This window comes from Homarus americanus, unplaced genomic scaffold, assembly GCF_018991925.1.
Source record: "Homarus americanus isolate GMGI-L3 unplaced genomic scaffold, GMGI_Hamer_2.0 scaffold4060, whole genome shotgun sequence".
Taxonomy (NCBI): domain Eukaryota; kingdom Metazoa; phylum Arthropoda; class Malacostraca; order Decapoda; family Nephropidae; genus Homarus; species Homarus americanus.
The window spans coordinates 10,424,257-10,486,756 of record NW_024746161.1 but is presented as its reverse complement, the minus strand read 5'-3'; the positions used below and the strand labels follow the sequence as shown (position 1 = coordinate 10,486,756).

Here is a 62,500-nt window from a genome sequence, read left to right as displayed (position 1 = left end):
GTAATTTAGGAGTAGATGTTAAGAGAGATAGGGAAAGAAGATGGAAGGACGAGGGTTAGGGAAGAAAGAAAGAAAGAATGAAAGAAAGAAAGAAAAAGCGTGAAGAGAAGGAAGAAAGGGATGCCGGAGGTACATAAAATGAAGGAGATAAGAGAGAGAGAGAGAGAGAGAGAGAGAGAGAGAGAGAGAGAGAGAGAGAGAGAGAGAGAGAGAGAGAGAGAGATGAAAAGAACGAATAGAAGGAAGAAAGGGATGCAAGAGGTACACACAAAGGGAAATAGAGGAGAGAAATAGAAAGAGAAACATGAAATAAGAGATACAAAGATGGATAGAAGTTGAGTAACAGAGAAAACGAACAGACAAGAAGGAATGGAAAGGAGAAATACATAAAACAGTACTGTATAATTCCTTTTGTATTTCCATAACAAAATGATACCTATAATCTCAGCTGGTCCGACCCTCCCTATAACACTCTGAACTATGTAACCATGGTAAATGTCGCCTGTTTAAGTTAAAAGTACCTAACCTAACCTAACCTAACCTAAACTAACTCACGGGGATAGCCAGAGAGAGAGTAAATCTTTCTGTATACATTCCTCTTGTGCCAAAGGAACTCGAAGACGAAACTCACTCATGTTGTGGAAAAAGGTCGGCACAAGAGTAGAAATCCATCCTTTAGATAAGAAAAGAAAAACCCCGAAAACTTTTACTTTTTCAAAACTTTACAGGAAGACAAAGTTTATCATCAACAGACAACTTGAGGTAGAGAGAGATTTAAGTATTTTCCTTACATAATTTTTTGGTTTTATGTTGTATTATAAACTTTGAACTTTATTTATGTTATACCTCTCTAGTTGGAGGGAGGTGTTTCTTGGAGTCGAATATTGTTTTTTGGGGGTTCGTGAGTACCAGCCAAACTTCACATAGACTTGAGCCTCAGTCTTCATCACATAGCATACTGGTGTACCGAACTTCACATAGACTGGAGCCTCACTCTTCATCACATAGCATGCTGGTGTACCGAACTTCACATAGACTTGAGCCTCAGTCTTCATCACATAGCATACTGGTGTACCGAACTTCACATAGACTGGAGCCTCACTCTTCATCACATAGCATACTGGTGTACCGAACTTCACATAGACTGGAGCCTCAGACGTCATCACATAACATATATTTAACTGTAGTACCAAACATCATCACATACTATACTGGAGTACGACACCAGATCATATGGATAACATAACATACACACATAACACATTTCAATATTTCGTTATACTGAGCTTTGTTGATTGTATATTTCCTCTGTTACGGCAACCAAGATCTTTAAGCACGTAAAACTAGTTCATACACTCGGCAAATATAAACTATATGGATAATGTGTCTTTTTGAATTATTTTTTGTGCGTTGTTAAGAGGCCTCTGCATTTCCATTGAATCAGGCCACCAAGTTGAATACCTGCAGATTTACTTTGAAAAATTCCTTCCCGGTACACACACTCTGCACGCCAGGGGTAAAAATGTAGTCACAACTTATATATTTCTGGGGCTGAGGACGTCACGAAATATTTATGGACGTCAATAGTCGTCCAGTTCCTGCCTGGACTTTATAACCTGCTTTGGCGGGGTAACTCGCTCGCCTTGGACGGCATTTTGATCCAAGTACCGTGTGTGTGTGTGTGTGTGTGTGTGTGTGTGTGTATGTTGTTTCATGCACTTTCTCGTCTTGAAATTATTGTTATTTATATGCATTATTTTTGTGATGTGTTAGTGTAAAGGTGTGGACGTGTTAGAGACGGTGTGGATATAGCACACCGTGGCACTTTACTCGACATCCTTTACTTCCCACTTGGTAATGTTAGGTACCTATTTACAGCTGGGTGGACGAGGAGTGCCCCCACCCACTACCCCCCCGGATCGACCCAGCGATCTATAAGACAGAAGGAGAGAGTTGTAGCCACTCGGTCACCAAAATCCTCTCAAAAAGTAAGTAATTTAAGTCTACATTTGAAACATGACCGTCTATAATCGGACATGGTATGATAATATGTATAAAATCACATAATATACGATTACCTAACACGGCACATATTGTATCTACTAAGGTCAATACTCGTCTTGTTATGCCCACCCAGACTATATATTATTTACTCTTTTAAAACGTCGAGAGAAACAGCATGATTTTTTTTTTGTAGCCCTGCATTGCAGTACACGGTGTTGCCGCAACCGAACGTATAGAAATCCCCCTTATCGGTATTTGTCAACTAACTGGTGATAAAATAATGGAATCTGTTGGTACATAGGATTTTTATTCGCTTCCCCAGTCCAGTTTTGTGTCGAGTTGTGCAGAGGGTGGGTGATTCAGGCCTCGTGTCGACTATGTTGTGGACAGAAATGCTTGACGCTCTTCTTAATATTAATAATAATAACGATCGACTTTTGTTCACCTCCCGATGTTAAAGATGAATAGGTAAATTAAATACATAAATAGATATATAAAGTCAGGGTGATCCATAAATCGCTTTGAACCGGATAACAGCGTATCGTGTTCTCGTTAAAAGCGACTTCTGCTCCAGCCACGTATAAATCGCAAAATATATACATAAATGACTAGCGATATAACACTCACGATTATTATAACGATTTGTCAGTTGTATAAAGTTGTATATGTGACATGGTTCGTGTCTGTGCTAAGGATGAAGCAGTTATTATCGAAGTAATTTAGTAGTTCGATTTAATAGAGGATTTCGGCAGCACTAATGAATAAGGCTTTTAATTACTCTTGTTCAAATAGGGTGATTCAGAACTTTTTTGTTTCCTTTATAATTTATCGTTCGTATCTTTATATATATATATATATATATATATATATATATATATATATATATATATATATATATATATATATATATATATATATATATATATATATATATAAATATATATATGTGTGTGTGTGTGTGTGTCTGCCTCTACACATTCTCCTCCCACATGCACAGTGATCCACATCTCTACACATTCCTCTTCACACCCAGGTATATTCTCTTGTTCCCGTCCTTCCACACCCTCCCCCCTTGTAACCCCTCTCACCTGTTCCTCCCTATTTCTCTCTCTTTCCTCTCCCTTCATCTCATTTTTTTCCCTGCCTCTTCTTCCCTCCCCCTCACTCATCTACACACACCCTCTCGTAATTTTTTTTCACGCGTCCTAAAATCACGGTGTAGTGTTTCTGAAAATACGCTGCGTAAATTGTCAATTATGGAAAAAATGAAAAAGGAATTGTGCGTTAAAAAAAAAAATGTTAATGCCATGGTATAATAATAATAATAATATAATGATAATAATAATATATGGAAATTGATTCAAGAAAGGAATTTACAGATAATTTACCTTTTTATACAGGTGAACTGATAACATCAATAACTACATTAATAACTAAAGGGTTGAATATATTCATTTAAACTTTACTAACAACATTCCCTCACATCTCATACACACATTTCCATCGTTAAATCATGATGCATAATGCGATTTTTTTTCTTTCGCTGTGAGCCTAATGTAACGCATACCTGTAATGACGCATCAGGTAGCAGGTGTCATAAAGCTCATTAAAACTCGTGTAACATTGTTGAGTTTCAGGTTTTATTTTTTTTTTAGTTTAGAATATATAAGAGAACAAAGGTATTGGTGCAGCACCGTGATAACAGAGCAAGGCAAACAAGGGATTTCTTTGTGGTAGGCGGACGCTGACGAGCCGCCTCCCCGACTGAGAATTCTCCAACCATGAATTTGTTTACCAGTGATGGCGTCAAAAGGGATTCCATTTTTTATCCAATTTTCCCGAAGGACAGAAAAAAGAAAATATCATTGTGTGGTACATCGAGGGAAAGATAAGAGAGAGTAATGCTGTTGCAGATACTGTACTGGGATGATATTTTACTACAGTATATTCCAAAAATGATTAATGGCATCACGTGAAGATTAAGCATCCCAACATATTTCACCTGATGATTAAACCACTCTAACACTAATCTAAGCTAACTTAATCTATTCTAAATTAACCTAACTCGATACCTACCCCCCCCCCCCTCTCCATAGGCAGTATTAGAATATTAAATCGTCTGGTGAAATATGCTAGGGTGCTTAATCTTCACGTGATCCGATTAATATCGTTTGAGCCTTACACCGGGTGCTAGTGTAAGGAAAATTTCCCCCACGCAGCTTAATTTACTTCACTTCTTTCTGACACAAGTTTATCTTTAAATGAGGAAGATAGATGGAAAATAATATATAAATTTACCTTCTTCATCTTAGCTCTTACGCCACTGTTAGATCCTCACTCAGTCCTTACTCCGCCAGCCTCCCTCCCTCCCTCCCTCCCTCACCCTTATCCAATCCCCAGGACTTAAGCTACGCCGGATGCTAATGACCACCAACCAGCCCCTTCCTCCCTCCCTCTCTCCCTCCCTGGAAAGTAAGAGAAACCGACGCTCCTTCTCCTCCTTGCACTCCTTTCTTTATATGGTCACATTTTCTCCTTCTCGTGGTGAATAAATTGCTTGGTACTTTCTTCTTCTTCAAGGTGATAGGGGGCTGTACCTTCTCCTTCTCCTCCTCCTTCTCTTCCTACCTGGTCTTGTTATTGTGTTTCTTTGGATTAGTTTGGCCGTCAACGCTGCTCATAGATCTCCTGATTTTAACCCTTTGATGGTCGATGATTTAATCCTTTGATAACGATGATTTAACCCTTTGACGACCATAATTTAACCCTTTGATGATGACGATGATTTAACCCTTTGATAACGATGATTTAACCCTTTGACGACCATAATTTAACCCTTTGATGATGACGATGATTTAACCCTTTGATAACGATGATTTAACCCTTTGATAACGATGATTTAACCCTTTGACGACCATAATTTAACCCTTTGATGATGACGATGATTTAACCCTTTGATAACGATGATTTAACCCTTTGACGACCGTAATTTAACCCTTTGATGATGACGATGATTTAACCCTTTGATGATGACGATGATTTAATCCTTTGACGACGATGAGGTGATTGTATAATATAATCTCTGATCGTCAGGTAAGACTCACGCTGGCACTAATTGGCTACCTTTTGTAACACGCTTTCGGAAATCAAGTAAAATTTAATTAATTTCTCTGTGCAATTGTTGTTTTACAGAGAGAAATATTGAGCATAAAACATTACTGCAAATATTATTACATCACTGAACATTTATATGACTTCACATTTATTACGTCAACATTCACAGCACTAGTGTCTGCATTTATTATTCCACTGTCAACATTCACTCTTTCACTGCCAACATTCACTCCTTCACTGCCAACATTCACTACTTCACTGCCAACATTCATTACTTCACTGCCAACATTCACTCCTTCACTGCCAACATTCACTACTTCACTGCCAACATTCACTACTTCACTGCCAACATTCATTACTTCACTGCCAACATTCACTACTTCACTGCCAACATTCACACCTTCACTGCCAACATTCACTCCTTCACTGCCAACATTCACACCTTCACTGTCAACATTCACTATTTCACTGCCAACATTCACTACCTCCATATAACTATCTGTTCCCTTATATCATTCACACTACATAAATTCCACCTAACTACTGATTAAAAACAAATGTGTAAAGCTTTGATCAAGAGATAACATCAATTAATGTTTTAAACCCTGAACTGAAGATATATATATATATAATTTAGTCATGTGTGCTGTGTGTTGTTGTGAGGCCTTATGTAAAATAATACCACAGCTGATCGTCTCATGTACTAAACGGCGTTCCACACTTCGCGCGATATCTGGAGACGGACGGACGGACGGACGGACAAAACGTTATTATAATTCTACCTCATTAACAGTCAAACAAATATGGTGATGAATCGTTTTAGTGAGGATACAGTTACTGACGGACTGTTTGGTACTGCATAGTTAGTATCGGATCACCTGATAACCTTTACAGGATTAAATTAGGGTGGTTAATACTAAGGTGAAATAAGCTACTGGGGGGGGGGGTTAATCTTCATGTGATTCGTTATAAATTGAATATCATGTTTCGTCTTTAAAATCCCTGTGTCTATGTTAGTCCACAGAGCTAAGTATTAGGTATTACCATTTTTTCTATGATCAAATTGGTTAATTAATTATTAATGTACTCCGTCAGTTAATAAAATATAAATGTATTCTAATAAACAACAACTTTATAGATATTACCTTCATTAGTTATTTTCGTACACGTCTATGTTCGCCGTAATTGATTTTAATGAACGAATGCATTAAAAACAACCATTGAGTTACGTGTTTATATTAAGTGATACCAGTGAGTAATTATTCAGATATGTATCAAGTGATTCTACGTTATATTGGTAAGTTTATAAGGCATCTAGCCTGTCAGCCAATAAGAGACTAGCACGGTAACATGCAGCCAATCAGCAAATAGGTCACAAGAAGTATTTTTGCTATCAATATTTCACCTCAAAGCTGCCCGTGTCAAAAAGTTCCCTTGCGCCATCTATTGACAAATTAATGAATTGCTCAGTCTCTTAGTCAGCATGACGACATCCAGTCAACCAGTCTGCAGAAGCAAGTCAGACGAGGCGCTTGCCGAGGTGAACTAACAAGATGACGTCATTAATGAGCAGAGTGTAGGCACAAGCTGTTAAGGTAATTGAGGCCGTTTCAAAGACCCCGCCCATTATAACGTCATCTCTTTTTTTCTATTGACTGAAATTTCCAGCGCTGTTGTCTTATTGGTTAAATTATTCTACAGTTCCAAAATCTGACAATAGATAGCGTGAGGATAGACATGTTTGGTAATTATTGTCGTTGTGACTAACTGTTCCCGAGTCGTTATATTGTCCAATAAATAAAGAAATACTGTTATGTGAGGCATAATTTGGTATTATAATGTTTGTAAACTGTTTTGATTATTTTCTGTTCCAAGCAGCAGTTATTTTGGTAAGTTTGGGGAGATTTTCTTGTATATATTGATGTATTACTAGAAGTGTCTTGTTCCGACTTGCAAGTCCTGGGTGGCGCTTGGGTGTTCTAGTATCGTCTACTGAGGTATATACAGTAAGTGGGAGCGGCTGCCTAGGGTAACCGGCCGAAATAGCCTAAAGGCGAAGTGTCCAGTAATCCCCAAAACAAGTTCAACTTCTCGGTTAAGTCAGTCAATCGCTTCTGCACAGAGAGTGAAGTACAAGCCTTGTGACAGCTGGAGATAATTGTTGTGCAAGTATTGTGGAATTGTTGTGAACAATATAAAGTGAAAAGACTAAGGAATTGTACACTGACAGTCTGCTGACTCTATACATATCCGAAGTGAGAAGCCCAGTTGTGAAGACATTGTCCTATGAACAGTGTTGTGAAGACTAAGTGATAATTCAAGAAGGCTACAGTGCACAAACGTGTTTCTGTGACCTGGTGGAAATCTACCTGCCTGTTGGTTGTCTGTACACTTATACCAATTGTCGGGAAATTACCGGAGACTGGCGGGACAACCAGTGGTAATTCGACAACTCTTGTGATATATCTACTGCTTCTGTACACACGATCCTGGCCAGTGGTGGAAGCTGGGTAAGCGGTGAAAAAGGTTCGTAACAATATTTATTATTTTACTAATTAACGATGTAACATTATATAGATGTGTAGCATTATAACCCTTTGTCAATACATAGTGTTAGGATAAATTTATATCATCGTAAATGACTGGACGTACAGTATATATGTAATTCAATTGGTGAAAAATATGGTATTGTCAAATACTTGTATTAATAGTAAAAACGCGTTTGCAAAAGCCCCAACCAATTAGTGAGAACTCGTACCTTAAATTTACTGGGGAGGAAAGACTGCAAGAATGACGAAACAATTGATACTGAAATTGATTGTAGCAACAGTCCACCACACACACACACACACACACACACACACACACACACACACCACTAACAAAACTCACATGAATGAACTTTCACAACATCAATATTTACTCCTAATATCATAAAACTCTACCTAAATTAGATTTAAATATCCATTAATAACATCTGTGTGAGCTCGTATACGTGAGGCTCTGTTAGATTAAGTTAGGTTAGGTTAGGATCTGTTAAGTTAGAGTGAAAGAAGCGGGGATGTCTAATCTTCAGGTGATGCGAGTCCTAATTTTCCCTTTATTGTTAAGATTTGTATTTACCTTTTAAAAATAGTTCAGTAACACAATATAATAAGCAAAGAGACCAAGTTTTCTGCTCGATTAATATATTTCCAACATGAAGACAATTGCCAGTAGTAGTATGTACCTAAAAAGGTTTTGACGTTAGCGCTCTTGGCCAATGAGATCTGTATGTTAATATAGGCACAATGAAGATGCAAACTTGCCAGACGAATAATTTGGAAGTTGGAAAATGGAGTACCAAGCTCGATTGAACACGGAAGAAATTTGGATGCAAAGTGAGGGTGTTGACGGGTGTGGACGGGGTGGTGAGTAGGTGTGTTAGGCAGCAGAGTAGCGAGGCTTGAGTAAATGTGTCGATTCAAGAGAAAAATAAACTGGTTTGTCGAGGATTTTTTTTCTTCTTCTTCTTAGTTCCGTCTTAAATCGTGTTCGGGAGTCGGGAAATTTTTTAGATGAGGTAAATCTTTTTTGTTTTTTATTGATTTTATATAGAAATAGTATACAGGATCAGCTCCCCCCCCCCCCCGCGAGGCTTATTTTACATCATGATTAAACACTCTAACACTACTTGGGGTGGTTAGGTTAAGGTAGTTTAGGTTCGGTTAGGTTAGGTTCGGTTAGGTTAGGTTAGGTTAGGTTATCTTTAGGGTGTTTAATCCTCAGGTGAAATAAGCTGGAGGGGGGGGGGGCCAATCTTCAGGTGACTCAATACCTTTTTTCCACAGGACGAACTACAGCAAGAAACATTAATAAACACAACACACTTACTACCATTGATCACCGTTGTTCATCCTGTATAAAATAATTACTATTACCTATGTTTTTATTTATATTTTTTAATTTTTTTATTGTTTCTTCTTATATACACAACACCAAGCAGAGATTTACATGTGTAGTTTTAACTCCTCCTCCCTGTCGCGTCTTGTACCCCACACCCATGGCGACAACCTTTAAACAACTCCATGTCTCTCACACTAGACACACGACCACTGCACCACTGCTTTCTGCGGGGTCAGCATTCCTTCTTTCCTGTACTGAACGTCCTTCACTCTGCCTTCATGCTTTCACCTACATCATGGTCGCTCTCTCTCTCTCTCTCTCTCTCTCTCTCTCTCTCTCTCTCACGTCTGATTTATAAGGATCTTTCATTTCCCATTTTATCGGTGTTTCTGATTCTTTACTTCCTATTCTCCCCGCATATTTTTCCCCCACTTACATAAATATCTTATCTTTTTCACTTTACACCTTCCACTTGGTGACTTAGTTTATGCTTCACCTCAGCTAAATAAGGTTGATTTATGCATCCCAATCGTGACTGCCTCTGATAGTGTCGTTATGGTTCGCCTGGAGGGTTAGGTTAGGTTGGGTTTGGTTAGGTTAGTTTAAATAAGGTGTGAGATGTGCAGTGTTGAAAGGTTAATAACTTATGAACGCTATTCCTTATATTTACGTTTTTATGAGAACGAATGCCGGATGATATGAAGATTAGACACCTCACCTTATTTCATCGAATGATTCAACACCCTAACCTAATCTAACCTAACCTAAAACCTCTCAGATAGCAGCATAATGGTGTATAATCATCAGACAAAACAAGCTAGGATACCTAATCGTAAAGTGATCCAGTAAGCTTTTAGTGTAGGAAGCTAAGATGATTAAGCTGTGAAAAATTGACAAACATATAGCTGCTTCATCCTCCGTCCCTCGAGTAGAGCTAAAGCCCACTCAGTCGCCGCTAAACCTGAAATACAAAGTCTAACGAGAGTTGACTCATAAATTGTATAAATATTGGTTGCAAATGGGCGTTGTTACCGTAGTTGTTATTGTCGTTATCCCCCGGAAGTAGGCTCCGAAATTATGATTTATTTGTTATTGTGAGCGTTTGGTGTTGGCGTGTTGTGTGGGCACATGTGGGAACTCGGCAGCTCTTATATGCTTTTAGCCTGATGACATCGTTTAACTCAATTGTAATCAAGCGTCAACGTTTCCCAATATAGCTTGAACCTAAACAAAATAAAATAAAGAGGTTTTGAGGTGAGTTAGCAAAGTGTGTGGGGATAGAACACGTAGCGGGAATAATGTGGGAGTGATAATTGAGGAAGTATGAAGTGATAAATAGGTAGAAAGTGTAGAAAGATGAATAATAATGTGAAGTGTTCGCATGTGTAGTGAATATGAAGAAGTAAAGGGATGTATGATGAGAGAGAAACAGGGAAATAGTGCGCTAAGAAGAAGAATGCAAGAGGGAAAGATAAAAATAATCCGATTAGAAGAGAAGAGAGGACAAAGAAATGCAAAGAGCAAAAAAAGAAGAGCAGCAAACGTTGGGAGATGCAGGTAGTGTTTCCCCAGACAGTTTAGTTAGTGTTAGGTACAGGAGGTGGAGGAGAGAACATCCAGTAGTGTGGGTGTGAGGGAGATAGTTATCAAGAGAGACTCCACAGTTACTTTATAAAGGGGAAAATATGACAAGAGAACCTGGCAACGTAGAGAGATAACAAGAGAAGAATGTGAAGGAATGTGAGGATTTGTAGCCAACATTATTAAGGTGTTGGGTGTAGAAGATACGACGGGATGCATGAACTGGCGAGAGAGGCACACGGCGTGAATGTACGGCCGAGGAGACGCCTTCTGGCAGAGGCTTTTTGGGGGTAAAGGTTGGCGCGCGACGTCAACAATATGTACAGCTGGTAGGGAGCCATTGTCGCAACTCTCTCACCCTCGCCAGACGTCGTCCGGGTCTGACACCGAACACTGGTGAGCCATAAAATGGTGAGGGGAGGGGAGGGGGAGGTGTGCAGGGTGTTGAGCTAGTGGGCAGGGCCTGTGTTGACGGTGAATAGTCGTTTTATTCCTTCATACATCTTTATTGCCCGCGTGGAGGACAATGGCGAGGGGAGCAGAGGGCCTGAGTCCTCCAGATGATGAGGGCTGCAAGTACGGCGGTGAGGGCTGGACACAGGGAAGTGAAGGCTGAACACGTCGAGGGAGGAGGGCTGGACACAGGGAGGATAGCCAGAACTGGACACTGGGGCTGGACACAGAAGATAGCGGTGGTTGGAGGCTGGAGGGGGAAGAAGAAGGTGAGAGGATGATATACGTAGTGTTTCCATCTCCACTGGTAAATTATGACTCGTTATCTTGAAAGAGTGGCCAACACCTCCTCCCACCTCTCTCTCTCTCTCTCTCTCTCTCTCTCTCTCTCTCTCTATTATTATTATTATTATTATTATTATTATTATTATTATTATTATTATTATTATTATTATTATTATTATTATTATTATTATTACAACTACTACTACTACTACTACTACTCAACCTTGACGGAAAATTCACCATCACATATATCCCCCGGCAATTAATCCCCTTTGTTTCTCAACCACTAGACGGCCTTTGCAATAAAATAAAAAACTCATAAAACTCCCCAAGGACAAGCGAGACGAAAATTCTTCTTCATTCTGCGGAGGGAAGAGAGGAATCCCAGACACTACCACCACCACCACCACCACCACCACCACCAGCAGCAGCAGTGGTCGGGAGTAAAAACAAAAACCACGGGATATATAAAACTTGCTGAGAATGGCCTCCCCTGATTATTTTGCCGACGACTGTCCAGCGCAGGCGGGCGAGCACCAGCCAAGTGGAGGGTGGGAGGGGTGGGGTCTCACACGCATTGTTCCCTCTTCTCCTTCGTTTTGTCTCTCTCTCTGTCTTTCTCCTTTTCTCTCACTAATTCTCTCTCGTTTTGTCTTTTTCGTTTTTTGTCTATTTTTTTATATTTATCTGTTTTTCTGTTTCTCTGTTTTTTTTCTGTTTTCTCTTTCCCTATATTTTTTTCTCTCTCTGTTTCTCTGTTCTCTCTATCTCTCTCTCTCTCTCTCTCTCTCTCTCTCTCTCTCTCTCTCTCTCCTCCACCACCTTAATTACCGACCTGCAGTATTACCATTAACGAGCATTATATAGCCGCCCTAGTCTTGGGTTAAAAAAATAAGAGCTTTTCACAACATATTAGCCAAAGTTTGACGTTGAATTTTAGGTGAGAGAGACAGAGAGAGAAGAGATAGATAGATAGATAGTGAGATAGGTGGATAGAGATAGAGTAAGATAGGTAGATAGAGAGAGAGAGAGAGAGAGAGAGAGAGAGAGAGAGAGAGAGAGAGATAGTTACCCACTTTATCACAAAGCGTAAAGTCAATCGTCTGTATGTCTTTATTTACGAGAAGAAATTCGGTGACCGTCACATGTTTGTTCAGCAGATCTCAGCATCCAAGAAATTTATTATATGACGCACTAAGAGATAAAAAAAAAAGACCTCTTTATTTTTTCAAAGTTTTCGTCCAGGGTAGAAACTAAGAGACCCAGTGAACGATGCTTTAAGGTACAACGGCCTCACGCCTCTAAAATATGAATCAACATTGACTTAATAAGGTTGGAGTTCTTAGCTATTTCTTATATTACCCCGATATGAAAGGTTATAATCTGTAGTGAAAAGGGTAAAAACAACTTAAATTGTATCAGTGGTGCGGAAACAGAGAGCCTTGGGATTACTGTACACACACACACACACACACACACACACACACAGAACTAGTTACACACTCTTTGACGTCTTTATAAACCAATCAACGCCACACACTGAATACTAATTTATAACTAAAGTGTTTAATACAATACCACAGTTCTCAATATTCAAATTAGCATATTAGTGTCAATTAGTGCATGAAGAGGCTTAATTATGCGAAATACGGATTAAGCGGAGATTTGACTGACACTCGATGATTATTATATTTCGTGAGTGCCTGTCTGAGACTTCCCGCATTAATGTTAAACGATAATAATGATAATAATAATAATAAGGTATAAAATAAAATGTTTTAACCTGAAATACTTACCCCGCTATCCTGCTTCATACATTCCCCTTGCTCAATCATGTGTGTGTAACAGTGTGCAAACAGCAATGGTTAGAATTACGAAATGCCTTACCGTCAGAACGATAACATACGAATGATTTAAAAACCGTAACTTTATGAAATATATAGACCATCAGATATTAAATTATTTGTAAATATCTATTGATGTTTTGTTTTATTAGGCATTTTATTCACTTGAAGGTTAGTGAATAGTTATAGGGATAATTTCTAAACTCCCTCTCCCCAGATGACGAGAGGCTATTGAGTGTGTCCATGAAATTAAGTGATGTTTGGAGGTGATTAATGAACCGTCATGTACAAGGCAGGAATATGTATTATTTAACTCTCTAGTCTAATGATGGCGAGTCTCATAAGTATTACTCTTGTTGTTGTTGTTATTGTTATTATTGTTGTTATTATTATTATTATTATTATTATTATTATTATTATTATTATTATTATTATTATTATTATTATTATTATTATTTGTAGTAGTAGTAGTAATTGTTGTGATAATACTTCTTATATTACTTCATTAACAATAGTAACATAACGACACAGAGTTCTGCTGACATTAGACACCAGCGTCCACCAAGTTCATTCAATCAACCATTACTGAGACTCTCAACACACGGCAATACAATAACAATCATGGAACTGTACGCACACAGCTTGTAGATCTCCCGAGAGGCTGTGTGTGTACTGTGTCTGTTTTTGAGTGTAGTGTGGTTGGTGTGCGTGTTGGGGAAATACTTCTCACATTATTGGTGGTTAACGGAGGATGTTATTGAGAGTGTTCCAAGTCAATTTTTGATTTTGGAAGACAGTAATGCATTGTTATGGCCGGAGCTCCTGTTGAGGTTTACTATATACCTGTATTGCCTATAAACATGGTGAATCAGTTTGAACTTGTATGGCGATTTTATTGAATGATTATCTATATATCTATTTTTTTATAGTTGTGTGTTGTGGAAAGCGAGTTGTAGTTAAGAGGTAAATTTTCTTGGCAGTTGAAGCATCAGGAACAATATAACAGCGAGTCTAGTTAGGGGAGGGGAGGGGGGTCCTGACCTTTCCTGCCTCTGAAGGTCAAGGGGTGACTTAGTCTAGGATACAAAACACTGTGAGAGGGGTGAGAGAAAGGGTTATGGGAGGGGTGAGAGGAAGGGGTTATGGGAGGGTGAGAGGAAGGGGTTATGGGAGGGTGAGAGGAGGGTTTGGGAAGGGTGAGAGGGAGGGGTTATGGGAGGGTGAGAGGGAGGGTTATGGGAAGAGAGGAAGGGTTATGGGAAGGGGAGGTGAGGAGGAGGAGTTATTGTGAGAAATTAATATGAAAGAAATAGAGGAGGAAATAATAGGTTGGGGAAGAAAAGAAGAAAGAAAAGGAAAATGTAGAGCATAAAAGGAAGAGATGGATGACGAGAAAGGAAGAGCATATGTAAATTTGTGCATGTGGAATGGGGAGGAGGAGGAGGAGGAGGGAAAGATGGATGGAGTAGAATTTAGAGGAATTGATGGGGAAGGAGTGAGAGGGGAAATTGGAGGGAGAGTAAAGGAGGAGAAGGAGGGTGGAGTGACAGATTGGTGGAGGGAACCGCTTGATGGTGAAACAAAGAAGGGGAGGAGGAGAGCGGGGTGAGGGATTGGCAGGAGGGAGACATTGAGGGATTGATGGCTGGGGGAGGATGAACTGGGGGGAGGGAGGGATTGGTGGGTGAGGGAGGAGGGAAGGGAGGGAGGTAGGAAAGGTATAGGGAGTATATGTACTGTATGTGGGGGGGGGCAGAGGGAAGCTGTCATGTATTGAAACACAGAGTTGGTACACCAAGTCAAACAAGGTCAATATCTCCTAACCTGACCTTAACCTAACCTTAACCTAACCTAACCTAACCTTAACCTAACCTAACCTTAACCCAACCTAACCAAAACGGGACAATTGACAACCAAGGTATATTTCTAGGTCGCTTTCTTTTCAGTAATTAAACATTCATGAAATTCAGATTTGAAATTCCACAAAAAATATATGAGAATAATAACCCAGTTTCTCATCTGACTTTCTTTTTTTATCATCATGATCCAATAAGCGTCAGTGAATTCATTTCCATCATTTGAGTTGAAAGATGATATAATTCAGTGGCGTTGGTAAATGGTCATCTTGATAAATGAATTCTGGAAGATATAGAATGAAGAATTTAAGTGATGGAGTCAATGTGATGGTATATCTAAAGGGGAGACGTGTGGTTAGGGTAGGGTAGGGTAGGGTAGGGTAGGGGAGGGGAGGGGAGGGGAGGGTAGGGGAGGGTAGGGTAGGGTAGGTTAGGTTAGGGTAGGTTTCTGCTAGACATAGTTGTGGACATGGAGAAGGGTCTATGTTATTTATGTTTTATTCAGAAACATGAGCTGTATAAACGCTTAAAGGCCTTAGTTGTTGAAGCTCAGTAATACATTATAACATCACCATCATACACTATTAAATATGTATAAGCAGCTGCTGTGAAGGATTTACTCTTAGTTTTTGTCTCTTGTGGAAACCTTTTTTAGTCATTATAGACGATAGTTGTTAAAAGACAGACAGACAGACAGACATATAAACAACAACTGCTGGTATAATAAGGTAGCAGTTGTTTGTTTTGATACAGGTAACATACATTCTCTCTCTCTCTCTCTCTCTCTCTCTCTCTCTCTGTAATGTTGAGTACTAACTGACTTCACACACACATTTGGTACATATAAGGACAACATACATGATTTTTGGTAGAGTAATTCTGAACACACACCTGATACACACTCCATCAAGGACCAACTCGAGACCCTGATACAGTGAGGGGAAACACCCGAGAAAGGAAAGAGAGAATTTCCTGTCTTCTTACTTTCCTCCCACGACCTCGAAAAACCCATTCTCATGGCACCATCACCAGCTAACTTACTTAGCGGCCCACTAAGCATCAAGTGGCCATCCACGAACCCTAGGGGAGCCACTCGGCCCCCTCCTGCAGGTAAGGGCCCTTAACCCATCAGGGTGTCTCTGCAGTTCCCTTGGTATGGCCCTTAACATCCTAGGTGGGCTACTAAACCTCCCCCGAGGGCTTTTAAACCTGCTAGGTAGCCTTTTAAATCCCCCTGGGTGGGCTCCTAATCCTCCTGGGTGGGGAGCTTTCAAACCTCTTATAGGCTTTCCACTCACTTCTTGGAAATGACGACACGAGATGCATGTGCCCCATCAGCTCCGTCAGGGAGGTAGTGGGGGCGACGAGGAACCTGCAGGGCTGTTGTTGTTTACTTTGTGTTGTGACTTACTGTAGTGTAGGAGGTGCTGCAAGACGACCCAAGCTGTGGCTCAGGGTGAAAGCGTCTTGTGTGTGGGAGGGGTGTGTGGGAGGGGTGTGTGGGAGGGGGATGAAGTTAATAGATCTCATTGGCTTTGTTATTGGAGGGGGAGAGGGAATCATTTAATGTTTTGTTTGTGATGTTATTGATTTCTCATGTTGACGTTGGGAGCCGAAGGGGGGTGTTGTATGTACGGTTGAGAGTCTACAACAATGAGTTATTAAAATGGACGGACTTAATGTACAAATACCAGAGAAACAAACACACACATACACACACACACACACACACACAAAAACACACACACACACACACACACACACACACACACACACACACAAAACACACACACACACACACACACACACACACACACACACACACACACACACACACACACACACAACACACACACACACACACACACACACACACACACACACACACACACACACACACACACACACACACACACACACACACATACACACACACACACACACACTCACACAAACTAAAACTAACACAAACACATCAAAAGATCAACAAGATCAAAACGCCTTTGTATTATCAATAAAAAAACAAAACACAAAAACTGCAAACTGCAAAAATACACAAATAAAAACTCACCAAAGGGAATAACAGGAATATTGAAAGTAAAAGACAAATTAAAAATATTTTTCAAAATTTATTATCACACATCCTTGGTATAAAACGCCTTTTATTTTTCTAATGAACGACAAGCACCAAAATTATATATATATTTATTTATGTATGTATATGCAAGCTTACACAATATATACAAATAATACATAGAAATACACAGGGGATGTATACGTCATAATTATAGGTGGGAAGTATACGTCATAATTATAGGTGGGAAGTATACGTCATAGTTATAGGTGGGAAGTATACGTCATAGTTATAGGTGGGGAGTATACGTCATAGTTATAGGTGGGAAGTATACGTCATAGTTATAGGTGGGGAGTATACGTCATAGTTATAGGTGGGAAGTATACGTCATAGTTATAGGTGGGAAGTATACGTCATAGTTAAGTAGTACGTCATAGTTATAGGTGGGGAGTATATCATAGTTATAGGTGGAAGTATACGTCATAGTTATAGGTGGAAGTATACGTCATAGTTAGTTAGTGGGAAGTACACGTCAGTAGTTATAGAAGTATACGTCATAGTTATAGGTGGGAAGTATACGTCATAGTTATAGGTGGGAAGTATACGTCATAGTTATAGGTGGGAAGTATACGTCATAATTATAGGTGGGAAGTATACGTCATAGTTATAGGTGGGAAGTACACGTCATAGTTATAGGTGGGAAGTATACGTCATAGTTATAGGTGGGAAGTATACGTCATAGTTATAGGTGGGAAGTATACGTCATAATTATAGGTGTGAAGTATAGGTCATAGTTATAAGTGGGAAGTACACGTCATAGTTATAGGTGGGAAGTATACGTCATAGTTATAGGTGGGAAGTATACGTCATAGTTATAGGTGGGAAGTATACGTCATAGTTATAGGTGGGAAGTATACGTCATAGTTATAGGTGGGGAGTATACGTCATAGTTATAGGTGGGAAGTGCACGTCATAGTTATAGGTGGGAAGTATACGTCATAGTTATAGGTGGGAAGTATACGTCATAGTTATAGGTGGGAAGTGCACGTCATAGTTATAGGTGGGAAGTATACGTCATAGTTATAGGTGGGAAGTACACGTCATAGTTATAGGTGGGAAGTATACGTCATAGTTATAGGTGGGAAGTATACGTCATAGTTATAGGTGGGAAGTATACGTCATAATAATAGGTTTTAGGTAACTACATAATACAGGAAAATGACACTGAAATTGGCCTATTTAACACGACTACAAACTTCCTTTTTTTTGGACCTATCGTTAAGAAAATATCTCTTACAGTATATGGACAAATGAAGACGATTTTTTTGACTAGAAATATACCTAAAAAACACTTGTAAATGACATAAGGTGTAACATTTTCTTTAGTTAAGTATTTTACCCATGTTGAAGACTGAGTTTTATTTAGACAGTTAATGCTAAAAAAATTTGGGGTCGAAATATTGAAAAAAAAATATCATAGCAAACGAATCTAAATAACATGGATGACTAAAGAAAATTTTACGATATCAGAAATACACTTGGTAAATATTTATGGACGCATTTATTCTTTTATTATAAATTATACAACTTATATTTGAACATATACAAGGAGAGCTTAGTGATTATTTAATAAATAATTTTCGTTAACTGACAGAAAATTACGTTCGTTCACAAATTGGATTAAAAATTATATCATCGACGTGGGAATTATTGATGAACTTTGACGATTAATTATTATCAGTTAATAGTTTAAGTCTTTCATTATCTACTCACATGTCAGTTACTTATTTACACACTTATGTATCTACTTGAACATCTACTTTATTTATCAACTTTTCCCGTTTTATTTTAACTACTTTTCAACTCATCTACTAACCAAACTTTTTCCCTCTTATCTGTGTACTGTATTTATCCATCTACTTATAAATTCCTCTAATCTACTACTTGGCTATCTACCACTCACCCATCTCAAGTTCCTACGCCATCTATTCAATTAATTATCTACTAGTCCACCTGAATATCTACCTTCATCTACCTATCTATCTACCTACCTATTCTACCTTTTATGTCTTCCACCTGACCCATTTATTATCGCCAAATTAGAGTTACTTGCTTCTCACATAACCTCATATCCGGGCTCTGGTTGTTATTGAAAAGCCTCAGTTATGTTCGTTGCTCCGACCTTCCTCCAAGACCACCTCTCTCTCTCTCTCTCTCTCTCTCTCTCTGTCGATATTTATTCCTAGAAGTGTGTGTGTGTGTGTGTGTGTGTGTGTGTGTGTGTGTGTGTGTGCAGGTGGAGGGCGGGATTAATAAAGGCCAAGGAAATGAAATCTCTGTGATGACTGATTTTTTTTTTTGAGAAGGAAATGACAACAACAGCAACAACAGAAAAAGATGAAAAACGAGATAATCTTTTTGTCAGTATTGGGTGTTAATGAAATAATTTCCTCTCCATACTTTATTTTTGTTTTGTTATCATTTATTATTTATCCGTCTAGTAAAATATGAGGAAAATTACACATAGTCCTTTGAAATGAAGTTATCTCTTTCTCTCTCTCTCTCTCTCTCTCTCTCTCTCTCTCTCTCAAAAACACTCAACTCATTAGCCTTGAATATCGAGTAATTTTTGTCACCGAGGTCTTACAATTTTCTACCTACGGTTTAACTTCCCACGTAATGTCGAGAGAGGATTCATACACCTGCTATAACTCTCAGTATAAACAAATACACTGAGGAATGAAGTCACATGTGTCAGTACTTATTCTGGGACCATACAGAATCCTTTTTAGTCAATTACGCCTGGTTAGACATTTTTATGGTAGTAAGTAATTGGACATTTTTAACCCATAGATATTTATTTATGTTATTTCCATGGTACTTTGAATAATGACTCTACAGGATCTTCATCAGTGATTACAACAAGTAAATGAAAGTTACCACACACACACACACACACACACACACACACACACACACATACATACACAGAACAGCAAACACGTCTTTATTTCTCGGCAATGGCTCAAAAGGACTATTTTGTACGAGAAGGAAATTCCCCCTCCAGCCCAGAATTCCCTTCTAAAAGTTTCAAAAGTTATGTCTCACACACACACACACACACACACACACACACACACACACACACACACACACACCGCCCCGCTCCAGTTCTCTCCCAGTCGGGTATTGGGCGGATGTATTGAAAGTAATATCTCACTTTTGTTTTTGCAAGTTCCAAATCACACACACACACACACACACACGGATATCCACCCAGTTGCTAACAGTTGCTTATTTTGTTTCTTGTCTCAGTTTTACGAAATAAAACTTCAGCAATATCCGAAGAATGCGAAATGCCGTAACTTTTCGGCCACAACCTTTCATTGAAGCTCCCGACAGTCCCCGAGGCGGTTGAGAAACATTCCAGTCCATTTATTATGGTTTTCAAGTTTGTACACATGAGTAGAATATCACTCCCCCCTCAGCGTCTATTACCTAACCAAAGTATTGTGTGTGGTCAATTTTGGGCTCGAGTAACTCTTGTGAGCCGGCGATGTCTGTCAGTTCGTCGATGGTGGCGATAGTCACGTCTGGACGGCTCGAACTTTGCCCGTTAGGCTTGTTGTTATTTTTCATCTCCTTTGCCTTCATTTTTTTCGCCTCGAGTGACTGTCCTTCACAGGTGTAGTAGAAGGCAGAGTGGCGGCTGTAAGCGACGACTCCCAGGATCACCAGAATGAGACACAGTAGGACAATACAACAGCCAATCACAATCACCATGTGCAGCTTTTCTCTCAGTAGTCGCCCCATGGACCAGCCCGTCCCGTGGTCCTCCTGAATGGTCAGTTGACTTCGAGGTAACATGGGCTCGATGGTACCTTCATTGAGGACTGGTGTGTCCCAGGAGGGTGCGGCTGCTGGCAGCTCTTGAGGACATAGAGGCAAGTCCCCAAGAGGCAGTAGAGCCAGTTCTAGACCCTCCAGACCGATGGGACCCACACACCTCAGACACGTCCACACCCGAGGCTCATCACAACCAGACTCCTGGTCGGGGGCGTCATGTAGCCAACGGAGCAGCGGCCCCACGTGGCACAGGTCACACTGCCAGGGGTTACCTTCCAGTCGAAGTTTGCGCAGATGTTTTGAGGCACTTATTGCTGACACCATCTTGTCGTCCATTTTTCTGAAGCTGTTACGGGAGAGATCTAGGGTACGTAGTTGTGGAGCATTCAGCAGTGCCTCGGTAGGGAATGCGGACAGGTAGTTGGAGGAAACGTTCAGGTGGTGCAAATGACTCAAGTTTTGCAGCAGGCCAGGTGGCAGACGCATGAGACCCATGTCCCCGAGGCCGAGTCGCTGTAACTCCTGAGCTGCTGGGAGAACAAACATGAGCTGTTCTATATGTAAAGAATTTCCAGAGAGATCAAGTTCGTGTAACTCGTCCAAAGCTTCCTTGATGGCGTCGTTGTCGAGGTTCACCAGACGGTTGTATGACAGGTCCAGGTACTCGAGGGAACTGTTAATAAAGGCTCCAGACTCTACACGGTTGATCTGGTTGTGTGCGAGATGCAAATAACTGAGCGACGAGCCGTCGATCACCCCTCGCTCAACAAAGGATATCAGGTTAGCATTCAGGTTAAGCTTGATGAGTTTCGGTAGGTAGATGGTGGCCACACCAGATGGCACTTGCGTGAGGCGGTTGTTGTGCAGGTCGAAGGTGTGTAGGTTAGGTAAGGCCTGAAGGAGGGAGCCGCTGAGTGATGACAGACCACACCCGGCACACACCAGTTGTTTCAACTCAGGAACGTCTGAGAACTGCTCGGGATGTAGGTCACCCAGTGGATTATAGCTCAGGTCAAGTTCCTCTAGTCGAGTGAGGCCGAAGAAGATCCTAGGCACCAGTTCTGGCACCATGTTGTGAGACAAGGTCAGTGACTGTAGACGACTCACGTAACGAAACACAGCGGATGGCACCGACTCGATAAGATTGTGACTGAGGTCCAGCCGCTGCAGGGTGTCAGCACCACGAAAGTTGGTGTCCATGAGGGCCGAGATGTGGTTATGTGTGAGGTTCAGAACTTTAAGCCGCTGCATTCCCCAGATGGAGTGAGCACCGAGGGCTGGGATGTTGGCCCAGGTGATGTGGATTTCTTCCAAACGTCGCAGTTCTTTGAAGATTGGACCGAGGGTGAGGGTGTTGGGGTGGTTGGGCGGCGCTGTGATGAAGAGAACCTCCGTGTCGACGGCCATGTCCTTCACGGGGATGGGGTCCGTCAGCCCTCCTGCCTCGCACCGAACTGACCGTCGCCCCCGCCCGTCCAGGCTACAGCGGCACACCTCAGGGCACGCCCACGCCGCGCCCACACACGACCACAGCACCAGGGCTAACAACAGCATCTGGAAAGAGACGAAAGAGTTAGCATTATTATATTAAACCAATAAAACCTACAATAACAGTTAAGACAACTTGTTAGGTCCATCGGTAATCTTTTAAGTTCCACCAATCTTAAAAAAAAAAAAATTATATATATATATATATATATATATATATATATATATATATATATATATATATATATATATATATATATATATAACCGCAAAAGCGGGATTGGATGGTACACACAATAAAACAATATCTCGTACGCCAGCCACGTAAAAGCGTGAGAGGCTCAATATGATTCCATGAAAAAGCGAATGTTATTGTGAAACACGCAGTGAAAAGCAGAGTATCCCGCCGGCCAGGGAAAAATATCGCGGTTTTGATCGGGTCCAAGGTGTCCAATCTGTTTATTTTGACATCCATTATTATATTATTATTATCATTATTATTATTATTATTATTATTATTATTATTATTATTATTATTATTATTATTATTATTATTATTATTAAGTCTGATATTACTACGATTAATTGTAATATTATGACCATTAATATTACTATGATATTATAATATATTATCGTAATTGTCCCTACACTCAGGTCTTGGTCTTACTCAGGTAGCGGGCAATTGGTTCTTCTAACTTTTCTCTTATTGGTTAATTATAACTTTCAGAAACAAAGTATAAAAAATACCACAAAATACATTTAATGGCCATGACTGGCTGGAATGACTCCACCCTCTTCTTTACCTGACTCCACCCTCTTCTTTACCTGACTCCACCCTCTTCTTTACCTGACTCCACCCTCTTCTTTACCTGACTCCGCCCTTTTTTTTATCAGACTCCGCCCCTTATTTATCCGATTCCACCCTTTTTATATTCCTCTATATTATTATTTGACTCCTCCCTATTTGACCCTAACTCCGCCCTTTTTTAGTCAGACTCCTCCCCCCTTTTATTCTTACCCCCTATTTATATTTGACTCCTCCCAATTTTCCCCTAACTCCTCCCTATTTGACCCTAACCCCACCCTCTTTTTTCTCTAAGTTCACAAATAGTTTCCCAGGCGAGGATAAACACAGCTACAGCGTCCAGGACATTCAGACAGCTTTAGAATATGTAAATGAGTGGGTCAGCTAAACGATAATTAAACACTGGACCAACAATTACAGAATATTTTTGTTGTTGTTGTTCATAAACTTTTGGGAGGGATGTTATTTGCGGTAATTGTAACTAGGAAACACTGGTACTTTATATCTGTTTATAGTGTGGTGGATTTGCATACTTATTTGAATTGGTGTAAGTATGTGGATGTTATGTTGAATATTTACCTGTGTTTTGTGTGATTTGTTGTAGTTAATAATAATAATGACGATAATGATTAATAATATAAATAATAATAATAGTAATCATAATAATAATAATAATAATAATAATAATAATAATAATAATAATAATAATAATAATAATAATAACAATAATAATAATAATAGTAATAATAATAATAATAATAATAATAATAATAATAATAATAATAATAATAACAATAATAATAATAGTAATAATAATAATAATAGTAATAATAATAGTGATAATAATAATAATGATGATGATGATGATGATGATACAATGAGTCAAAATATAAGGTGTAACTAAGAAACAAAACAATGAATGAAAATGTAAAAATAATAATATGAAGTTTAATGATGAATGCGGTCAGGAGTTCCGTGGTTGCTGGCGGTCACTGGCGGTCACTCAGATACAAGGGCGAGTAGGGGTAGAGGAAAAACCCACGTGCTTGCGGGCATGACGTGCGTTGATTGGGTCTTTTTTTCATTACGATGTTCGATGGATTAATTTTTGGCTTTGATTATGCGGAGAGTTTTAAATTTTTGTATTTCAAGGATGTAATGAGACAGGCGAGTGGTGGATGGCATTGTGGGTAAGAGTCAATACCTGAACCAGAATTGCGTCCGGGGTCACACTATCCCTGCGTCTCATCCCCGTCTCGGAAATTAGGATGACCTGAAGATTAACCACCCCAGTTTATTTCACGGGGTATTTAAACAACCTAACCTAACCTCACCTAACCTAACCCAACCTATGTCAAGTTAAAATATTCGTGGTATACTGTAATAGCATTAGGGTGGTTGATCTTCATGTAATACAATAACAGTAAAAATTGTCTATTATGGAAGTATAGACCAAATTAAATAGATAATACCCCACCCTTTATATTTTTCTTACATTTTTATTTATTTTTCTTCCTCGTTAGCATATTTTTTTTTCTATACTAATGTTCAATTCACCATTCATGTATTTTGTATTTATTTATATATTTTATTTTTATTTTTTGTATATGTTGATAGAACTTCGAATTTTAATGATAATTTTTTGGGGGTGTGATTTTTTTCCTTTTTTCTTTTATTTTCTTTTTTTTTTTCTTTCCTTTGTTCCCCTCACCCCGCGTCCCCCCTAATTAAAGCGTCGCTCCAGTCCAAATCAAAATATACGATTACAAGTGGCTGTCTCTTTTAAATTAGTTTTTCCCCAGTGACCGTGGACAAGTACACTACCACGTACAGTCAGCTTTACATTACCAAGGACAGACAGCGTCATACTACCACGTGTTACAGTCAGCTTTACATTACCACGTACAGTCAGCTTACAAACAGATGTAGTGTCAAATTTATTGCTACTTATTATGTAAAATTATTCTGTTAAACAGTTATTAGCAATATTAGTAAGTTATTATTATTATTATTAGTAGTAGTAGTAGTAGTAGTATTAGTAGTAGTAACAGCAGCAGTAGTAGTTGTTGTAGTAGTAGTAATAGTAAACAATGACAGACAGCTTATGGCATAGTCTCTCTTAATCTGGACGCGTCAACATCCCTCCAGTGTTATGATGTGACAGCTGACGCCATGGATCTGAGAGGGGCGGGGAACGTAGAATGAGAGGGAAAGAAAGGGAAGGTCGAGAGAGGTAGGGAGGTGTAGATTGAAAGGGGAGGGAGAGAACAGGTTAAGTAAGGGGAGGGGGCAGGATAGGGAAGGGGAGACTGAAAAGGATAGACTGAGAGAAACGTGATAGAGACAACAGAGATGGTTTTCCTGTTGTGTGTGCGTGATTTTTTTTAGTGGTCTTTTCCCTTCCCTTCCCTTCCCTTACGCTACCACTCCCTACCCTTCATCACCCCCTGCCCTTCACCACCTCCCTTCCCCTACCCTACCACCCCCTACCCCTCATCACCCTCTACCCTTCACCACCCTCCCTCCCCTTCACACACACCCCTCCCTTCCCCACCACCTCTCTTTTCACCACCTTTAACCCAGCCCTTCCTTTTCTCCAAGCTGCTATTCCCTTCTCCCCTTCTCCTCCCCCCCCCCACGACACAGGTTTGTCACACAAGGCTCTGCAGTGTTTTGAAAGAGGGTCGGCTTGTGTCTGTGGTGTCGAGGACATTATGAATACAAAGGGCGGGACGTTGTGACACTCTGTGGATCTCCTGGCCAGCATGTTGACGATCCGATGCTGTTGAGGTGCAGATGACGCTTGCTCTCTCTCAACTCTTTTTCTTTCTTCTATGTAAAATTCTACTCTCTTTATCGTTATTTTGTTTTTTTCCTCTCACTCTTCTGAATGTTTTGAATTGGTTGTTAGACGGGCTAGTGGTTGAGCTGAGGAACGTGTCAGGTGGACTTACTGAGGCAGGATAATCCGGGTAAAGTCAATACACGTGGCGGGAGTAGGTAGGTAGTCTGCAGGTGTGGTGGTGGTGGTGGTGGTAGGGTGGTGGTAGTGGTGGTGGGGGGGGTGATGTGGTGGTGGTGATGATGGTAGGGGGGGTGGTGGTGGGTGATGGTAGGGGGTGATGTAGTGGTGGTGATGATGGTAGTGGTAGTAGTGGTGGTGGTAGTGGTGGTGATGATGATGGTGGGGGTGATGGTAGTGGTGGTGATGATGGTAGGGGTGGTGGTGGTGATGATGGTAGGGGGGGTGATGGTAGTGGTGGTAGTGCTGGTGGTAGTCTTAATGATCATGGATGATGTTAATTTACTCTTGGTTTTGGGTGTCAGCAAAGACCCTGTTGTTAGCGAGCAGAGGCACCGACCGTGTTGCTGGTGATAGTGGTAGTGTGAGTAATGGAGGGTGTAATGACGGAATCAATAACTCAGTGGTTGGTGGTGGTGTGGTAGTGGTAGTGGGGGCAATGTGATGGTTGGTAGTGGTGGATGTGATGGTGGTGGTATGTGATGGTAGTGGCAACAGTGGTATTTTGTCTCTATTACCAGTGGAACTTTGTAATTGCTATGGTCTATTTAGCTTGATGGAGGGTTTTCATACCTGTGTTGATGGCTGTACTTACCTACCTAACCTACCTACCTACCTACCTACCTACCTACCTACCTACCTACCTACCTACCTACCTACCTACCTACCTACCTACCTACCTACCTACCTACCTTACCTACCTACCTACCTATTTATGTATCCTATAAACGCTGGCAATACAAGAGGTAGTAATAGGACTAATTGTGGTTGATGGTGGCTGGTGGCTGGAGTCGTGTACAGGAAGAGGAAGGATACACACACAGACACACACACACACACACACACACACACACACACACACACACACACACACACACACACACACACACACACACACACACACACACACACACACACACACACACACACACACACACACACACACACACACACACACACACACACACACACACACACACACACACACACACACACACACACACACACCATAACCCTCTCCCCTGGGGCGGACTATTACCTGCACTGAGTGTGACAGTGATGGCGTGTGTTGTCCAGTCTGGTGTTGTCGTTGGTTCTGTCAGCAGGTGGGAGGCGTGAGAAATAATGCAGCAGTTTGCGGTACTAGTGCGGACGTAATTGTTATGGTGGTGGTAGTGGTGGTGGTAGTGATGGTGGTAGTGGTAGTGGGTTGGGTGGTTGGGGTCCCTTCAGCTTGTCTAATCTGTGGGACGGAATGGGATGGATGGCTAGATAGATAGACAAGGGTTGGGGTGACTCTCTCTCTCTCTCTCTCTCTGTCTATCGAGTCACCGGAACGGAATGGGATGGACAAGGGATGGGTGATCTGGTGGGGAAGTGTCTGGGAGAGGAGAGGAGGAGGGGGGTTGGAAGTGGATTATGTGAGAGGAGCATATGGGGAGGATTAGCGGAAAGGGAATTATGTGAGGAGGTGGGGGGGGAGAATGAGAGTATGCAAGAGGAAATCATGGGAGAGAAGGAGTGTGCTGGAAAAGGAATATGTGGGAGGGATTATGGGAGGAGAAACTGTGTTGGGAAAGAGAGAGGAGAGTGTGTGTGTGTGTGTGGGAGGGATTGGAGAGAAGAGTGCGTGGGAGGTGACTAGAGGAGAGTTCATGGGAAAGGATTAAGAGAGAGAGAGGATACATTGGGGGGGTGTGTTGGAGGCGATAAGTAAGGAGGAATGGGAGGAGGAAAGGAAGGAGGGAATAAATATGAGGACAGAGAGTGGAGGAGGAGTGTGCGAGGGAGGTGTGGACTGAAGATGAAAGAGCAATGAGGGCAAGAGTTGAAGTGTGTGTGTGTTGTGGGGGAAGGTGAAGTGTGGTGCGACAGGGTGGTGGGTGTGAGAGTTACAGTGTGAGAGCGAGGGACGGGTGGGAGTAACGTGTGTGTGTGTGTGTGTGTGTGTGTGTGTGACAGGAAGGTACACTTAACACAGGTAACAAAATATAGATCATGGTGCAACACACACACGTGTGTGTGTGTTACGTGTGTGTGTATTATTATTATTATTATTATTATTATTATTATTATTATTACTCCCATTCATAATCCAGGTCATTTTAATATACATTGAAAATAAGAATCAATATAATTAGGAGAGATTATACATAATAAACTTTCCCATTAATTTACTAATCACGAGGTTCAACTTTAAATGGAACTTTGGTTTAATTTGATCACTTTGGCTCTGGACCTTCCTGAATTAAAAAAAAAAATCTTATCAGTGAATGTCAGGTAAGTCTAGATAGCTTAGAATGAAAGATTTTTAGAATGTTCAGTATATAATTTAGGTGAAGCTAGTTTATGTAAGGTGTAGCTAGTATATGTAAGGTATAGCTAGTGTAAGGTATAGCTAGTGACACTTTTTAAACAGGCTAGTAAGCTAGTAGTGACTGAGAGAAGTGTTATGGATGGAACTCCCCCCTCTCCCCCCCCTCCCTCCCCCCGCCCCCCGTACTCACCCCTCCAGCCTGCAATGCGTGTCTCACCTTTAGGTTCATTAGCCATCTCTGCTGCAGGTGTTGTTTCCACCCTTGTATGTACCTCTTATCTTAGTTGAGCATGTGTGTGTGTGTGTGTGTGTGTGTGTGTGTGTGTGTGTGTGTGTCTTTTTATTTCTTTATTTTTCCCTCTTCCTTTTCTTTCTCACCTTGGTAGAATATGTCCTTTTTTTCTCATCTTTTGTAATGTTTATTTAATTTTTTTCATATCTCACCTTCTGTGTCACTGTATCTCTTTCACTGTCATAAATTACATCTTAATGACCTTTTCCTGAACTAACTCACCTTGTTAATTAGTCCTCAGGTGAATAAAAGTAAAGAACAACAACAAAATCCAATTACCTGTATATCCATCTGATTTATTGGGTTAGTCATAAACTATAGAAATATGCAGTGATTTTTTTTTTTATCAACGGAAGGGATTGTGTGTGTGTGTGTGTGTGTGTGTGTGTGTGTGTGTGTGTGTGTGTGTGTGTGTGTGTGTGTGTGTGTGTAGAGACTGGCATGTAAAAATAAACTTGAACTCGTGTGATAAAATGTGTGATAAACAATAAAAATCATGTATGTTTGAGTGCCAACACCTAACATTTTTATGTGTGTGTGTGTGTGTGTGTGTGTGTGTGTGTGTGTGTGTGTGTGTATACAAAGTTGATTAATCCTGACAGGAGAGGAGAAATATATACGTGTTGTATATTTGTTATTTGTACTTGTAATTCTAATTTTAATTCCGATTTATAGAACCAAGTAATTACAGGTAATTTAGTTCCGCAAGAAATATAACGTACTGTCAATAATCGTAATGTATGACGTTTAAGGTATATAATTTCCATACGCTAAATGACGTAATGATGATGGTAATGATGACGTAATGATGACGCAATGATGATGGTAATGGTAGAAAATGATGATGGTGTATGAGCCACAGTGTCCACCCTCTAATGGGAGTATCTATAATGGAAGTCACTCGCCGCTATAGACCCGATAATTGGTTCGTAATAAGAGTAAGAAGCTAGTCAAAGTGTTCCCATTGAAGGGTTGGCGCTATTGAGACACTGTAAGTTATAATTATAGAGAACTGAATGTCGATAGCGAGTTATAGAGAAGTTTGTGTTAATAGCGAGTTATAGAGAACTTTGTGTTAATAGCGAGTTATAGAGAACTTTGTGTTAATAGCGAGTTATAGAGAACTTGGAATAATGTGACGTATTAATTCCCATTCGTGTAATATACTGTAGTCTTAACCATCTCCCACCTCCCGGCTATTCCAACAAGGTAGGATAGTCAATAATAACAATGACAGCATATATATTCTCTTCCTCTTTCAATTATCTTGTATTTGTATATATAAAAAAAAAAGTCTTAATCAGCTCGTCCAAAGTATTAATAATTTACAATATAATTTTACAACCTAAAGAACATAATAAAAATAATTGGGGAACATATCCTCATTGCAAGTAACTGAAATAACTGAAATGTGTAAGCTGTTTTAACGTTGTTTTATGAACACTTAAAATGCTATATTAATATTATATAAGTGGTGTAACATTCATATTATGCTGAAGTGCTCTTGTTAAAATGGCGCAGCTGAATAAATTAGACGAAAAAAAAAATAGTGAGGGCAGGTGATAATTCGCTGGAACTCATCATCACTAGACGGAATCATCCTCACTCATCATATAGCCATCATTCTCGGTCATCATAAAGTCATCATCCTCGGTCATCATTCACAGTCATCATCCATAGTCATCATTTTCGGTCATCATCATCCTCGGTCATCATTTTCGGTCATCATCATCCTCGGTCATCATTTTCGGCCATCATCATTATCGGTCATCATCCTCGGTCATCATCCTCGGTCATCATCCCCAGTACTTTGGTTACTGACACCGTTTCATGTAGTTAATTAAACAGAGTACAGTAAAACCTTCATATAACGGACTTGTCTTTCTTTATCCGTTATAAGTAGGGTTTCACACCTAATGGACACTCGATATAACGGACTTTTCTCACCATATAATCCGTTAAAGTTTCACTGTAATGCGATTTGTATCCTCTTATACCGGTGGATACATTATACAGTACCAGTTAGGTATGTATTGTGTATATTGATAATACAGTAAAGTTTGGCTGCTAATACAAGCGACCGGAAACTGTAATGACCCTAACCTAACCTAACCTAACCTAACCTAACCTAATCTAACCTAAACAACAACAGTAATAATAACAACAACAACAGCAACAACACCAACAACAACAACAACACAATTCTACATTTCAAAAGACTGTTGTATAATGTAGAAGAAACGACGTTGGTTTAACTCTGAGGACGATGGTTTAACTTTAACCCCACTGACTATTATAATTTAAACCTTTGACGACGATGGTTTAACTCTTTGCGGACGATGGTTTAATTTTAACCCTCCAGAACTCAAAGGTTTAAGCCATAGCAGACGGTGATTAATGACTCTCCTGGCTACTGCACACACACACACACACACACACACACACACACACAAACACACACACACAAACACACACACACACACAAACACACACAAACACACACACACACACACACACACACACACACACACACACACACACACACACAAACACACACACACACACACACAACACACACACACACACACACACACACACACACACACACACACACACACACACACACACACACACACAACAAACAATAGATACATTTAGACAACGATGCTTACTAACCCTGAGAGCTGAGAACGCATTTAACAAGGAACAAAAAATGTATCCTGAGAGAAGATAGTGGTAGTGGTGGTGGTGGTGGTAGTGGGGGTTGTAGTAGTGGTGGTGGTAGTGGTAGTGGTGAGGGGGGGGGGGCGCCTTCACTGACCTCTGGCGACTAATGACGACAAAAACTGTGGAGGTTTAATTGTCTCTTGTCTTTGTGTCTCTCAAGGTTACAGTATATTGTCTGGTCTAACATCACGATACTCTTAGGTGAAAGGAATTTTTTTTATTTGTTTAGTAAAATATTCCTAGTTTATTATTGTTGTTGTTGTTGTTGTTGTGTTTATTATTATTATTATTATTATTATTATTATTATTATTATTATTATTAGTAGTAGTAGTAGTAGTAGTAGTAGTAGTAGTAGTTGTAGTATCAGAGATGTTATTTCTTAACCAAGTGACCACTGAGAAATAAATAAAATATCTTAAGAATATAATTAGTCATTGGTTGCATTAAATGAAACACGCAACGAAATCTATCCCTGATTGGTGAAAATCCCCCACGTCACTCACACCACCAACGCGACACAACTTCAAAAAAAGGCTAAAAAAAGTCATTGCCAATCTAACACATTCTTGTCAGCCAATCATTTCCGTTGAATTTATCACTGGCCGCTTTGACCTCCTGTTGTAACCTTTGACCCCCTGTTGTAACCTTTGACCCCCTGTTGTAACCTTTGACCTCCTGTTGTGACCTTTGACCTGTTGTGGCCTTTGACCTCCTTTTGTAGCTTTTGACCTCTTGTTGTATCCTTTGACCTCCTGTTGTGACCTTTGACCTCCTGTTGTGACCTTGATGTTGGTAGCAGAGGCGTTGACCAGGTCCGCTATCCGGTTGTATGTATGTTAACCTATCAAGCATTTTACCCATTTACATTCTTTAGTTCCTGCGGTTAATGTGTATCCTAGGGATGAACTGTGTCAACGTTAGGTTAGGTTTGGTTAGGTTAGGTTAGGTAGTATAATCAAAGTTCTCCCAAGACTACATGATTTCCCCCTCCCCTCCCCTCTCCCCCCTTACCTTACAGTGTTAAACTAACTTCTCGACTCTAACATAATTACTTACCTGCCATCCTCAGCTGTTACGTCTCTACCTGGGCCAAGTTGTGGATGCTCTACACACACACACACACACACAGACACACACACACACGAGTCATCACGTAGCAATTATCAGGTTCCCCTTCCATATAATAATTACTAAGACGATGAAACCTTTATGTGGAGAGGAAATTCCGTTATATCGAGGGTCCGTTAGATGTGAAACCTTCCAATTAACGGATTCTATGGAGAGAGAAGTCCGGTATATGGAGTCTTCACTGTACGCCGTTTACAGCTAATCACTTTCAGATTGACCTAAATTTTAAGTCAATTAAGATAATTTGTATAGATTAAAGCATATAATCCACGTAAAGAATTATTGAATTATTTAGTTTTTGATAATTAGAGATTATTATTTATTCATTTATTTATTTCTATCAGTAAAAGTATTGCTGTCTAGTTTATTGTGTTGCAGAAATACAGTGTTGTTAAGTCGAGAGCAATATGTTAATTGTCTGGTGAAAATAACCCAATGGAAAAAAACCCCAGTATACCCGTACATATAAAAGGTAATATGAAGATACTTCTAAAATATATATATATTTAAAGCTAATTCCATTAACATTGAAATATATTGTATCTACTCATGAAAATTACAACACATTCATCTATCCAATCATTTTTTTTTCCACGTCCATTTTCGAGTCATCGGTATTTATTTAATTAGTTGTGCTCATGGGTAAATTCCCCAGTTTGTTCAATCCATTTACCCAGCATAAATATAACTGACAGGAGAGCTTTTCAAAAGACCATCATTCTGGCTGTATCAAATGTTTTTTTGGTATATATTGAACAGCTGCTCGTGTGTACCTCAGGAATTACTCATTTTAAAAGTGTAATTTTTTTTTTCGCCGGGGTTATATATATTATTATTATTAGTTTTATCCTGGGAATAAACGTATTGTACAAGGTTGATGGATTAGATAATGAGCGATAACAACTAACTGATGCAGGTAATCCACAGGTAACCCACAGGTAACTCACAGGTATATACGTTCACTATTTTTGCACCGTGTTTCATATTGTTACGTATGGTCAGGGTGATCATTGCGTATCATTTCACTAATTAGAGGGAATTACAACATGACTGCTAAGGAAACATTTGTGTGTGGGTGTGTATGTGTGTGTGTGTGTGTGTGTATGTGTGTGTGTGTGTGTGTGTGGGAGGGTAGGTGGGCTTAACCAGTCTGAAGAAGCATTGACCAACAAGCTGAATGGTCACTGGGGAAAAACTCCTTTACAGAACTCACAGCTCAGGGCGAAAGTTCTGCACAGTGAATAAATTACATAGCTAAAAGTTTTTATATAATTTTTTTTTGTCGTGTTCTCCATCGAATACTTTTAAAATTTCTACGTTTTCCTGAACCCTGTTGGTTGTTAAAACATATATATATACGGTAGCTAGAACATGTGAAATACGGTCACGAAAAAAAAAGGCTCACTGCATAACACATAAATGCTAAACCGCTTTCTGTCATACACCGTATTCTGTAATCCTCTTCTATTTCCGGTTTCGACTAAGCTCTATATCCCTTACCGGCTATCACAGTCACCCGGAAAAAAAATGCAATTGTACGTTTTTCCTAAGGCAGTACTAAAAAAAAACTCACAATGCCTGTTTGATTTGGTGTTTGTCTCTCTGTTTGTTTCTTTGTGAGTTCTTTACGTAAGAGAACTCATGGAATCCTTCCGTATAGTTTTCTGGCCTTGCACCTCATTCACATCTAGTTGAGGAAACGAGTGTGTCTGGCAGGAAGGGCTTGTGGACTTGTCTTGAATTGTGCTGTTTGGTGTGGTTAGGTTAGGTTAGGTTAGGTACGTCATTGACCATCCGAGAATTTACTGAAAAAGTTATTTACAAATCTTATAAAAATTCACAAATTGTCTTCACACAAACACACACACGCACACACACACACACACACACAGGTATTTATATGGTGTTATTATGAATGATTACAATAAGTATTTCCAAGTACCGATAAGATAATTCAGGACTGTATATATCTGTGGTGAGCAATAGTCTGTACTGATGTTTGTGTCCTCTGTTACACGTGAACAACAATACCTAAGACAATCATATGTGTTTCATGAAAAGAACAATGAGTTTGTTTACATAGGAGATGACTGGAGTGGACGGTACAGTTTCAGGGCCGTACTATGACGTCAATGTCCCATGAACTCAAATAAATGGTGATGCACGGACGTTCTCTGTGACATAAAATACAATTGCTGTCTTCCTCCTCCTCCTTCGTGTGTCTTCCTCCTTCTCCTCCTCCTCCGTTTGTCCTCCTCCTCCTCCGTGTAAACCTGAGTTACACCATAAAATATCATGATGAGTGACGAGAGGTTAGGCTGGTATTGATGTCTCGTGTTGTCTGATATTGAACTGGTATCAAATGTTCCGCCAAGTGTGTGTGTGTGTGTGTGTGTGTGTGTGTGTGTAGTTTGAGGATAAAAAATGGGATTGTTTTAGTGTGTACCGACAACAAACACTGCCCCCCCCCTGACAAAGGAAGAAAACAGAGAAACATTTTTGAAGCAACTATTTTTTTTCCTCCAGAACAGCAACACCAACAGCAGCAGCAGTTGGTGTGAAGGATAGAAACAAAAATACATTCCCTTCAGTTCAAATGGGAACGTTGTATACTCAAAGACATATCAACTACAAGGTTCAAACACTTATATATACCGTAGAAAAAGATCGTAATAATAATAATAATAATTATAATAATAATAATAATAATAACCGAAACATATTAAGTACTTGAGGAAGAAATTCTCAACAGCCTTCACACTTGAATACGATTAAATCTCTATGTAACAAACTTTCTTTTCTTTAATTAACTTTGTTCGGAATAAAAAAAAAACTAATAAAAAAAAAACTAAAAAAACTAGTGCTTCATTTCTTCCGGGTTAAATTACTGTACGTCGCTCACGGCCTGACTTAAGCGATGGCCCAGTCCTTAATTCTGACAACTCGCCAGACGTGGGGTTCAAAATTACTGCCTGAAGATCCATGAGCGTTTCCGTCTGGTGCTGAACATTTTACACACACACACACACACACACACGACCTAACTTAACCTAACCTAACTTAATGACCTGACCTGACCTAACTTAACCTTGCCAAACCTAACTTAATAACCTGACCTAACTTAACCTAACCTAATGACCTAATTAAGATAACGTCTGGCTGAGGAACAATACAGAACAGCGAGTGTATTTTAAATATAACAGACTGGCTAATATAATTTAGATCTTGGTCACTGAAGCACCACCTTAGCACACACACACACACACACACACAACAACATAATAAAACATCGAAAGATATAGTTGAATATTGCAGAAGTCACGACGGTTTAAGTAAATGAAAACTTTGCACACAAGCAGATACACACACACACACACACACACACACACACACACACACACACACACACACACACACACAATGAATCTGGCCAAGTTATCCGGAATTATGTTAAAACAAATATAAAACTTAATAATAATAAAAAAAAAAAGGTATCCGGAATTGTGTTAAAAAATGTGTGAAAAAAGTTATCAGATGAGAAAGACACCTGGGGGAAGGAGGGCGGATAGTGAGAGAGCCAGGTTGCTGATAAGGATTTTGCTGAGGACGGCAAAAGTGGGCTGAGACATACCACCTCCCCCCCCCCCACCCACCCCCGCCCTCCCGATGTTAGAAGATCAGTATTCCAAGTGAGGACGGACGTGGCCATTGTACAGAGCGAGGAGCTGGAGGGAAGACTAGAGGCAGCACGAGGAAGAAAGCCAAGTAACCACCTATAAACAGTGGGGAGCATCTTTTAAGGGAGGGGGGTGAGGTGGGTTTGGGGGATGTGGGTGGGGAGGGGGTGTGGGTGGATGGGTGGGTGTGGGTAGGTGGGATGGGGAGGGGAGAGGGGTGGGAGGGGGCTGTTTTCAGTGACGTGCCCTCTCGAGCCTCTTGTGTTGTGTATATATATAAACTTGTGGGGGGTGGGGGTGTTATCATTGAATAACTTAGCCTTGTTGTTTGATGGTGATGATAGATTACCTGAAGATTAGACACCCTAACCTAACCTAACCTTATCTGATCTAACCTTACCTAACCTAACCTACCTGAAATAAAAAATAAACGAGGAAGAGACAAGAATTAAATAAGAAAGAGAGGAAACCAAAGAAGAGATGATAATATGATAATGAAATAAAAGAGTACAAGCGCCGGAGAGAATAATAATGAAGAATAGAGGAATTACGAGACAGACTAAAGAAATTGCGACAGATTTACCCACTAAATTCTGTTTTAGCTAAGTATCCCCTTCCTTCCACCACCTCCTTTACCACCACCACCACCCCCTTTACCACCCACCACCCCCTTTACTCCACCACCACCCCTTTCACCACCAACCCTTTACCACCCACCACCCTTTTACCACCCACCACCCCTTTTACCCCTTTACCACCACCACCCCCTTTACCACCACCACCCCTTCACCACCACCCACCACAACTCGTCTTTGTCCGACCTCTTATACCCTTGTTCTGGGATATCATTATTTTCCCTCCCATTCCTCCACAATTATTTCTCTCTCTCTCTCTAACACAATTTCCCAGTGATCTCTCCCCCGACGCACTTGAGGGAGCCATCATGAGGCAAATGCTTGGAGTAAATGAATGATAAGCGAGGAGGAAACGTTTTCTTTGTCTCTCTCTCAAGTGCTTGCCTCTCTCTCTCTACTACTACTACTACTATTACTAAAAAAGACAAAAAACTACTACTACTACTACTACTACTACTGCTACAGCTGATGCGTATTATCCTAGAACATCTAAAATTACCCCACGTCTCCAGAATGTCTTGGCTCTTACAGATTGATTTTAAAGTAATTACTGACGGGGTGAAGGGTATTTAACACTTCATTATATCATTATTATCTAAGGTCAAAGGTTATACATATTAACATATATTATAATTTCATCGTATAAGCATCATTAAAAAAACCAGTTGAGTTTTTATCATTGAAAGCTTTTGTTAGGTTAAATACGTAATTGTTTTCATTGTTTTATTGTTGATGTATAATTTGTGTATTAATGTAGATAAGGTGATTAGGCAAAAAATGAGTTGTTGAAGTGTAATAATAAAAGGTCAAACAGTTATGTGATTTAAATTGGAATGAGTTGCAACTAGGATTTTTCCTCTTCTGTGATTGGTCAAGTTAGGTTAGGTTCAGGTTTAGGTTTATGTATGGTTAGATTTAGGTTAGAGTTAGGTTAGGTTAGGTTAGATTTAGGTTAGGTTAGGTTAGGTTAGGTTAGGTTAGGTTAGGTTCAATGATAGATAGTATAAATCTTTTTTTTTTAAGTTTTTCCCTTTTCCCTCTCCGGCCATTGCTGCAGTCATCCACCCCTATTTTCGATAAGGTTCAATTAAAACCTTCTGCATGTTAGACTCTGGCCGTATTCACTTTCATAAGAGTTAATTTAGTGGAAAACAATCCCTAGGAGTCAAACGCTCCCCTTTATACTTTAAAATTATACTAAAAACAATCCCTTAAAAAACAAACATTCTTTAGGTTTCACTTTAAATCAAAATAGAAAAATCATTTAAACATTTTCAGACGTTCTCATCTGTTTTTATTTAAATTAAGAGAAAATTGCTTTAAAAAATACAGTTCTAGGTTGTTGACTTAAAGTAAAATATCCCTAAAATACAACTCTTCCGTCTAGCTAACTTTAAATAATACCCCCCCCCCAAAAAAAAAACCATTCCACTGACTTAAAAATACAACTAGAGGAAAAAAATCCCTAAAAAATCATTCTGTCAGACATAAAATAAATAAAAATAATCCTTAACAAAATAAATATACATCATTCATTCTTTAATTTAAAACCAGAAAGTGAAGGAATGAGAGTCATATTTTTTTCCCAGCCCCCCCAAAAAAACTCACACCCTGTAGCCCTAGTATTAAAACCCACGGCCCAGTAGACCACAACATCACCCTGTCAGTGTTATGTTTACTAATATTCTAAACGAATTTATTATAGAAAACAACCCTATATAACGAACTATAGGGAGAGGGAAGTCCGTTATATCGAGGCTAAATTAGATGTAAAACCTCCATCTTACGAACTGTATAGAGATGAAAGTACGTTATATCGAGGGTCCGTTAGATGTAAAACGTCCATCTAACGAACTGTATAGAGATGAAAGTCCGTTATATCGAGGCTAAATTAGATGTAAAACCTCCAGCTAACGAACTGTATAGAGATGAAAGTACGTTATATCGAGGGTCCGTTATATGTGAAATCCCCAAACTAACGGATTGTATGGAAAGATAAGTCCGGTAAATAGAGGATCTACTGCATATTTATTCCGCTGGTAAATCCCCCGGACATATTCACCTCATTATTAATTCACTGTAAAATAAAAGAACAGAATTTAAACCTTTCATATTTTCCATCACGACTAAATCACACAGGTAAATTAGTCACTCAGGTAAATGACTAAATCACTCAGGTAAACTAATCACACAGGTAAACGACTAAATCACTCAGGTAAACAACTAAATCACACAGGTAAACTAATCACACAGCTAAACTAATCACACAGGTAAACTAATCACACAGGTAAACTAATCACACAGATAAACTAGTCACGCCGATAATTACCAAAGATTACAAACAAATGCTGTACAAATTATCCGTTAATAAACATATAATTAAAATGTCGTGTCAACTTATTACGGTAATCAAGTAATGAATGTGGAGTGCATTACGAGCTCGTAAGTACCAACGTAGTAATTAGTTCCCGGCGTGAATATTCATGGGTCGTACAGGTGAGTATACTGTGTAGGTGTATAGTATAGTATAGTGAAATTAGGGACATATAGGTTTGGATAGATATATGCAAGTATTTATGTGTTAATGTATATATGTATGTATGTATGTATGCACCGGTATTTATCCACGTATATATTTACATAAGTATGTTTACATCTTTACACAAGTTTGGCTTTATTTACACAGCTAACAAATCTTGACCCCTCTCTCTCTCTCTCTCTCTCTCTCTCTCTCTCTCCTTTTAGCAAAATAAACAAAAACATATTCGCAGGCAGGAGAGAGAGAGAGAGGCATATATAACAAGTAAACAATGTATTCCCAGATGGTAGGAGGGGAGACACGAGTTGCCAGCATAACGAGCGAATTGGGGAGGACATTTAACTCTCCTAATTCATGACCCAAATATTAGAGAAATCACAGTAGTTCAGTATTTCATTCCTGAGTTCCCCACCTGAACCCTAATCCTTCTTTCCTCCTCTCCTTCTCCTCTTCCTCCTCCTCCTCCTCCTCCTTCCTTTAGTATTGTTGATAGGAGTCAGACCTTGGTGATGAGGGTGCTCGCTACCCACTGCCAAGTATTCGTGAGAGCATCAACAGTCAGCAAACAAACCTATGTTGCTACTGTCACCGGCAATGTTGTGATGGTGGTGTGTGTCCGCAAGTGTTCCTGGGCTACACACAAGCTTCCAACACCATCTCTCGCTATTGCCGCAAGTTGCAGGAGAGAGAGACAGAGAACGGTGGTGGTGGTGGTAGGGTAGGTGGGAGGTGAGCCTGCCAGGACGACAAACTTGTGGGTGTTTAGTGGGAGTTGTGGTGGCAGTGGTGGCAGTGGGTTAAGTGGTCTCAGTGGTGCGGGTGTCCACAGCGGGCGGGCGGGCGGTGCGAATAGACTGGGTGTGTTGTGTAGGTGAAGGGGAGGTTGTATACTGTGCGGCAAGGATTGGGTGTCCCTCGACTGCTCTGAGTGCGATGAAAATGCCTGGGTGTTGTGGAGTCTGTGGGTGGTGGAATGGCTGCTGTGGTGGGAAGGCTGCTGTGGTGGAATGGTTGTTGTGGTGGAATGGTTGCTGTGGTGGGAAGGCTGCTGTGGTGGAAAGGCTGCTGTGGTGGAAAGTTTGCTGTGGTGGAATGGTTGCTGTGGTAGAATGGATGCTGTGAGACATGACTTGTGAATTAAACTGGCACTATAGATAAACTGGATGCTGTAGATTGATAGAGTTCTGTGAGGGGTGTGAAGTGACTGGAAAGATGTGGAGAAACAAGAGTGACTTAGAAGGGTGTGGAGTGACTGGAAAGATGTGGAGAAACAAGAGTGACTTAGAAGGGTGTGGAGTGACTGGAAAGATGTGGAGAAACAAGAATGACTTAGAAGGGTGTGGAGTGACTGGAAAGATGTGGAAAAACAAGAGTGACTTAGGAGAGTGTGGAGTAAGGATGTGGAGTAAGAGGAAACAACAACTGGATGTTACAAGTGTGTCCTCAACATAGTGGATAATACCGAACACCAATAAGAATAAACATCATAGAAAACGGAATGTAGCTGACCATAAAAGGGGTAACTTAAGTGGAATCTTTTTTAAATTTTTTGGCAGTAGGTTTATAGTTTATCCCTATAACCTGCCATCAGACTGAAGAGGGCGCTGTAGAAGGGATGAATGTGTGAGACGCCTCTTCCACCATACAATATTTTATCCTGAAATTCTATACAGATCACCTGGAGGTTATCAGTAGCCCCCCCCCCCCCTCTTCCCATAGTTTATATCACCTTATGATTAACCACTCTAACCTAACCTAACCTAACCTAACCTAATCTAACCAAACCTAACCTAATCTAATCTAACCTAACCTAATCTAACCAAACCTAACCTAATCTAATCTAACCAAACCTAACCTAATCTTATCTAACCAAACCTAACCTAACCTAATCTAACCAAACCTAACCTAACCTAATCTAACCAAACCTAACCTAATCTAATCTAACTAAAATGGATTACGTATATAGAGAGTTGTACGGTATATCTTATAATATTTTAATTGCTAATGGACGAGTGTAATTATTAATGTACATAACATCAACATAACATTTAAATCAATATAACATTAATAACATAACATCTATATCAACATAACATCAACATCAACACATGAGAGCCGCCATCTTTTCTCACAAGACACATCCTTCAGGGTCGTTAACTCGAGGTGCCACACAAAAACATAACTACAGTAGTGACTTCCCCTCTTCCTCCTCTTCCTCTCCTTCCTCCTCCTCTTCCTTCTCCTCTTCCTCCTCCTCCTCCTCTTGGATCATAAAACATCATCTGCTTTACACTTGATCAATATATATTTCTTGATCCGTCCACTAATACAAAACGGTCGCTCCTGCTGCTGCTCACAAGGGCGGATCTTACCAACGAGACAAGCTCATGTTTTTTTCATTCTCCATCCATCGCGCGTCTTGTGTTGAGGGAATGTCTTCGGGGAGAGGGAGGAGGGGGAGGGGTAGAGAGGGGGGAGAGGGTAGAGAGAGGAGAGGAGGAGAGAAGGGGGGAGTACTAATGTTTTAACACGACAACGAAGCTTCGTCGTGTTCATTAAGTATGCATTAGTGGACCGCAACTACAGGAGACATTAAACGACTTCAGGGGAGGAGGAGGGAGGAGGGGAGGGAGGAGGGGAGGGGGAGGAGGGGACTACACTAAAAGCCGAGATACTGAGTGAAATTATGTATCTATTAAACTAAAGATAAATTGAGAAACGAAGTTCATGTTTGTTGAATTATTACAGAAACACCCACAGTTTATAGTATTTTTGTTTTTCATTTACGTTTCGCTGAGTGTATTTCATCATGGCGGAGAAGTGTTTTTATACCAGAGGCTTCAGTTAATACTATCATCAAATATCAAAGGTGTTTTTAGTTACTTTGTGTTCGTGGTTCTTCTCAGTTCAGGTGCCTCAGAGGTGCGGTGCCAACTGTCTTCTTCATCGTCCTCAGCTGTGACCTCTTGATTGTGTCGCCGTCAGAGAGGTCTCCGGTGTGTGTGATAGTAACCCAGATATCTCTCCCTCCTCCTCCTCCAGGCTGAGTAGTTCCATCTCGTCCCTCATAAACGCCGCCCTCCTCCTATAAGTTTTACCATTTCCACATCCAACGTCTCCGGCCACTTCACGCCTCCCGATTCCACTTAAGGGCGATAATGGTGAAGGTTCCTGGGCTGGAGACTACCAGTATATACGCCCCATAACCCGCCTAATAGTCCACAACAAACAAAACAATCAGCACCTCCCCCTTCCCCCTCCCCGAGGTGCAAAATACAAAAGCTGGGAATAAATACTTCCAACAATTTTTCCTCCTACAATAATCGGTATCTCTCTCTCTCTCTCTCTCTCTCTCTCTCTCTCTCTCTCTCTCTCTCTCTCTCTCTCCAGGCCTTCTCAGACCCCCGTACTGTGCTCCCATCCACTAGTATGACCAATCTTGTTCCCCCTCCCAATAACTGTCCAGCTCTTCCTCCGCCCTGATGCTCCCTAACCATACATATAGCTCCTTTCTTCCTCCTTCCCCCCCCTCTCTCTCTCTCTCTCTCTCTCAGTTTGGGTGATGTGTAGTCTCCGTTCTTCCTCATATCTCTCTCTCTCTCTCTCTCTCTCTCTCTCTTTACAGCCAGTTTCCCAGCCTCCACAATCTCCTCACGCCGTCTTTCCACCTTCTACCATCACTCCCACACCGTCCAGACAAAACACTTCCCTCCCACAACTTTTCCCGTCACTCAGGGTCGTCGTTCCCGGGATCCTCTGTGACTTTATCTCCGTCCAAAATACTTTCTCGTATTATCTCTCACACAATACTCTTACCTTACTCTATCATTTATCTCTCTCTCTCTCTCTTTCCTTTATTTTCTCTCTTATGTGTCTCTTCCTCAGTTTCCTCTCGCGTATTTTTCCCTTGCTTCAGTTGTTCTCTCCCTCTCCCCCTCTCCTCCTACCTCACCCCAGGGACGCCCTACCTCTCCCTCCTCCCACAGAAAACGCTCCCCTCCTCTACCCACCCATATCCGTCCCTGCGAGACCTTCCCTGTGTAATGTGACGTTTACTGCTCTGGCTGTGAGATACTCGTCCAGTAGAGTGGGATGTCCGGGGTTTATATAGCCGCTGCTGAGGCCATGAGCTGCCAGTTTGTCACTTGAAATGCACCGAATGATAAGACACACGGGCATGGTATTAGTACAGTACGTGACGTCACCACCTACGACACCCGGCTAATACAACATGACAGTAATTCTCGTAGTGTTGTCTTCTCAGGACGTCCTACTATGAAGACATCGTAAGTGAAGAAAGAAAAAAATATAGAATAAATAAGAATAAAGGAGTAATTATGCCTCGCAGTGAGTGGACAGATCCGGTGGAGCGTCCCTCTGCCAAGGACCAAATGAGTCTTTAATGTCAACAAAGACCTAATAAAGGGTATTTTGTGGCCCGGTCCTTGTGGCCACTCTGGTGATGGCCAGGTCATTGTGGGCCACTGTGTTGATGGGCACCCAACTTGCGACTAATGCTTGGATGTTATTACAAGGTATTAGTGGCTTATGCTAGCGCTGGGGGGCTGGGTATTAGGTTAGGTTAGTCCTCCAGGTAGAAATTACAGTACATGTGTCGTAATACCTCCACTTGACACATACAACGGACAGTACACGTGTCATATTACCTCTACTTGACACTGATCTAAACAGAGTAATGATTTTCTAACATGTATATTCGAAACGGAAAGAAAAACAACAATCATTTACAAACAAGAGAACAGAAAGAGTATGTCACTGAGTATATACACATATATTAGCTACGTAAAGTACATAGTAGTATATTATATGGGTATAGAAATATTCATGGTATTATTTAACTGATACTTTATATATAGGGGTCATGGTGAAACATTGCAGAGATTCATATATATATATAAACACCTTAAATCTGGATTCCATTATGATGACCCTGTGTGTGTGTGTGTGTGTGTGTGCGTGTGTGTGTGTGAAATATGACCACCGACTGATTATTAATTCAACTAAGTTAATGTCATTCATTATAAACGAGTAATGACGTTAATGCTTTATATTTGAACATCTGGGTATTAACTTTACTCTTACATCCATTAGTTTAAAATTCAATTATATCAACCTACACACACACACACACACACAGACACAGACACATATTTGTTATTTTTATTGTTATATTTCCTTATTATTTCTCTCTTCCTCTCTTACTGTTTCTCTCTATCGCTTCATCTGACCTAACCTAACCTAACCTAACCTAACCTAACCTACAGCTTCATCTCTCCATCGTGTCATATATGAAGGCCCTCTATAACAATACCCTTCTCGTCTCTATTTCTTTCAGTGAGTGTCAACCTGAACTATACAAACAAAAGGTGTTCCCAGGTAGACGTCATTAAGGTAAGTGGATGTAAATTAGTAGGGTGAAGGAAGGGCAGGGGATTATTTTGTGAGTGTATCAATATTTGGGTCATTAGCAAGGTGGCTTCTGTACCTGAGCGAGCCTATACTGTTGGTCAAGTAAACTGATTCTCTCGTCACCTGTTGTAAGTTTAAGTGATTATGTGTATGTTTATGTATTTATAGCCATATGTACTGTATATATATATATATATATATATACGTACACTTATATATACATATACAACACTTAGACATATTCACGAAATACAGTCAGGAAATGTATGTATAGTTAGGCATAGCATATCAAACACACACACACACACACACACACACACACACACACACCCTCGTATTGGAGGCTGACCGGCCCTGCAGCCACAGAAACATAAATGTGTTTAAAAACTGTCACCAACACAACTTCCACATCTCAAGTCAACAAGTTGTATATTAAGGAATAGCCCAAGAAGACCGGACAAGCTGCTAACTGCACTGGCTAACCATTACTCCTCGAACGCGATCCACCTATCGATTCACATTCAGGCCACCAATTACTGCTGGACTGACAGACGGGAATTGCGGTAAAGAAAGTTGCACGCATAGTTTCACGCTGCTCGGGGATCAAACGCTGGCCACTAGGTTGTGAGGCGAGTGTGTTGACCACTACACCACACGTATACCTAACATATATAAACGCCATCAACACACATGCACAGTTATACATAAGACACACATAAACACATATACACACTCATACACACACACACACACCCACACACACACACATACACCACACACACACACACACACGTCGCTGCACTCACCGTGGTTCTGACCTTCCACTGATATCGGAGTCGACGCCATAATTACGGTATCACTAATGGAATAGATGCGGAAGAACGGATGAGTAGAGAGAGATAGAGATAGGAATGAGTAGAGGAAGGAGAGAGAGAGAGAACAAATAGACCCCCCTCAATATTATACAATCCCCCCACCCACCCCACACCCCTACAACGATCATACATAAAAACATCATATAAAACACACACACACACACACACACACACAATAATCCTACCGTCAGCAACTCATCACAACTTTTTTTTACACATTGGTTTACAGTAATTCACCCACAGCGTCCTGCCTCCCGCGACACAACCCTCACACATACTGTACTGCGCTGTGTCATGAGAGGTACACCACACGTATTGGCATTACGGCCTAAAGTTTGCGGTACAAATATGCAAAGGCCACAATTTTGTCGTCTGTAGCATTTACATACATGCGTACATACATACATACATACGTACATACATACATACATACATACATACATACATACATACATACATACATACGTACATATGTACATACATACATACATAGAGATATCATGAGGTAATGATTTCAAGGACAGAGGTTTTAGTTCCCCGGATAACATGAAGATTAGGCACCCCAACTTATTTTACCTCTAGGTTAGGTTAGGTTAGGGTGTGTAATCATCACGTGAAATAAACTGGTATGCTTAATTTTCAAATGAACCTTCAGTCCTACGCTAATCACACACTACAGTTGGTTACAGATGGCATTACAGTTTTGTAGTCTCCCTGTCCTGTACCAAAGCCTAAGGAAGAGCTAAGGTTTTATACTATTAGTAGAATTACGTTAATATTTCTACCAAGAGTAATTATGTTGTTGTTTTCACTTTATTTCCACGTTACGTTTTCCATACAAAGTGATGGAAATATTACTGTAAATGCAAGGTAAGTCAACAGCTCTGTACATAACCTAACCTAACCTAACCTAACCTAACAGGAAATTGTTTTATGCCGCCGAACACTATACCACTAACGCGCTATTTTCTTCATTATAGAATTGTGGTACTATTATCATTACTGCTATTTGGGTTACTATTTATTTATCATTATTTTACATCAATACTATCATAAATATTATCAGGAACAGGAGTTGTTTTATCATTGCTATCATAATTGTTATCATATGACACGATGATACATTCTTGTTAGGGGAGCCAAGCACCCAGGACAGACAGACAGACGTGTGGGGGTTCACTCAGCAGGGAGGAGGAAGCGGAGCGTATATAATGCGTAAACAAAAAGAGAGAGAGCGTATTTAGTTACGTCCAAATGTGGCAGAGGTCCACAATTTTTGGCTGAGTTGCCAGTTACTTTCATCCCTTATAACAGAGAGTGTGTGTGTGTGTTGGCAAGACAATATTACCGTCTCTAGCAGCTGTCTCCGTTCCCGTCATTACTCTGATCAGGTAAAATACTCGTTCACACCCATACTATTAGTTAGTTAAGGTTGAGATTTTCCAGGTAACATAAGGTAAGGTTTAGTACAGCTTAACAGGGGATGAAAACACAATGGCTCGCTCTGTGTGCTCAGTACAGGGTGTGTAAAGACAATGGCTCGATCTATGTGCTCAGTACAGGGTGTGTAAAGACAATGGCTCGCTCTGTGCTCAGTACTCAATGTGTGCAGTACAGTACTATGTGCTCAGTACATGGTGTGTAAAGACAATGGCTCGCTCTGTGTGCTCAGTACAGGGTGTGTAAACACAATGGCTCGATCTATGTGCTCAGTACAGGGTGTGTAAAAGACAATGGCTCGCTCTGTGTGCTCAGCACAGGGGTGTAAAAGACAATGGCTCGCTCTGTGTGCTCAGTACAGGGTGTGTAAAGACAATGGCTCGCTCTGTGTGCTCAGTACAGGTGTGTAAAGACAATGGCTCGCTCTGTGTGCTCAGTACAGGGTGTGTAAAGACAATGGCTCGCTCTATGTGCTCATTACAGGGGATGAAAACACAATGACTCGATCTATGTGCTCAGTACAGGGTGTGTAAAGACAATGGCTCGCTCTGTGTGCTCAGTACAGGGTGTGTAAAAATTGTTGCAAGAGGTTAATTAAAAAAATATTCTTGTAATTATCTTCGCTAAAAAAATATATAAATATTTGATATAAACCTTTTCATCCGACACTTACGAATGGCTCTACTCATTTTGATCCTTTTCATGTTAAAAAATCTTTAGAAATTGTCTTCATATCTTAAAACTTTTCAGAGTAACTCGTCAATGGAGATCTGAATACGATGTTCAAATTATTTACACGGAGTATATATAATCACAGGGGGATATTTCATCAATTTTACTTTTTTTTTTTTTGGTAACGCTGCAAAGCTGACACAAAGCTGTAAGTCTGTCAGCGAGTATTAAACTTTTAAGCTCAAGACTCCTCAAACACAAACTCTCTCCTAAGAACATGAAGGCATCCTGGAATTAAGAAATGCGAAGACCCGAGAAAGCTGTGAGATTACTGGTATATAATTTTCACCCTTATCCACGCTGCAACCTGTGTCTAGTATGTTGGAGTCATCAAACTTGCTCACATTTTAGTGGGACGGGCATTGGCGCATGATTGTTTTTACTATTGAGTGTGCAGGTGATACGCAATATACAGATTAATACGCAATATACAGGTAATACGCAATATAAAGGTAATACACAATATACAGGTAATACGCAATATCCAAATGAACCACATTTCGGCCAGTCATGAATATTTGGTCACTCATAATGCAGTAGTCGAGTTATTCAAATCCAGAAATTCCCACGTGTTATATCGTCTACCAGTACAGTACAGTATTACCTTAATTGCAGATTGGTTCATCCATTGTATATTATAGAGAATTGTGTGGTGTTGGTGTGAGATACGAAATTTTTTGGTTGTCGAAAAACACAAACCCTACTCAAGCTTATTGCACCTTAAGATTAGCCACCCCAGCTTATTGTACATGAAGATAAGGCATCCCAGCTTATTTCTTCTGAAGATTTAGTAACCCCAGCTTATTTCACATGAAGATTAGGCACCCCAGCTTATTGTACCTGAAGAAAAGGTATCCCAGCTTATTTCTTCTGAAGATTTAGTAACCCCAGCTTATTTCACATGAAGATTAGCCACCCCAGCTTATTGTACCTGAAGATAAGGCATCCCAGCTTATTTCTTCTGAAGATTTAGTAACCCCAGCTTATTTCACATGAAGATCAGGCATCCCAGCTTATTTCCCTTCAGATTAAAACTACCTTAATGCTAACCTAATTTAACCTAAAACAGATCCAAACCTAACCTAACATAACCAAAAATAACGTAACCTAACCTAACCCTCCCTCCCCCACCTCGGTAGCGTTAGAGTATTTTATCAGGTGAAATAAGCTGGGGTAGGGGGGAGCTAATTTTCAGGTCTATAAGGACACCCCCCACAATACAACTACAGTCAACAACATCATACAACAGTGATATAAAATTCATGGTCCTTAAATTAGTAACTTGAAGACTTAATTGAGGAGAATTAATTTTTTCCTTCATATCTTATTACCTGAACTTTTAGCCATAATTAAATGCAAAAATTATACAACGTCTTTAGATGATGATACAATTATAAACTGTAATTTATTAATGGTTATATATCAGGTAATTTAAGTAATCGTTTCACTTGATAATAATGAAGAAAAAGATATAGAAACACCTTTAGTATTTAGTACAGGTGTGACGAAAGCAATTCATTACTGTTGGTGGCTGGGTGTGCCAATACCTCTGGTGGCAGTGTCGGGGAAGACGAGCGTACTAACTCGATTGCAGAACTTGTGTGAGACTTATGGCTGTGGGGAAGGAAGGAAGGAAGGATGGTCTAGTAGGGGTTTATATAGGTTAGGTTAGGTTAGGTTGGGTTAGGTTAGGTTGTGTGAGACTTAGAGCAGGAAAATCAGTGGATAAAGCTTGGAAATATTATATATGTCTACGACCGTAACCCAACCTGTTCATTAAAACTTTATACCAAAATATTAGGTTTAAAAATTCTTAATAACGGGGGTTAGGAAAATATGTTTTAGCTGTAAATTACAGTATTTACATAATAAGTGTTATGAATATTTTTAATTGTTATTTTTCACGACGACTACTACTACAGATGTGATTTATAATGCTAAATAAACACTACAGTAAAAATAACCCTGTATTTAAAAAAAAAATAATAATCTTTATGTATTAAGAGTTAATGAGTGGAGCTACAGAGGTTAGCGGATGAAAGGCACCTAACATACTGTAGCTACATAGAGACTACAGTAATCTAATACAAAAACAAATACAAGCATATACAAAACTCTTTCCAACTCTTGGTGTTGAACTACGACCTACAGAAGGCTATCAAATAAACTTGGTCGTTGAAACACCCCCTCCCCCTCAAAAAAAATAACAACAGAAATTGGTGGTACAAATAACTGGGCAACAACTGGGTCACCTGCACGATATATATATATATATATATATATATATATATATATATATATATATATATATATATATATATATATATATATATATATATAATCATTTACCTATTTTTCTCCCCACTCTGCATAGCCAATTGGAATGACTAAAGACACTGTATATTTACCTAACGATCTCTATGAAAATATGTACTGTGTATGAAATAAAAATAAATATATATATATATACATATTTATATCTATTGTATATATATATATATAAATAAATAAATAAATAAAATGCAGAACATAAATCTTAGCCCTTGCCAAAATATGAGCCAATACATTATTCTAGATATTTGGGTAAAAGTTTTGTTACAAAATATCAAATAACAGCAACAGTTCTCTCGGACTTTTAATATTTATGAGTTTATCTCCCATCATCAACAAATATATATATAGAGAGAGAGGGAGAAAAAAATTATGTTCCTGCTCAGATTAAATTGTATATGCTTACCCACCATTGCATATAACTACAAAATGATTTACTGGAGATACACAAAGTAGAAACACGTAATGCAACAGGTTATTATGGGTTTGTATAGCCTCGCCGATCAGACCGCGATAGAAGTTGGTATCAGTCGCGGCCTCGTTGGATCAGATCATAAAACCAAAACGATAGAGGAATGGAGGATAAGACGGCTCATCTCTGTGCCAAGTTTGAAGGAAATCGATTCTTGGATGTGTGAGATATGGCTGATGAACGGTATGGGACGGACTGGCTGGCTGATGGTGGACTGGCCTTTGGTCCCGTCCCTCTGTGTGTGACCCAGCTACACAAAGACAACTTAAACACCAAGACTAATCTTCCACAGTAAACAAACTCATCCTCTTGACATCTCTCTCACAACGCGGGGGTGATAATAATAATAATAATAATATTACTCTTGCTAATAACAATAATTATCTTGCTCAAGGAGAGACATCACGAGTGATCAGGATGGTGTAATAACAATGTTCGTCTCCAGAAACATCAATGGTTGCCTCGCCTCATGAGCCTAACACCCCCTCCACCCAACACCCTTACGTCACTCGCCAGCAAATTTAATCAATCAACCCACCCAACAAGGGCCCTCGGGTCTCGCAAACACTCGCGATGATACAATATCGGAATCAGAATATTACCTCCTAATATATAACTTGTCAACGGAAATGGAGGAAATGACTTGTCTCAGCAAAGTGGTCGACGCCGCCAAGAACATATGCTGTTAACATAGACAAAGCAATTACGAGATGTTATCGCTGACTGACGATGTGTGACAGTGTAGGTTCTCTGTGTGTGTCTGATTGTACAGCAGTGTGTGTGCATGTATGTTGTATGTGTGCCTGATTGTACAGCAGTGTGTGTGCATGTATGTTGTATGTGTGTCTGATTGTACAGCAGTGTGTGTGCATGTATGTTGTATGTGTGCCTGATTGTACAGCAGTGTGTGTGCATGTATGTTGTATGTGTGCCTGATTGTACAGCAGTGTGTGTGCATGTATGTTGTATGTGTGCCTGATTGTACAGCAGTGTGTGCATGTATGTGTGTGTCGTATGGGTGTGATTGTACAGGGATGTGTGCATGTGTCAGCACATACACTATATGTAGCCTGCCTTTGTGTACGTGTATGTGCCGTATGAGTGTGTGTTTGAAGGTGGGCACATATAATATATCGTCTATGTACTGTACAGTATACAGTATGTGCATGTCTGTTATATATATATATATATATATATATATATATATATATATATATATATATATATATATATATATATATATATATATATATATATATATATATATATATATATATATATATATATATATATATATATATATCAGTAAAAAAAATCATAAAAGCATTTGGATGTTTTTCCAGCGAGAACAAACTGTAGTGTGCATCCAATAGACTGGAGAGCTCATAGACATAATTGAATTGTCCTCACGATGAGATTAAATGTGCCTTGTAAATTGTGCTCCAGGTAAGGTGTTCGGGGCCCGATGAGTAGGATACTGGACTCCCGAGGTCGTTTTGTTCGGTCTCATCTCGACAATGGTCTGGGCTGGTGAGAGGGGATTCGTAGACCTTCGGCACCGATGGCTCATTAGCATACAGATGATTAATAATATACAACATACATATAATTATCTGAGGTTAGGTTAGGTTATGTCTACTCAGATTATTGAAAATAAACTTCAGATTATTTTCTTTATAATTATAGTCCATCATTATTATTGACACCCAACCAGTCATTAACCTTACCTCTATAACGTAACTTTTCCACTCGATCTTATTAGTGTGTTTCATCATTCCACTGCGGGGAGTGTGAAGCTCTCAACTTGCTGCTTCACAGAGTTTTGTGCTTCTCGTTGACGCGTTATAAAACTGTCAAGTAACACCACTAAAAGTTATCAAGTTCATATCCATCGTAAACCCAGACGACTAAGGTGACAGTACACAACACTTAGGTTATCCAAGGAGGCTCCCAGGGTGATACAGAAGCTTGAGTAATGTGGGCCAGTGAGGGGAAGGAGCGGGTGGCATATACCTCCACACTCTCTGACGGCTGCGGGGAAACTAACGCGAACGGTGAGGGCAACTGGGGACCTGAGGCTGAACTGTCTGCAGCCAGCCAACCAACCAGCCAGCGTGTTGCCATCACTACGGCCGCTTTGTTTCCCCCCCTCTTCCATGACGAACCAGAGAGAGAGAGAGAGAAACTCCCTCCCTCCCTTCCTTCCTTCCTCCCTCCCCCATGCTCACCATCGATTGCTGTTTCGTCTGTTGTCTAAATTCCTACGAGCGATGAGTCACAGTGGTTCATAAGAGGAGGCCATCACAACCCGTTACTCACGCTATATGTCCGGGAAGTTGAATGAGTCGCGTGAAGATATTTGTTGCATCACTATAATGTATACACCCGCACATATGTTTACACACCATAGTCACGCGGCTTCTGTTTATGAGTGTCCGGAGGGGTGGTGGTGGTGAGGGCGAATCAACAGGCTTAAAAGTTTATGTATTTGTACGTAACACTTCAAACATTATAATCTCTGCATTAATTACACTCTGGTGAAATGAACGATTGGATGGACTAACAAGCAGCAGGTGGTGGTGAGAGGGGGGGGGGTGGACTTCTGCTACTAATATTTCCTAGCTATAAATCAACGTATTGTGAAAGTAATCGGTAACTGGGTGAATCGTTTGGGCTATCTATCAGAACGAATTATCTCAATGGTTTAACGAAAAGCTGAGTAAATTTATTAGATGCTATTAAGGCGATGGACACGTGGTGTAAATCATTGGTGGTGCTAGGGGTGGTAGTGGTGTTGGTGGTAGTAGTGGTGGTGGTAGTGGTGATGGTAGTGGTGATGGTAGTGGTGGTGTTAGTGGTGGTAGTAGTGGTGGTGTTAGTGGTGGTAGTAGTGGTGGTGGTGGTGGTGGTAGTGGTGGTAGTTGTGGTGGTGGTGGTGGTGGTAGTGGTAGTGGTGGTGGTAGTGTTGTGGTGTGTTAGTGGTGGTAGTGGTGGTGGTGGTGGTGGTGGTGGTAGTAGTGGTGGTGGTGGAAGTCAGAATTTGTAGTGAGGATTTCTGTGTTGTTGGAAGTGAAGATAGAACTATAGATAGATAGATTTTAAATACTCCATTTCTTATAATCTCACCAACGATAGTTATAGTGTGTGTGTGTGTGTGTGTGTGTGTGTGTGTGTGTGTGTGTGTGTGGAGTGTGTGTGTGTGGAGGTGTGTGTGTGTGTGTGTGTGTGTGTGTGTGTGTGTGTGTGTGGAGGTGTGTGTGTGTGTGTGTGTGTGTGTGTGTGTGTGTGTGTGTGTGTGTGTGTGTGTGTGTGACATATCTTCAGGGTAGGTGACTAACGTTGGCAGGAGAGCTGACTGAAGACCCGTCTCCTTCCTTCCCTCCTCCTCCCCTTCCTCCTTCCCCTTCCCCCCCCCCCCTCTCTGGGATATAACCCGACCTGGCCCTGTCCTCCCTGTGGCCACTGTCAAGGTGTCTGTTACGTGTCTGTTTGTCTGTCTGTCTATTTGCCTATAATGCTCTCTCTCTCTCTCTCTCTCTCTCTCTCTCTCTCTCTCTCTCTCTCTCTCTCTCTCTCTCTCTCTCTCTCTCTCTCTCCTCTCTCTCTCTGTCAGTCTGTCTGTCTGTCTAAATCTATCCATCTATCTCTCTATCTATCTAACTATCTATCTCTTTAACTGTCTATCTATCTATTATATCTATCGCTTGACATACTCTCTCACCGTCTATTTCTACGTTGTTTCTGCCTATTTCTGTCTGTCTGTCTGTTTATGGCTATGTGTCCATCTGTCTGTATCTGTCTGTCATCTCTTTGTGTTGTTAAATAGCTTGATCTGTTTTAATGATGATCCGTGTTCGTTTGTCAGGTCCAAATTGCAGTTAGCAGCGGCGGCAGTATTTAAATAATCCTTGGACAGTAAATGATGATGTGACCACAACTAATGACTAAACATTCTCTCCCTTGTGTGTTTATTTTTTTTGTTTATTAATTTAATTTTTTGGGGGGGTGGGGGATTTTAATGTTTTTTTTTTATTGAATTAAATTTTTGTTGTGGATTTTTAATTTTTTATTTTTTTTATTGATTTTTATTGTTTTTTTGATTGACTTTTTTTTTTACGTATTTTTTGTGTGTGTAGAATTTTGATGTTTTTATTGAATTTTTTATGTTTTCTAATCGTTTTTTTTATAATTTCTCGTTTACTTGTTTTATGTTTGCTTTTTGTTTTTTTGTTTTTTCGCTATTTTTTTATATTTCCCGTTATAAAACAAAATAATTTACAAAATGATAGAAAATTGACAAGATTGGCAAAGTTTTCAGGTGATTGGATGGTTTCAGGTGATTGGCAATGGTTTCAGGTGATTGGATGGTTTGAGGTGATTGTATGGTTTCAGGTGATTGGGTGGTTTGAGGTGATTGGATGGTTGAAAGGAAGAGAAAATAGTTACAAGTTAACAATGAAGGCCCCACATTATCCCAGGCTAAGGAGACTTGGTATTCAGTTGGAGTTTACTTTTCATTTCTCTGAGAACGTTTCCAGCAGTCGGGGGGCGGGGGGGGGGCAAGTTTAGTTCTCCGGGAAGCAACTTTTGAAGTTACCAAGTTCTTGCTTCAGTGCTTCGTCTGTGATCGACCCAGAGGCCTTCATCCCACTACCACTGCTACCAATGTGTTGGATTTGAGTTCGAAGTTTGCTTTTGCGGGTCTTCCTCCTCCTCCTTCTCTTCCTCCTCCTCTTCCTCCTCTTACTCCTCCCTCTTCTCATCCTCCTCTCCTCCATCTCCTCTTCCTCCTCCTGGTGATGGTGTGTGGAGTGACGCGTCTTGATGAGGGACCACTTCTCTCTCCCTCCTATCCCTCTTTCCCCTTTTCTCTTCTTCCTCCATCTCCTCCCTCCTTCCTCTACCCCTCCCTCCTCCCCTTCTTCCCTCCTCCCCGTCTTCCCTCTTCCCCTTTCCACTCCCCCTCCCTCTACCCCTCCTCCCTTTCGCCTCCCCCTAATCTAACACAACCTAACCTATCCTCAGAGGGTTAGGTTAGGTTTGGTTACGTCAGTTTAGAATTAGGGTGATTAATCTTCAGGTGATATAAGCTGAGGGGGTGTTTGATCTTCAGATGATCCATAGGACTTATTGATATCCTTGTCATGTCTAATTGGCTCAACAGTTCAGTGCCCTTTATCATCAGGAGTGTTCCATTATATAAGGGAACCAACTGAGAACCCCGTCGTGCCTAATTGGTCTTACCTCTTAAAGGGTGTTTTTACTACCAGGAGTGTTCAGTCTTGTATAGGAGAGCTTTAATAAGTCTTCCACCACAAAAATGCCTTTTCAGTTTAACTCCTGTTAATTATATGTATTCATGAGCAAACGTGAGATAACGCCGCCTCTGATTGGCTATTCCATGAAGGGCTCTATCCAATCAGAGTATCGCTTCCTGTATAGAGGTCATCTGATAATCCCCCCTCTTCTCCTCGTCGTCCCTGATTGGCTTAACGATCAAGGGCCCTTTACAAGCAGGTGTGGACCATCTGCCTCTCCCACCCCCCCATGAAGCTATCCAGCGGCCCAGTTAGAGGCAGTAAAACAAGTGTGATATTGCCTCCTGTATGAGTAGACGAGAGGCCGGCCTAACCTAACCAAACCTAACCTAACCAACCTAACCTAACCTAACCCAACTGACAATACACACTTTAAAGGATTTTTTACCTGTACAATAGTCGGTAAACTTATTTCACCTACTGATTAGACACCAGTAACCTACCTGGGGATTAGATTAGGTTAAGTTAGCGTTAGGTTAGGTTAGCGTTAGGGTGGTTAATGTGACGGTGAAATAAGCTGGGGGGTCTAATCTTCAGGTGATCATCATATTATACTCTCCAGGACACAGCCAAGTTATGACGATGCACAAACCGTATTTAAAAAGCTACTCTATTTACTCTCTCCTACACAAACCGTACTTAATATTGCCTAGATCGTTTTCTATGACGCTACAGGAGAGGGGAAAGGTCTGTGCCATTATACATTTGAGTGATTGCCGCCGCCCCGGGAGCTGGGAAAAAAAAAAGATAGTCACCGTAGTAGAAATGCGTCAGTTTTCTTTTATCGTGGAATTTTTGGCGATAATATTTGGACGTAATGGCGAAGGAGAGGAGAAATTTCCCCCCAGTCAGGGAACAGATTTGGAAGCGATTGTTGAGGAACGGAATGTAGGGAAATTATAGCCTATTGGGTTTTATGAGAGGAGCGACACCTGCACTCACACACACACACACACGCACACACACACACACACACACACACACACACACACACACGTTACCCTTGAGTTATAGCCCTTCATATTTGTTTTCACGGGAGTAGGGAATTCTACTACTACTACTACTACTACCACCACCATTTCCACGACTACTACAACTTCCTCCTTCCCCCCGCCCCCCTTCCTGCTTCTTCCACCTTTCTTTCCTTCCTCTTTATTCCCCCTCCTCTTCCACTCCTACCCCTCCATTCCCTTCCTTTTCATACCCGCTATCTCCTTCCTCCCCTCCTGTCCTCCCCTCCATCCTCTCTCTTCTCCCTTCTTCCTATCCCCCTTCTTGCTCCCCTTCCCATCCTTCCCCTCCCCCGCTACCCACCACCACCACCACCACTACTACTGCTGGTGCTCTTCCCGCTTCTGCTGCTACTTCTTCACGGCTTGGCTCCCCGCTGTAGGTATAAATGCCGCCGGCCGTGACTGCGCCCATCTTTTAACGACGCCGACCTATTGTGTCTGGGGGTTATTGTGAGTCTGGACAACAAAACCCGGTTGGAGGTCGGCGGGGCGGTGACTGCAAATCATATTAGCATCTTTAGGTCGAGCTGGCGTGATGTGTTGTGGGGTGGGCGTGTGGGGTGTTGTGGGGTGGGCGTGTGGGGTGTTGTGGGGTGGGCGTGTGGGGTGTTGTGGGAGTGTGATGTGTTGTGATGTGTTATGGTTTCGCCCACACACACACACACACACACACACACACACACACACACACACACACACATTTTCCTGGGCTATATAATGTCATAATAATAACTTCAGAATTTCACTGGAATATTATCACAGGAAACAAAACAAAACACAACTTAGAAATGTTTTTTTTTTATGTTTATGATTGTCTGTCTGTGAACGTTACAGTATTGGAAAATGTAAATGAATATTACCAGAAAGAAATGGATTATAAAACGTGTGATAAAACTGTTCTTCTTCATTAATAGTATATACATAACGACTGGGGTGGGGGGAATGGCCCTTGGAAAAATTGTCACGCGAGATATAATGATTTTGAAAATAATACCACGAGAACTCTCTAGTCTACACACACACACACACACACACACACACACACACACACACACACACACACAGTGGTGACTCAGAAACTAGGAATGACGTTCCCTCACGACTCCACACAATCAATAGTAACGTGAGGAAATATTCATAATAAAGGTTTACAGTGCAGTGAGTCACGTACAGTAGTGAGTTAGTAGTGGTGAGTCACGTACAGTAGTGGTGGAGTCACGTACAGTAGTGGTGAGTCACGTACAGTAGTGGTGAGTCACGTACAGTAGTGGTGAGTCACGTACAGTAGTGGTGAGTCACTTACAGTAGTGGTGAGTCACGTACAGTAGTGGTGAGTCACGTACAGTAGTGGTGAGTCACGTACAGTAGTGGTGAGTCACGTACAGTAGTGGTGAGTCACGGACAGTAGTGGTGAGTCACATACAGTAGTGATGAGTCACTTACAGTAGGGGTGAGTCACGTACAGTAGTGGTGAGTCACGTACAGTAGTGGTGAGTCACGTACAATGACACAATTGACATATATGTAAGCTTTGTATCCCCAGAGAGAGAGAGAGAGAGAGAGAGAGAGAGAGAGAGAGAGAGAGAGAGAGAGAGCATGTTATATTAACTCTCTATAGTGTACGGTGATTTGATTCTCTGAGTACAATGATCATCGTACTCAAGGCCTAAGTCATCGTACTCAGAGGCCTAAGTCATAGTACTCAAGGTGTTTTTTACGCACTCCCCACTAAGTCCTTAAGTTCTCCTCACCAAAGACAACTTGTAAAGATTAAGAAGACTTTTTTGTTTCTTTGACGTCAACTTAATGTGTCTCTCTGTAAGCACAAAGAAAATGGAATGAAAACAAAGGTAAGAATAATGTAAGAGAAGAAACAGGGAAATTGTTAATGTAATATAAGGATCACGTGAAGATTGGACACCCCAGTTTATTTCACCTGAAGATTAACCACCCTACCATTACCTGGGAGGGTTAAGTTAGGTTGGGTTAGGTTAGGTTAGGTTAGGTTGGGTTAGGTTAGGTTAGGTTAGGTTGGGTTAGGTTGGGTTAGGTTAGGTGACAGTGTTGAAGGTTAGTGGAACGTGATTCATCCTAATTAATCACCCACACAACCTCCCTTTCACTCCCCTCCCCACTCCCCCATCACCTCTCTCTTTCTCCCCACCACCCCTCCATTCTACTCATCTCCCCTCCAATCCATTACCCTCCCTTCAACTCCACTACTCTCTCTTCCATCACCTCCTTACCTTCCCCACTCCTCCATCACCCTCCTCTTTCCCCTCCCCTCCCCTCCCCTCTCCTCCTCCCCTCCCCTCCCCTGCTCCATCACCCACCTGCCCACCCATCCCCTCCCTCCCCCCCTCCTCCCCTCCCCTCCTCCCTCCTCCCTCCCTCCCCTCCCCTCCCCACCTCCCCTCCGACGCGTGACTCATCTCTTCATTCTCTGGTCATCATCGTCACTGTCGCTCATCGCTTGGACCCACTTTGGCACAATCCACGCGTATACGGGCCTGACGCATGGTGATTGGTCCATCCTCGTGTATCCTAACCTCGATTAATTGCTTATTCATCCACCAATCGTATTTATCTAATCTAGTTTAATTTTAATCTGTATACTAAACCTGATCTAATTTTACACATAACTTAAACCGGATCACGGAAAGGTCAGCTTATTTTACCTGATGATTAAACACCTTTACGCTATCTGGGTCAGGGTAGGTTAGGTTAGGTTAGGTTAGGTCAGGATAGGTCAGGATAGGTCAGGGTAGGTTAGGTTAGGTTTTGTCCTAACCATCACAACATTGATTACTCTTACAAACGACTTTTAAAACTCTGTCAAATCCTTTCCTTCCTCGAGTCTTGACGAGTGAAATCTTAAGCAAGTTTCAATCTGTGTAATGATGGCTGTTGGCAAAGTTATTATTATTAATGTTGTTGTTGTTGTTATTGTTCTTAATGTATTATTGTTGTTATTATTGTTGTTATTCTTATGTTATTATTATTATTATTATTATTATTGATAAACTATATACAACTCCTTTAATGAGATATACCTATTTTCCAGGTATAATTGAATGACATCTTAATTAGGCTGGTACAGCAGGAACACCTTGGTAGTTAACACGGCTGAATTATGAGAATTAATCCACCTCGTTACATTTTTTTGACTGTTGATGCCTTGATGTATATACTAACCAAGAATATGTGGTGTAAGATCTTAGTTAGTCAGGGATTAGTGTTTGTGTGTGTTGTAACTACCTCGGGACACACACACACACACACACACACACACACACACACACACACACACACACACACACACACACACACACACACACACACACACACACACACACACACACACACACACACACACACACACACACACACACACACACACACACACACACACACACACACACACACACACACACACACACACACACACACACACACACACATGAGATAATACACCAGACTCCCACCATACGAGTAGCTGGTTATACTAAAAGTTCATCCTGTATCATCAAGGGTTCGTATATGTGTGTGTGTATAAATAATGCCTTTATGTCTTTGTTTAGAATGTGTCTGTCCCTAAGTTTACTCTGTCATGCATTCAACCATTTTCGTCTTCTCCTTGTTCATTAATCCATAGATCTTTACCCCCCCCCCATCCACCTCCTTCCTCTCTGTCTCTCTCTCTCTCTCTCTCTCTTCCCATGATTGCATCTCATTACTGCCAGCTCACATCATTAAACCATCTCAAACCATTTTCAAACTAGATGTCGTATTACACTTCCAAATACACCTCATCTCTACTGTGTATATAAGGTAAATAAATCACTTATCAGGGTGAAATATGAACAGTAGTTTTTTAATGTTAAATGATGGTCAGTTTAATATCATCCAGCTTAACATGTTGAAATTTTCTAGTGTGTGTGTGTGTGTGTGTGTGTGTGTGTGTGTGTGTGTGTGTGTGTGTGTGTGTGTGTGTGTGTGTGTGTGTTAAAGGTCAATATTTTTAGTCATTTCTCCTCACTCTTGCGTGATAGAGAAACGTGCCCAAGGTGTTACACATCCACACTCTCGTTACCTGTTAATATTGTTGGTAGTCTCTCTGGCCGTGTGTTAAGTTAGGAGAATATTGGGAATACATTTACCTGTACCTCACCTGAGCGATGATGGAGAGCGGCAGGTAATCTCATCTCCAGTGGCTTATGTGAGATTATCCTGTAGATGCTTTTTTACATGAATAAATACGATGGTTCTCTTCTCTATAGTTCGTAGCTGCCGGGAGTGTGGATGATGATGATGTGGGTTATTGAGCGTTACACTGATGCCGTGACCCGAGATCTGTAACACATATAACACTTACTGTAACACACACATCACATACATATACACACCTATACACACCTATATACATCATCCTCTATAACACACATCACCACCACCTGTACCACACGCCACCACCTGTACCACGCACCACTTAGCGACACCATCCATCTGCACACACATCCTCGTCTAATTATAGCTGGTAGTGTGAGCCAGCGACGACCTCTCACCATTAACAGGGTCGTCACCAGTTCACCCACATTGGAATAATCCCGATAATGAGGACACCAGCGAGACAACGGGGATGGTTTATCCGAAGCTTCCAGATCGAGGTCCTCCTCTTACCCCATCCCTTCCCCCTTTCCCTTTCCTCCCCCTTCCCTCCCTACCCCACCCCTTCCCTCCCTACCCCACCCCACCCCACTCCTTTCCCTCCCCACCCTCTTCCCTTCTCCCCTCCCTCCTCCTCAGCCTGTAACTAACAAAGTGACTACTGTAACTAGGTTCATCTTACAGCACTATATGACAGGAGGAGGCTGGAGGAGGAGGCTGGAGGAGGAGGAGGAGGAGGAGGAGGAGGAAGAAGAAGAGGAGGAGGAGGCTGGGGGGAGCTGTCAGCCAGGTCAACCACTTCCCCCCCATAGCTTCCCCTCGGCACTAGAAATCATCAAAGTAAACTGTAAAGTCACAGCTACACGCTTAAGGTCAGGGTAAGATTAATGTATTTTTATCAGAGAACACAGAGAGAGATCAGTGTCGCAGTCAAGTGTATTCTGTTAAAATATCTGAAGGGGGATGACTTGTAGTGATGAGTTATGTGATGACAGGAAGAATACCCTGAGGTGAGGAGTTTATACTATACACAGCTTTAGTTATGGTGAGTGGAGGTTGTGCAAGGTGGAAGCAACAGTCTGAGGGTGCGTAGGGTGCGTGGTGGTGGTGAGGGTGGTGATGGCGGTGGTGAGGGAGCGTGGTGACAGT

The 62,500-nt window shown here is 40.8% G+C and overlaps 1 protein-coding gene across 1 annotated transcript; it reads right to left on the bottom strand.

Moving 5' to 3' along the window:
* Positions 1-18,211: 18,211 nt before the first annotated feature.
* On the bottom strand, positions 18,212-52,917 carry LOC121879044 (carboxypeptidase N subunit 2-like). The gene is made up of 2 exons (XM_042385531.1): positions 52,581-52,917; positions 18,212-22,496 (listed from the first exon to the last, which is right to left on the bottom strand). The coding sequence occupies exons 1-2, from the start codon at positions 52,626-52,628 to the stop codon at positions 20,595-20,597; spliced, it is 1,950 nt and encodes a 649-aa protein (XP_042241465.1). The 5' UTR covers positions 52,629-52,917; the 3' UTR covers positions 18,212-20,594.
* Between the last annotated feature and the right edge of the window lie 9,583 nt (positions 52,918-62,500).

Excerpts from the sequence above, each read along its gene's own strand:
- LOC121879044 (XM_042385531.1), bottom strand. The coding sequence starts at position 52,628 with ATGATGAAACACACTAATAAGATCGAGTGGAAAAGTTACGTTATAGAG. Across the intron at positions 22,497-52,580 it reads GGAAAAGTTACGTTATAGAG|ATGCTGTTGTTAGCCCTGGT; the intron begins GTAAGGTTAATG and ends GTCTCTTTCCAG.